The sequence below is a fragment of the Panthera tigris genome, chromosome A3 (assembly GCF_018350195.1).
Source record: "Panthera tigris isolate Pti1 chromosome A3, P.tigris_Pti1_mat1.1, whole genome shotgun sequence".
NCBI lineage: Eukaryota > Metazoa > Chordata > Mammalia > Carnivora > Felidae > Panthera > Panthera tigris.
The window spans coordinates 66,612,399-66,684,487 of record NC_056662.1 but is presented as its reverse complement, the minus strand read 5'-3'; the positions used below and the strand labels follow the sequence as shown (position 1 = coordinate 66,684,487).

The 72,089-nt window shown below is 45.8% G+C and overlaps 1 long non-coding RNA gene across 7 annotated transcripts; it reads left to right on the top strand.

The window, feature by feature from the left end:
• Positions 1-37,187: 37,187 nt before the first annotated feature.
• Positions 37,188-65,624, top strand: LOC122237309. 7 transcript variants are annotated; one of them, XR_006215702.1, is made up of 7 exons: positions 37,188-37,415; positions 37,868-37,980; positions 41,879-42,129; positions 43,035-43,348; positions 45,629-45,797; positions 56,670-56,793; positions 65,432-65,624. It is a non-coding gene; the product is annotated as an uncharacterized LOC122237309 (long non-coding RNA). The 7 variants fall into 7 exon arrangements; XR_006215700.1 differs by having other exon boundaries at positions 65,429-65,624; XR_006215703.1 differs by lacking the exon at positions 65,432-65,624 and adding an exon at positions 62,649-62,757 and having other exon boundaries at positions 37,188-37,302.
• Positions 65,625-72,089: the final 6,465 nt, after the last annotated feature.

Genomic DNA, 72,089 nt, shown 5'->3' with positions numbered 1-72,089 from the left:
TTTTTAATTTTATTTCAGTTTAATTAAAATTTAAAGAGCTGCATGCAGCGTGTGGCTCCCACACCAGACAGCACAGTGGCTCTAGGCAGTGATGTCAAGCAGGAGTGGAAAAGACAAAGACTACAGCTCAGTGAAGGGTCATGGATGCCACCTTAAGGGTTTGGACTTTAACCTGTAGGCAATGGGATGTCTTTGGAGGGTTGCAAACTGAAAAGCGACTTGGGTCATGCCACTGGACCAGGGGCTGGGGTGGAGCAGAGGAAGACTGGGGTTAGAAGGGCATAGCTGTAGGTTGAGGGAGAAGTTATGAGGATCTGAAACATGGCAAATACAAATGGGCTGGTGAGGAGGGCACTGATTCTGGGGGCTTTTAGAAAATAGAATTGGCAGGACCACTGGTCTCTTGGTTTTAAAGGGTAGAACTGCATCTCCTTCTTGGGAAGGTTTACACGAAAGATGGATTCTTGGGTGGTAGGCCTTGGACAGGGCGCTGCCCCCAGGCAGAGGGACTGGAGGTTGGGGGAGGATCCTGCAGCAGCTGCTGGATTCCCAGTTTCCTCTTCCCTGCAAGGCAGGCTCTGTCAAGGTCAAAGATGCAGGTTGAAGAGACATCTTGCCTGGCTGTTGTTTCTTCTTAACTAGAAGGATCATGGCAGCTTTGAAAACTACTGAGTCAGATTGTAAATATTGACACCAATTTCCACAGCACCAATTACAGGAGTGGGAAGACTCCCAAAAAGACAGAGAGGCAGTTTAAAGCCTTTGGTAATTAAAATAACACCTGAATAATGCAGTAAAGTCAATGTATCATTGAGAATCAGAGACTGCACGCTCATGGGGCCTCCTCGGGTAGAGGGGGTGGGGAGCAGGCTTCCTTTAGCTTCAAGACAGGACTATCGTCTAGACATAGGGTGGGAATGGGGACCCCAAGCCTGGGATTTTTTTTCTTTAAGTAATTAAAGAGATTATCCTCTTTCTGAGATATGCTGTCAAGATTCTGTCTATCCCTGTTTTCCCATGATTTGTTTCTTCACTCATCAAGTATTTATTGAGCAACTGCTATGTGACGTGCCCAACCCTCTTATAGAAGCTGAGACGATTGGGATCAATACCACGGACCTTGCCTTGAAGGAGCTCTGAGTTTCATGGGACAGTCATAATACAGTGAATAACCTTCCCTGAGATCCACTATGTCTCGGGCACTCTGTTGGGTTCATTATTTATATGAACTTAATCTTTCTAAAACCCTGAGGTATGAATTGTCATGATCCCAATGTATAGATGAGGAACTAAGACAGAGAGGCCTTGAGTAACGTACCCAAGAATCCAGAATGCACTCACTTAAACACTTAACCTTAAATCCTGGAATAGCAAACTTCCTCTGTTGAGAGACTGAACATACAAATGGACAATGGCCAGATCACATATAAACATAGGACTCTGATCCATAATCTGAGCATCCAGCCCAGGAAACCAACCCATGATCTGCAGTAACCAGCCCAGGAAGCCAGCTTGCTCTCTAGAGGTCAGAGGACCACCTCTAGCAACCAGAAAAGGAAGCCAAATAATAACCCTGGTAAGTACTGCCCCAGAACAGGCAGGATTTGATTAATAACTAACAGCTTCCCTGCTTCTGACTTAAGACTCACCAGGAGAAGCCTAATACGGGCCCCTAACCAGCTTCGTTGGTTGTCCTGCTTCTAGTAGCTCATCTTCAGCCTCCTGTGCCAGTGGCTCCCAATCTGAGTACATTGAAGCCTTCCCTTTTCCACCATAAACCTTCTCACTGCCCTGCCTGCCTTTGTGCTGCCAACCACAAGTGATGGCGGCTGGCTGCCTGGTTCATTTCTGCACTGTAAAGGGCCGGCTAGAAAGTATTTTCGGTTTTCTGGGCTATACAGTCCTTGCACCAACTACTCAATTCTGCTGTTAGTGTGCAAAAGCAGCCACAGATAGTATGAATGGGTGTGGCTGTGTTCCACAAAACCTTTATTTACAAGAACAACTTCTGAGTTGGATTCAGTCCATAGGCCTTAGTTTGCTGAATCTGGTTTTAACATATGCTGCTCCTTTGGTAGGAAGGTCACTATAAGCAGGGCACCTCAGTGGCTCAGTCCGTTAAGCGTTCAACTCCTGATTTCAGCTCAGGTCATGATCTTGAGGTCGTGGGATTAAGCCCTGTGTCCGGATATGCACTGACAGCACAAAACCTGCTGGGGATTCTCTCTCTCCCTCTCTCTCTGCCCCTCCCTCACTCTCCCTTTCTCTCTCAATCAAAATAAATAAATAAACATTTTTAAAAAGTGTCACTACAACCTCTAGGCTTCCAGAAAAAGTACTGACACTTTTCTTTTCTAAAGCACTTTCCCATTTAATTAATTATTTTAAGTAGAGTCCAAGCCCAATGTGAGGCTTGAACTCACAACCCTGAGATCAAGAGTTGCATGGTCTACTGACTGAGCCAGTCAGGTGCCCCTAAAGCACTATCCTATCTAAAAAGGTTTTTTTTAATGTTTATTTATTTTTGAGACAGAGAGAGACAGAGCATGAATGGGGGAGGGTCAGAGAGAGAGAGGGAGACACAGAATCTGAAGCAAGCTCCAGGCTCTGAGCTGTTAGCAAAGAGCCCAACGCAGGGCTGTGAGATCATGACCTGGGCCAAAGTCAGAAGCTCAACCCACAGAGCCACCCAGGCACCCCAGCACTATCCTATCTAAAATGTGCTCTGAGGAGCGCCTAGGTGGCTCAGTCTGTTGAGCTTCTACTTTGGCTCAAGTCATGATCTCCCAGTCCGTGAGTTCCAGCCCGGCATCAGGTTTTATGTTGACAGCTTGGAGCCTGGAGCCTGCTTCAGATTCTTTGTCTCCCTCTCTCTCTGCCCCTCCCCCACTTGTGTGCGCAATCTCTCTCTCTCTCTCTCTCTCTCTCTTTCTCTCAAAAACAAATAAATATTAAAATTTAAAAAAATAATAAAATCAAATGTGCTCTGGGACCCACAACAAACAATTCTCAGGAGGCCAGCTGGGTATCCTACAATTCATCTCAATTCTGACACTGTTTATCCAGAGACAGCTTCAGATTCAGAGACAGGCTGAGGATTTGGTCCCACAAGACCACCCCACACTGCACTGCCTACACTTCAGATGCCAGTTGCAAGTTCAGGTTGTCACCTGTGCTTCTGATCCACTGGCTGTAGGTTGGAGATTCTGATGAGCCCTCCTTGGACTTGAGACACCAGTCACAAACCCAGGTTGTTACCTGCACTTCTGATATATCAGAGGTTCCCCAAACTCCCTGCTCAGCATCCAGCCTTGATTAATTTCCTAGTGAGGTGCACAGAACTTACAGAAACACTTCACTCACTACATTACCAGTTTATTATGAAAAGAAAAACTCAAGAACAGCCAGATGGAAAAGAAGAAAAGGGCGTGGGGCTTCCCTGCTATCTCAATGGGCCACTCTCCCCAAATCCCCACAGGTTCACCAACCCAGAAGCTCTCCAAACCCCAAACTATTGAGATTTTTATGGAAACTTCATTACATAGGCATAATCAATCATCAACTCCATTTTCAGCCCCTCCTCTTCTCAAGAGAATGGCAGTTGGGGTTGAGGCTAGAAATTCCAAGTTTCTAATCATGGCTTGGTGTTTCCATTCAGGAGCCCACCTTGCATCACCTCATTAAAACAAAATTCACGGGGCACCTGGGTGGCTCAGTCCGTTGAGCGTCTGACTTCAGCTCAGGTCATGATCTCACGGTCCGGTCCGTGAGTTCAAGCCCCGCATCGGGCTCTGTGCTGACCGCTCAGAGCCTGGAGCCTGTTTCGGATTCTGTGTCTCCCTCTCTCTCTGACCCTCCCCCATTCATGCTCTGTCTCTCTCTGTCTCAAAAATAAATAAATGTTAAAAAAAATTTTTTTAATAAAAAAAAAAATTCACTCCTGCCACCCAGGAAATTATAAGGGTTTCAGGAGCTCTGTGTCAGGAACCAGGGGCAGAGACTAATACATGTTTTCTATTATCTCACACCATCTATTAGTTAATTTGGTCCTGCCAGATTATGAGCTCTCTGATGTTAAAGACTGTGTTTTATTCTTTTTTCTGTTCTCTGCAGGGTGTACCTTGCACCATACTGGGCATACAAATTCTCAACAGATGTTTGTTAAAATGAGTTGATTTAAATCAACACAACGATTTGGTAATGCTGGGAGTTTAACATTTGTTATTCCCATTGTACAGAAGATAAAACAGAGGCACAGAGAGTTAGGTGACTGTTTATCTAGAGGTTTTTGCAGAGCAAGAATTTGGACCCTATCTTTGAGTCACTGTGCTGCTGGGGCAGGACAGACCACTCCCCTACTGGGCTCATTCAAGAGCCCCACAGGGGCAAGCTGATCTTCCTTTGTCCTATTTGGTTGAATTCTGTGATCTTATAATTGTCTAAACATTGAACATACATCCCTTCATCCTGCCCCATCCTTTTATCTGAAGTGAAACCTGGAAGCAATGAGTCATTCGTAGAAGCCAAGATGTCTAGGCAATAGAGTGGATCCTTCTAAGCCTCAGAGAGCTTACAGGGTTTGTATCTTCCTGCAGTGCGGTGTCTGGTGTCCATCTTCTCCATCAGAGAACCCCAAGCCTGAGGAGAATTTAGCCCTTTGTACTAAAACAAGGGCCTTGGCTACAGACCCCAGTGGCTGGGCTTTCTGGCAACTCCAGATGCCCTTGTGACACCCGAACAGATGTGGGGAACGGCTAACGACCTGGACTTCTTGGAGGTGGTTATCGTTTTGTTTTTTCTTAAATAGATGTTTTTGTCTCTCCCTCAACAGTTAGGCTGTCATCTGTCACTCCGTGAGCCGAAGGAAGGCTCCTGTCTGAAGTAACATTCCTCTCCCCTTGTAATTTGCTATCTCTTTCCTCCTTTGGGTTTGAAAACCTGTTAACAAAACTTGGTTAAAACCTGGCAAGGGAGTGAACTTTTCCTATGCCAACTTAGGTCCAGTAGTCAGGGGCCTGCAGGTTAACTGACAACAGGAGATTAACAGGATTAACAGGAGAGAAGAAAACTATTCACATGCATGTGGGAGCATTCAGATGAGCAGGCTCCCTGAACAGCTGGAAACAGGGGTTTATATACCAACTTAACAGGGGAAAGGGCGTCTATGGAATGAACAAACGGGCTTTTTTTAGGGAAGACAAATGGACTTTTAGGGAAACAAATGGAAGGTAGGACAGTTTGCAATAGTGTTTCTTTAGGCAATTTCTCATCCAGTAAGAGTGACTGGTCTTCCTGGGGGAGGAGTTTTATGGCAACTTCACTCTCCAAAGGTTCTGTCTTTAGGTCAGATAAGGGAAGCTCAAAAAAGGCTTCTTTCTGCATTGGCTGCATCTCAAATGTCTTCAGTTTAAAATAATCTCCACCCCAACTCTGTGGAGCCAAGTGAGTCCCCACAAAGGGAAAATGAGCTGTGAGTGAGGATGGAAGAAATGCATGAGCTTCAGTGGCATTTTGGTGACACTTCAGAGTCATTAAGAAAATTTTTGGGGTGCCTGCATGGCTCAGTTTGCTAGGCATCCAATTCTTGATTTTAGCTCAGGTCATGGTATCATGGTTCGTGAGTTCAAGCCCCACATCAGGCTCTACCCTGGCAGCACAGAGCCTGCTTGGCATTCTCTCTCTCTCCCTCTCTCTCTCTCTCTGCCCCCTCCCTTGTTTGCAGTCTCTCTCTCTCTCAAAATAAATAAATAAATAAATAAATAAATAAATAAATAAATAAAAAGAGAGAAAATATCTTATAAAAAAAGTTTTGATGCTTAGCTGTGCCCTGGTTGCCAAGTAGCTGAGTAATAGATAGGGGAGGTGTCTGTACAGAGACCATTTCCAGAGGCCAATCCTTTGTGTCCAGTTGTTTAGAACTGGAACAGGTCTCCCATGAGCTCCAAGAGGTATTTGAAAGATTGGCAGTCCGGTGACCTCTGAGGAGTCCTGGGAGGGTCAAGTCCTAAAATTACACCATTAGGGCTTCATTCCTTAGGCTGAAGTTTCCCCTGTCCTCCAGGCAGTAACAGGTGAGTGTTCTCACTCTCAAAATGCTAAGGCTAAAAGGACACAAAATGATAAAGATAAAAAGTGTATACAAGGGTATCTGGGAAAAATAAGCCTCCCTCCTGTCTCTATGCCGCATCCCTGTCCAGGAGTGACTAGTTTCTAGTTTCTAAGTGCATATGCGTTTTTATTTTTACACAAATGATGAAACACCACACACATTGTTCTGCACCTTATTTCCATTTTCATTTCAAACAATACACATTTGAAACCAGTTCATATCAGTACTTAAAATTTTTTCTTGTTCTTGTTATGGATACAATGGTATTTCATTGCACAGAAGCGCCATTATTTATTTAACCAGCCTCCTGCTGATGTTGTTCCTCTTATGGCTGCAAATGGCATTAAAATGACTAGCCTGGCACAGAGGTTGTTGCACACATGTATAAAACACACCAGTAAGAATGGATTTGAAGAAGTGAAATTGCTGGCGAAAGGCCATGAGAACTTTTTCTGTTGAAAAATGGAGTGTCAAGTACGCTGCTGAGGTGGGCAGATGAGAACGCTGTTTGAATACAGCCTCATGAGAATTTATCTTCTGCTAGGTGAAAGCAACCTACACAAACTTCCCTTTACAAGACAGTTTGGATTACTACACAATAGGCTTTCAAAAAAACTGTGGAATCATTGGAAGGAACAGTGCCAGAAGAATCTTAAGTGCTTTGTCTGTAAGGAAAAGAGGAGCGGATTAGTAACCTTCAGCCCCAGATCCAGCCTGACCACAAGCTCCAGCCCCCAAAGCTCTCACTTGTTCCACCTGTGCCTCCAGCCTTTCATTTTTTTAAATTAATTAATTAATTAATTTTTAAATGTTAATTTATTTTTGAGAGTGAGAGAGACAGAGCATGAGCGGGGGAGGGCAGAGAGAGAGACGCAGAATCTGAAGCAGGCTCCAGGCTCTGAGCTGTCAGCACAGAGCCCGATGTGGGGCTGGAACTCACAGACCACAAGATCATGACCTGAGCTGAAGTTGGACACTTAACCGATGGAGCCACCCAGGTGGCTCCCAGTTTTTAAAATATTTATTTATTTTTTTAATATTTTAAAAAATATTTTTAAAATATATTTTTAAAAATATTTATTTATTTAAGTAATCTCTGCACCCAACGTGGGCCTTGAACTCATGACTCTGAGGTCAGGAGTTGCATGTTCCTTCAACTAAGCCAGCCAGGCACTCCGGGCCTCTCATTTCCTCCGTCTTCTCCTCTTCTGGTTTCACTTCCCTCCCCTCCCAATAAGCCCCTACCTGTCAATCGCTATTTCAACTACCTGTCAATGCCTTCAACTCTAATCACTTTTTCCTTCCCTGGTACCTGTTCTAAACAACCCAAACTTTGTACCCTCTCCCTGTCCCTTCTTCCAGGTTATAGAGCAATGCCAGAAAAACCTCAGGCTTGGGGAGACCACAGATCTGAGGTTGTCAGGCCCACCTGGGTCCAAGGCATGGCCTGACAACCCTTCCCCCTGTTTCTCTCCAGCTCCTTCTTCATTGCTCTCCTTCTCGTGTCTCTGTGTCTGCTGCTCAGGCCATGCTTACTCCTCCACCTGGGCTCAGGGTCTTCCTCCTTCTCATTTTCCCAGGGTTCCCTTTCCTGTATATCTTCAACTATTTCCTCTTGGCTTATTCTTTCTTCACAGTTTACAAACCTTGCACCTAGTAGGTGCTAAATATATCTTGATGAAATCAGATTTATTCAGGTATAATTCATGAATGACAGGCACATTTAATACTTTCATATAATATGCTCTATTGTCCCTAGCTTCTTTCACTCAACATACTGTTTATGAGATTGTAACCATGTTGTTTCATGTATTAACATTTTGTTCCTTTTTTATTTTATTTTATTTTTTAAATATGTTCCTCTTATTTATTTATTTTTGAGAGAGAGAGAGAGAGAGAGAGAGAGAGCAGAGGAGGGTCAGAGAGAGAGGGAGACAGAGAACCCCAACTTTGCCCCTCCCACACTTGCACTGTGTCTCTGTCTCTCAATAATAAATAAACATTAAAAAACTTAACAACAAAAAAGGACTTGGATGCTTAACTGACTGAGCCACACAGGCGCCCCTTAAATGTTTATTTTTGAGACACACAAAGAGACAGAGAGAGAGAGGGAGAGAGAGAGGGAGAGAGTGCACGAGTGTGCGCATGTACAAGTGGGGGAGGGGCAAAGAGAGAGAGTTGAGGATCCTAAATGGGCTCTGCACTGACAGCAGAGAGCCTGATGCGGGGCTCAAACTCATGAACTGTGATATCATGACCTGAATGAAGTTGGGCGCTTAACCAAGTGAGCCGCCCAGGTGCCCCCATTTTGTTCCTTTTTTTAAAAAACTATTTTTTAAAATTGAAGTACACACAATGTCACATTAGTCTCAGGTGCATTTTGTTCCTTTTTAATGTTGAGTAGTATTCTATTGTATGGATATACCATAATCTGTTTATACATTGATCTGTTAAAGGACAGCTGGGTTATTTCCAGGTTTTGGCTCATAGGAGCATGGTAGCTGTGAACATTTGGCCACAAATCTTTTTATGGGTAAGTAGTTTCATTTATCTTCAAGAAATTCCTAGGAGTGGATTTCTGGATCACAGAGTAGGAGTATATTTAAGGTTATAAGAAACTGCCAAACTGTTTTCCACATCTATATCATTTTACATTCCCATGAGCAGTTATGAAAAATTACAGTTGCTCCACATCTTTGCTAACACTTGTTATTGTCAGTCTTCTAAGTTTTAGTTATTCTATTGGCTGTGAAATGGTATATGTCATTGTGGTTTTAGCTTGTCTTTCTCTGATGACTGAGTACTATATATCTTTTCACATGCTTATTGGCCACCCGTATATCTTTCCTTGTGAAGTGCCTGTTCAAGTCTTTTCATTATTTCTCATTGTGTTTCTTTTTTCTTTTTTTAAGTAGGCCTAGGCTCCACACCCAGTGCAGAGCCCAATGTGGGGCTTGAACATGACACTGAAATCAAGACCTGATCTGAGAGCCAGAGTTGGACACTTAACCGACTGAGCCACCCAGGCACCCCATTTTACTGTGTTTCTTTAAATTGATTATGAATTCTTTATATAATCTGGATACAAGTCTTTCATCAGAATATGAGTTACAAATACACAGTAGGATATAGACATAACCTGGTCCATGGCTTGTTTTTTCAACTTCTTAATGATATCTTTTGATGAACAGAAGTTTTAATTGTGATGAGATCCAATTTATCAATCTTTATGGTTACTGCTGAGTCCTGCCTAAGAAATTTTTGTGTAGCCCAAGAGTATTAAGATTTTCTTGTATTCTTTCCTCTAGACACTTTGTATTTTAAGCTTTTCCCTATAGGCTCATAAACTGTCTAAAATTAATTTTTATGTCTGATGATAAGTTACTTCCCCCCATATGTTTAAAAATCAATTATCTGCTTCCCATTTTGAAGTTGAATTCTATTTTTTTAAGTTTATTTACTTAGTTTGAGAGAGAGCAAGAGACAGCCCAAGTGGGGGAGGGGCAGAGAGAGATGTGAGAGAGAGAATCCCAAGCAGGCTTTGCACTGCCAGCACAGAGCCTGATGTTGGGCTCAAACTCCAAAGCCTTGAGATCATGACCTGAGCCGAAACCAAGAGTCAGATGCTTAACCAACTGAGCCACCCAGGGGCCCCTCTATTTGGCTTTTTAAAAATAGTTTTCATTTCATGGGCGCATGGCTGGCTCAGTCAGTAGAGAATACGACTCTTGATCTCAGGGTTGTAAGTTCAAGTTCCACACTGAATGTAGAGATTACTTAAAATCTTTAAAAAAATAGTTTCTATTTCTCTGCTAAAATTCTCCATTTGTTTATTCATTATATTTGCCTATTTATTTACAACCTTGAACATATTTATAAAATCTGTTTTAAAGTCGTTGGCTGCGGGGCACATGGATGGCTCAATCAGTTAAGCATCTGACTTTGGCTCAGGTCATGATCTTAGAGCTCTTGGGTTCAAGCCAGCATTGGGCTCTGTGCTGACAGCTCAGAGCCTGGAGCTTGTGTCAGATTCTGTGTCTCCCTCTCTCTCTGCCCCTCCCTCCCCCGCTCATGCTCTGTCTTTCTCTCTCAAAAATGAATAAACGTTAAAAAAAATTTTTAAGTCATTGGCTGCTATGCTAATTACTAATTTATTGCCTCTTAGTGCTAAATCAAACTTTCATGAGCTGTGCTATGATAATCAACAAGACCCTTTAAGTATTTCTCTTTTGCAATAACTACAATGTTCATTTTTGTCAGTAGAGGAAGCTGGAGGGACTTAGTAGGAAGGAGCTTCTCCCAGTTCCACTGCTTCTGTTTTTGTTTATTTGCTATTGCTGCATGACTGCCAGCTTCATGTCCAAAGCACATAGTCCCTCAACAAACTTGCAGGCCTGGCTCCCGTCCACCAGCTATGTCACTATAGTACTCCTGATGTCAACAACATGAATACCAAGCCTTAGGCTTCCCTGTCAGCAAGTGGGTTCCCTACATTCTGACTTCCTCTGTGTACCCATCTACTAGCCTTGGCCTACCTGTATCCCAGGTGGTTGCTTCCCATGGCCCTCCTGACATGGACGTGATACAATCCAGGTTTCACCCTGCCCTGATGCTAAGTTGATTCCCAATGCCTGGATTCCCTCTGCACTCCTACCCACAAGCTCTGGCCCACCTGAGCCCTAGAGGCAAGTATTTTCTACTTTCCTATCCACTGTAGACCAGATCTGACCTGGGCAGTCCAGAGAACTTCTCCATCCTTCGATGGATTGAAATTAGATCTGAATTTTGCTCTTGGGAAGGGATCTCCGTCTTAAGTTGTTTCTTCCTTAGTCCTTTTTCCTCAGAACTAGGTTGTTCCTTAGAGTACCTCCCCTTTACCTGTATAGTTTCTCTACTATTTAAGTTAATAATTCTTTACATTAAACATTCTCTGTTGTAATTATTGGTTTCTGTCTCCTGATCAGACCCTTGACTGGTACATCTGCTAATTTAATCATCTCTGTCACCTGGAGGTCTATTTCTTTGGACTGATTTGCCTCTGAATTATGGTTCACATTTCCTTCTTTGAACATGTAGTAATTTTTGTTGTATGCTGAACGGCATATATGGGAGACCAGGATGATGAAGCATTTGGAATTCATGTCATATCAAAGCATTGGGAGAAGTAGAGATGTTTGTTCTAAAGAAGATGCAGGTGGGTTGCAATGGCTATCTTTTCATATTGGAGGGCGGCTGCTGCAGAGGATAGAACTAAGGTCAATGAAAGGGAAGGAAAGCAGCGTAAGTATCAGCATAGATATTAGGAAGAATTTTCTGTGGATCAGAACTTTTGCCTGAAGATTTGGTGCTGGTGGTGAAGTAGAGGCTGGGTCACTGTTTACTGAGGATTTGTGTATCTCTTTGGGTAGAGGAGAGGTTGCAGTGCACCTCCTCAGAGTTTTCTGGCAAAAGCATAGGCTTTGTAGTCAGTCAGATTTGAGCTGGGTTCCAATTTTTTTACCTACCAGCAAGTCACTTATCTGTGCCTCAGTTTCCTCATCTATAAACAAAGGTGATACTACCTATCTCTAAGGGTTGTTGTAAGGATTAAAAGAGAAAGCCCTAGCCTTCCTTGTCCTGACTGTAACCAGCACCCTGATGCTCCTACAAATATCTACAACTCTGGGTCAGTTATGTCTTTGGGGCCTTCAACAACCTTTCACCTGATGAAGTTAGTTACCTATTCCATCCCCCTTCCTGACTTCTCCAAATGTCACTGCCTGCCCAACTTCTTCGATGTCATAGAGAAAAATAAAAGACAAAATTTTCTTGACTTAAGCTCTTACTTACCCAACCCCTTCAATTTCATAGGTACATCCTTCTATGGCCTCCGACTTCCCAGACCTCCTCCTTCTATACCCCCAAAATGTGCTTTGTGTACCTATTTGTGGTTGTATTTATGTTGTTTTAATCTTTTAAACTATTTTAAAATCAATATATGTGACATAGATTGAATATTTGTGTCCCCTCCCCCACAAATTCATATGTTGAAATCCTAACCCCCAAGGTGATGGTATTAAGTGGTGAGGCCTTTGAGAGATGGTTAAGCCAAAGGGTGGAGGCCACATGAATGGAATTCATGCCTTACAAAAGAGACCCCAGAGAGCTCTCTTGTCCCTTTTGCCATGTGAGGTCACAGCAAGAGGACAGTCATCTATAAACAAGGAAGCAGACTCACACCAAATCTGTCTTGACCTTGGACTTCCCAACCTCTAGAACAATGAGAAATAAATTTCTATTGTGTATAAGCTACCCAGTTTATGGAATTCTATTACAGCAGCCCAAATATGTTTACGATTGAAACATTCAAGAAATGAAAAAGGGTACAAGTAGGAAGTTTATAGTTCTCTTCCCTCACTGGTCCAGTGCCACCCGGGAGAGAGCCATTTTAATTTTCTTGCATTATTTTTCCAAGAAATATATGCACAGGCAAGTATGTGCACACATATGCACATGTCACATAGGTGTCTTTTTGGTTTTCATGTAATGGGACCTTGCTCTCCAGACTGTTGCATCCAGTGCTTTTTACACTTCATGTGTCTCGTACATCTTTGCAGATCAGTAAGGAAGGCCTCATTCTTTTCAACAGCTGCTTAGTGTTCCCCCATGTAGATGCACCAAGGGTTATTACTTCAGTCCCCTCTTGCTGGACATGTAGTTTGGTGTGGTGTGTTGTCTTTCACCACGGGGCTAAGTTATATTTTAAGTGTCCAGGACTGTGTTTTTCAACCTAACTGGGGAGGACAGGGGCTGCATTTCATTTTTGGTTGTATATCCAGCAACTGGCTCTGCCCTTGGCATGTTGTAAAAGCAATTGAACTGAATTCTATTCCATAGGATTGTTCCTGCAAAGGTCTGGCCCAAGACCCTTCCCTGGGGGGTGCCACCAGCAAAGAGGAGTCTCCCCAAATTTGATATATTACTTAATCCTCATCTGGTTCAGTTGGCAGGTTTACACCCTCAGAAGCAGCCTCCTACCGCTGATTTCCCTGGATCCTCTAGGTCACCATGGAAATGTGGTCTCAGAAAACCCCTCTTCCGGGGGCCCTGGCTCCTCCCTGTCCCCACAGTCATCTGTTCCCTAGTCCCTCCCTTAGGGAACCAGTGCTCGGTGGACACTCAGGTATCACCCTGTCCTCTTAACAGTTGGTCCTGCTCCTCCCATCATCACCTCCCGGGAGGAGGCGGCAGTTCATTTTCCCCTGAATTCAAGCCCCTGGCACAGATAAACCCCTGGGAAGCATTTACTGAAGCTTCCCAGGCCTTTCTCTGCATGAATATTTAACACTTCTGCAGTAAACTAGATTGTTAAGGCAAGGAAGAGGAGTTGTCTATGCCACACTGCTACATGCTGGCAAGGATCTGGGGTGTGAAGGTGGTGGTGAGGATGGGCCTCTCATCCCTTCCAATCCAATGCAGAAATTATGTCCCTCACCCGAGCACCCAACCTTCCCCAGCAGTTTGAGTGGGTGGCTGCCGTCACCAGGCCAGCAGTATTCCTACTCACTGGTCCACCTTTATGGCACTCCAAAAGGTCATCTTGGATTTCTGCTTTGTCATTTTAGTCCCTGCCTCTGCTTCTATCCCCATCATGAATACAAGCGCCCACCTCTGAGGTCCTGTCATCCAGCCACCTTTTACAGAAGAGGGAATGAGACCCACGGAGATGAAGGAACTGCTCAAGGTCACACCTGGATAGCAGGTGTGAACACTCACTCAAGGATCCAGACTCACAGCAACGGGCCTTGTTGACTCCACTGACCTCAGGCAGAAAGGGTCTGTCAAGCTGTTGCTGCTGGTTTACTCTCCCTTCCCTGAGCCCAGGATGATGGAAACAGCTAAAACTTACATAAAACTTCCAGTATGCCAGGTCCTGCTGGAAGCGCTTTACATATATTCATTTATTTTATAACTCAACACCCTATGAATTATATTGCATATTTTACAGATGAAAAAAACTGAGGCCCAGACAGGTTAGGTTATATGCCTAAGGTCACACAGTGACAGAGCTGAGATTCAAGCCCAGGCTATATAGCTTCAAAGTCTAAGTCCTTAACTTCTGCACCATCTCTTCCCTCCCCCCCTCCCCACTGGAAATAACAAACTCTGGTAGGCTCTATTTTAAGAGTGTATATGCAATATTTCATTTAATCCTCATCACAGTGCTATGAAGAAGAAAATACTCTTACTGAACCCATTTTATAAGCCTCTCGAGGGCTTAGGGAAGTCAGGTAAATTGGTGAAGGTCACTTAGCTGGTAGAGTCAGGAGTGAAGGAAATCAAAATATGCCACCCCCAAATATGCCACTTTGGCATAAGGATTATTTTGAGCTGAAGGCAATTAAGAAACAACAGATGCAGAAAAAACAAAAAAGCTGTCTGCCTTCCCCCTATCTGGCTGAAAGCAGGATATTAATTTCCATTTGTAAAAGTGTCTCCCTCTTCTATACAAGGAAGAGGAGGACAACTCCTAGACTCTTAATCACCAGGGACAACTCTAGAATCTTATCAGCCCAAGGCATCAAGAGCAATCTACAGGGGTCCCTGGGTGGCTCACTTGGTTGAGTGTCCAACTTTGGCCCAGGTCATGATCTCACGGTTCGTGAGTTTGAGCCCCGCATTGGGCTCTGTGCTGACAGCTCAGAGCCTGAAGCCTGCTTCAGATTCTGTGTCTCCCTCTCTCTCTCTGTCCCTTCCCTGCTTGTGCTCTCTCTCTTTCAAAAATAAATAAGTAAACTTAAAAAAAAAAAGGAATCTACATAACAAATTTTACTAAAATAACTCTTAATAACTCTGATCTTCTTTGGGCTTCCTCCCATATATTTACCTTCCTACAGTTTGTCACCCCTAAAAGCTAATCCCCTTCTTTTTTTTGCTATGTCACTTCTCTACAAATTTATAATTAACATGCTAAATAAGCCCCAAGTTCCAACCGTTGGAACATTCTACATGAATTAATAAACTCTGTTTTTTTTTTCTGGTTAATTTTTGTCAGTTTGATTTCTAGGGCTCCAGCCATGGAACCTAGGAGGATAGAGAAAAAGATTTCCCCTCCCCATAAGACTAAACTCAAATCTGTCAACAGCAAGGCTAGACCTCATACTGTCTCATAAAAGATGCTCAACAAATGAAGAATGAATGAATGGCCCTGTATTAGTCTACTCAGGCCCTCATAATCTAATGACTTAATATAAATTAATTTTTTCACAGTTCTGGGGGCTGGGAAGTCCAAGGTCAACGTACTGGCTGATTTAGTTCCTGTGAGAGCTCTCTTTCTAGCTTGCAGAAGGCAGCCACCTTGCTGTGTCCTCACATGGGGGAGACAGAGTACTCTGGTATTTCTTCCTCATCTTACAAGAACACCAGCTCTATTGGATTAGGGTCCATCCTTACGACCTCATTGAACCTTAATTACTTTGTAAAGGCTTTATTTGGAAAGAGGACACAATTCAGTACCTAGTAGGCCCTTTTCCTTTCCTCTGGGGAAAAAGTAACAATGATAAAATAACAAGAATACTCAAGGTCAACCTATGGGCATTGAGAATGGTTGTTGGGTCCTTCCCTTGGCTGGTCATGGGAAACCACCCAAATGGAGAAAAACACCAGTTTCTATGAGTGTCGATGGTGTTGTGATTTCTGGACATAGTGAGGCCTTGGCCATGGCCACGATAGGCTTTTGAGTGAGGGGAAACACAGAAGGAAGATGGGTTGCCAGCGAAAATGAAATGATCATGGACTAATAATGTGAGAATAATTATGCTATTGTGTCCCATCTGTCTTCACACTTTTCACATCAGAAGATCTACTTTTCCAAGTGGGGAACATGTCTCAGTCATGAGATAGTCACCTGCACAATCAGTGAGTGTGGTGCCCAAATCCTGCCAGAATCTAGTGTCTTTGCTCTTTCCACACAGGGCATGCTTTAGGGAGGCTGAGATTCTCTGATGTAGGTGTATTACTAAAACTAGTCTTATGATTATGGAATCATAATTTCCTTTCTACTTTTACCTAAAATTATACATGGGTCCTGCCAGGGGAGAAAACTGGCTACATAAGGCAGTCAGAAACATTTGCACAATAACAATCTTTTTATTTTATTAAAAAAAATTTTTTTTGAGAGAGAGAGTGTGAGTGGAGGGGAGAGAGAGAGGGAGAGGGAGAGGGAGAGGGAGAGGGAGAGAGAGAGAGAGAGAGAGAGAATCCCAAGCAGGCTCCAAGCTCAGTGCATAGCCCAACACAGGGCTCAATTCCACGACCCTGGGATCATGATCTGATCTGAAATCAAGAGTCAGGATGCCCAACTGACTGAGCCACCCAGGTGCCCCTATAACCAATCTTTTAAAAAGGCACATATATTTTTAAAAAGTAATTCCTGAAGAAATAATAATTATTTGTAACATTTCCTGCAGAGCAGCCAGGGCTTGCTGGAACAACTTCCAGATCCAGAGGAAGCAATAATGGATAAAACCACCAGAAGAGAGTGGATACTTCCCATCCCTAATCCCAGAGCATAGGACTATTATTCCCAGTCACTTAGAACTCATTTCCTGGGGAGCCTAGGTGACTCAGTCAATTAATCATCAGACTCTTGATTTTGGCTCAGGTCATGACCTCATGGTCATGAGATCAAGCCCCACGTAAGGCTCCATGCTGAGTGTGGAACCTGCTTAAGACTGTCTCTCTCCTTCTCTCTCTGCCCCTCCCCCTGTTTGCATGCACATGCTCTTAAATAAATAAATTGTTGATATTAAAAAAAATAAAAGAACCCACTTTCTGGCTCACTTGTGGGAACTCCCAGTATTCAGAAACCCACAGGTGAATCATAGCTGATGGTTTGAAGGGGTAGGGATGGGCTTCAGACATAGAACAAAAACTAGGGCCAAATAGAGGCTGCAAACATGCATAACACCTTCATCGAACCAGGAAGAAGGAAGGGAGGAAGCTGGGAAAGTGAACCAGGAAGTGGAGCTGGACGCCCTAAGAATTTTTAGTCTACCCTGGGGTGATGAGTAACTAACTCAAAGGCGGTGGTTAGAACTTGGACTTCTACAACATCTTAACAAAAGAACAATAAATTTGTAGTGACATGGCAAGACAAAGGACTTTGAGCTTCTAGGGGTGACAAATTTGGGGAAGGTAAATATATGGGGGGAACTAATGGGACATAAGGGCTAGTTAGTAAAATTTATCATGTCAGTTCCTCTGGTGCCATCTCTAAACTGATAAGGGTCTAGAGTTATCTTGGTGATAAACATCTGTTCTTCCTGGAAGAGAGGGGAGGGGGACACCTTTACAAATTTATGTCCTACTTTTAGGCAAAAAGCAGGAGGACTGAGAGTTTTTCTTGTATCTGCTTCTTCTCAATTTCCTTCAGCTCAAAATAATCCTTGGGTCAAAGTGGCATATTTGGGGGTGGCATATTCTATTATCTTTCAGTAGCAATATTGGGACAAACTTGCAGGTCTCCTGATTCCCCAGTCCTATACTGTGGCCCTGTATTGTTGATTTCGGGGGGCACAAATGGAGTAACGACTATATGTGAACAAGAGGTTCCATCCCATGAATGAGGACCAGAAGAGAGGACCTGCCATTCAGAAGAAAACTCTTTCCAGAACGCAGGGAGGGATGGTAGCCCAGGGAGCTGTCACTTCTCAGCAACCGTGTGGGAAGGTACATGATATAATAGGTCACACTGTCCCATAGAATACACTACAAGCTGTGTATGATTAAAAATTTTGTAGTACACACATTTTAAAAAGTAAAAAGATATGAGGAAGTTTTTTTTTAAGTTTATTTATTTTTTATTTTGATATATAGAGAGAATATGCACACAAGCAGGGGAGGGGCACAGAGAGAGAGGGAGAGATAAAGAGAGAATCTCAAGGAGGCTCCGCACTGCCAGGGCAGAGCCTGATGCAGGGCTCAAACTCACAAACCGTGAGATCATGACGCAAGCTGAAGTCAGATGCTTAACTGATTGAGCCAACCAGACTCAGTTGGTTAAGGGTCTGCCTGTTGATTTTGGCTCAGGTCATGATCCAGGGTTATGGGATATAGCCCCATGATTGAGATTCTCTTTCTCTCCCCTTTGGCCCCTCTCCCCTGCTCATGCATGCTTGCTCTCTCTCTCTAAAATTAAAAAAAAGAGGGGGAATTGGAAAGAGTGAAGTCTTTAGAGTGGCTAAGAGAAATAATGTTTGCAAAAGTTTGCTAATTTAGATACAAAACTGGTTAACATCCATACATTCAGCCAGCATGGTTCTAAATGGAAAGATAGTAATAATCCCTTTTCCTTAGTTCCAAGTTTTGCAATATTTTTCTGAACATGTCTTTGGTCATCGAAAGGATTTGTTTGTTTCTTTTTTGTTATTTTTTATATTAAAATTTTACTGATCTACTCCAAAACTTTGGAACTGCTGGCTGTGGGAAATCTGTGCTTTGTTGTTGTTGTTTTGGGGTTTTTTTACACAAGTGCCAATTTAAGAAAAATTAAAATGGTGGGTCTCCTGGGTGGCTCAGTAAGTTAAGCATCCTACTCTTGGTTTCGGCTCAGATCATGATCTCACGGTTCCTGAGATCAAGCCCTGGGTCAGGCTCTTCAATGACAGCACAGAGCCTGCTTGGAATTCTCTCTCTCTTCCTCTCTCTCTCTCTCTCTCTCTCTCCTCTCTCTGTCTCTCCCTGCATGCACTTACTCTCTCTCTAAATAAATGAATAAATAAACTTAAAAAAATTAAATGTTTACAGAGGCATTTTCCACTCATTCAATACAAAAATAGCTTTACTATATCCCTTGGAAACAATGTAAGTTCTTATAACTCTGATAACCTACATTTTGGGATAGAGAGAAATGAATGAGAAAATGAGGCTGCTTTGAGCAGCTGAGCCTTTTCAAGAAGCACCTTTCTAATCTTCATCTTGAATTGTGATTTCCAGCTTAAGTTTGTTCTCAGGCTGCTCAAACTGGCTTGGACACCCATTTAAGGGATTTAATGGCAAAATCCTACAGGAATAGGACCCCCAAAGCTGGTGATGGGATAAGGTTTGGGGAGCAAGCAGGGAGAGGGTCCAGAAAGGAAGGTGGGGTTTGGTACACTATAATTCTGCAGAGGCCCAGACCAACAGTCCAAGACTGCTCAATTGAGATTCTTAAGAGGGCAGGAGACAAGTTTACTGAACCAGAAGTATGGAGCTTTCAAAGCAGCCAATTGGGCTTAGAAAATTGAAAAGGAAAGCATTTCATTTAAGGACCTAGTCTTTCCTAGATAACTGAGGGTAGGGCAGAAAAAGTCCTAAGAGACATTTCTCTGCCTCCAAGTCATTATGGCTCTGATTGGGTGGTGTGCTAACGGCATAGTCTGCTGGATCAATGTTTTAACCCTCCTAGATGGCACATCTGCAGGTACATGTGGCCTTCTGAAGATGATGCTTCCAGCCATAAGAGTAGCCCATAGTGCAATTTCAGACACTACATCAGGGCAGAGGTACTGGTATTGCTGGGTAACATGATGGTGGACTCTTACTGTTCCTCTGCTGCCCAGTATGGTAGCTGGTCCCCACATGTCCCTACTGAGCACTTGAAATGTGGCTAGTCCAAGTTAAGATAGGCTTCACATGTAAAATACACATCAAATTTCAAAGACTTACTAGACAAAAAATATATATATATCTCTTCAGTAATTTTTTAATGTTTATCTATTTATTTATTTTTAATTTTAATCATGTTTATTTATTTTTTTAAATTTACATCCAAGTTAGTTAGCATATAGTGCAACAAGGATTTCAGGAGTAGATTCCTTAGTGCCCCTTACCCATTTAGCGCATCCCCCCTCCCACAACCCCTCCAGCAACCCTCAGTTTGTTCTCCATATTTATGAGTCTCTTCTGTTTTGTCCCCCTCCCTGTTTTTATATTATTTTTGTTTCCCTTCCCTTATGTTCATCTGTTTTGTATCTTAAGTCCTCATATGAGTGAAGTCATATGATTTTTGTTTTTTTCTGACTAATTTTGCTTAGCATAATAGCCTCCAGTTCCATCCATGTAGTGCAATGGCAAGATTTCAATCTTTTTGATTGCCAAGTAATACTTCACTGTATGTATATACCACATCTTCTTTATCCATTCATCCATCGATGGACATTTGGGCTCTTTCCATACTTTGGCTATTGTTGATTGTGCTGCTATAAACATTGGGGTGCATGTGTCCCTTCGAAACAGCACACCTGTATCCCTTGGATAAATGCCTAGTAGTGCAATTGCTGGGTCATAGGGTATTTCTATTTTTAGTTTTTTGAGACACCTCCATAGTGTTTTCCAGAGTGGCTGCACCAGCTTGCTTTCCCAAGGAAGACTCAAAGTTTTGAAGCTGGATGTTAAATACCTTTGGGGTAATTTCCTCATCAGTGTTCCCCTTCTCCATAGGCAGATCTAAGTCTGCCTCATCACTGACCTGTGGGCTCCAGCTCAACTTCTTCCAAGAACTTGACTTAGCCTTACCTCCCTGGGCAGGGCAACTCTCACACTGCCTGCCATTCAGAATAGTGCTCATCAGTTGAAACACTTGTCCTCTCTCCTCTCTTCAACACACATAGTTCTTCTGTGGCTTATCACAGACTACCTTTTATTGCATTTTTCAGGGGCTAGCTTTCTAGTGGCCTGTGCCAGAGTCTGTCCATCTCTGCTCCTTCCCAGCACCAAGGCCTTGTCTTGAGAGGGCTTCACACAAAAGAACCTCTAATTTATTATTTTTTTAAATAAATTTTTAAAGTTTATTTATTTTGAGAGAGACAGAGAGAGCATGAGCTAGGGAAGGGCAGAGAGAGGGAAAGAGAGAATCATAAGCAGGCTACACAGAGTCAGCACAGAGCCCAATGTGGGGCTTAAATCCCAGAAACCAAGAGATCATGACCTGAGCTGAAACCAAGAGTCAGACGCTTAACCAACTCAGCCACCCAGGTGCCCCAAGAAACTCTAATTTCTTTTATAGAATTTCTGGAGCAGGGAGGCAGAAAAACTTTGTGAGGTGCCCAGTGCCTTGAAACTACACACAGGAGATTGCCAGCCTGGAGCTCGCACAGGACTGCCTGTGATCCAGATTTGTCCTAGAAAGAGAACCAGCCTATGGACATGAGCTTCCCACCACAGAAGGAAGGTTTCCAGGTGATCACCCAACTTGTGCCTGTTCCTTGGTGTTGTTCTCACTCACAGTCAATGGTAAGTCAAAGTCACATACTAGGTGAGGTCATTGAGGAGCAGAAAGACTATGTAGAAGCAAAGAGGGAGAGCAGGCAAAAGGCTCCCTAGGAGGTGGCAGGGAAAGCCTTGTTCCTAACCTCCCCAGTCCAGGCCACAGCGGGGCCTTCCCACTGGATGTTTTCTAGTCCCAGGATGCCTGTGAGATTGACAGCCTCACACACTCACCATTCAGAGTGGGTATCCATCACATGAGACCAAATATGTCTAATACACCTTGCCTGTCTAGAGCGAAGCTATCAGTGTCTATAAAAGCTTCCCTAACCATTCCAAATACACAGACCTAAGATAACAAATGTTTGAGGCAGCAAGCATGGCAGATTCTGGTCCAGAACCATTCCATGCCTATTTGCAGCCCTGGGTGCTCCTGAAGAAGAGACTGCACCTGGAATATTCTGAACAGGATGGAGAGAGAGTAAATGACAGACAGAGGCAACACTCCAAAGATGGTCATGGAGTGAAGAGAGCCTTCTGCTTTGAGACTGCATAAAATCAAGTGCAGTTTTCAAGAGACGCTGAACTCAGGGCTATGGTGAATAGAGATTGTCCTTGGATGTACAATTTCAGACTCTTGAAACTGATATGATCTGTTCTATGAGTGGAGGCTCAAATACAATCACCACTCTTTGATCTTATAGGGGAGTGAAATTTCCCACCCCTGAATGTGTCTCTTTGGCATGTGGAATATTTTAGGCTGATTATTTTTTTAAGTTTATTTATTTATTTTGAGAGAGAGAATGTGTGCAAGCAGAGGAAGGGCAGAGAGAGAGGGAGAGAGAGAATTCCAACCAGGCTCTGCTCTGTCAGCCGCATAATCCCCATAATTCATTTAAGGTGCTGTGTGTATCCATAGTTTGTTCCTTTTTCTCACAGAGTATTATTCCATGATGTGGATACACCAGTTTATTTAACATTCACATCTTAAAGGTCAACTAAATTCTTTACGGTTTTTGGCTACTGCAAATAAAGCTGCTATAAAAATAGTACAGAGTTTTTTGTGAACATAAGTTTCCATTTGTTTGAGATAAATGCCCAAGAGTGCAAATGTTGGATTGTATGGTTATTGCATATTTAATTTTATAAGAAACTGCCAAACTGTTCTTCCAGAGTGATGATACCATTTTACACTCCCACGAGCAACATATCAGTGATCTGTTTTCCCTTCATTTTCTCCAGTATTTGCTATTTTTTTATATTGGCTAGTCTGATAGGTGAGCCTGTGGCTTTAAGTTGCACATCCCTACTGACTAACAATAGTGAACTTCTTTTCATGTGTGTATTTCCACTCCCTTGGTGAAATGTCCCTTTGTGCCTTTTGCTCATTTCTTAATTGTATTGTGTATTTTTTTTTAAACTGAGTTTTTACATATTCTAGATACTACTCCTTTGTTGGACACATGATTTGCAAGTATTTTCTCTCCGAAATTTGTCTTTTCATCCTAACAAGGTCTTTCACCGAGAAAACCTTTTTCATTTTGATGAGGTCTAATGTATCAATTTTTTCTTCTATGAAACATGCTTTGAGTGTCAAGTCTAAGAATACTGCCTGGCCCTAGATTCAAGTTATATAATTTTACTTTTTTTTTTTTTAAGAGAAAGAGTACAAGTATGGAAGAAGGGTAGAGGGAGAGAAAGAGAGAATGACAAGCAGGCGCCACACTCAGCACAGAGCCTGATGCAGGGCTTGATCCCATGACCATGGGATCATGACCTGAGCTGAAATCAAGTGTCGGATGCTCAACTGACTGAGCCACCCAGGCACCCCTATAGTTTTACTTCTTAAACTGAAGTCCTTGACCCTGTGGAGGCCAAGGACAGACTGACCCAAAACGTACCACTTAGGCATATTGGTTATTTTAAATTAAAGTTACTTAAGAAACAGCCAGAGTGAGAAGAATGCTCTGGCCCCCATCCCACCTGGTCTCCAGAAAGCAGAAACGAAATCTCCCATGTGAAAGATACCCTCCCTGTACCAGGAGTGGAGAGACGTCCTTACCATGAGACAGGAAGAATTCAGAGCCAAGAAGGCCATGCAAACAAACCCGGTTACTTTTTACTAATTTATTATCCCAGCACAAATTCTGTTTGAAATTCCTTACTAATTGAAGCTCCTGAACATAAGTTTTCTTTGTCCTGTCAGTTCCTCACAGACATGTTTCTTTGCCTAAAATGTGTAAAAGCTGTCTGCCTTGCTCATTTCTATAGGTCTCAATTTTATTATTGGGCCTCCGTGCCCAGGTAATTAGACTGTTTTTTTTCCTGTTAATCTGACTCATGTCAATTTAATTCTTAGACCTGCTAGAAAATTCTTGAAGGGTAGAGGAAAATTTTTCCTCTCTGCCAATCCATTTTGAATTAAAAACTTGTCTCCCAAGTCTCGATGTTAACACTATTAAACTGGAAGTCCCCTTCTAGTGCCTGTACTCTGTGACCTAATTCTTTGTCCAGGAAATAAGAACCCTGTTACCTCAGCACCAGCTCCTCTCCTGCTTCACTCAGGTAGCCCTGCTGGTGGCAAATGGTGTGCCTATGCGCTCCTAAGGCTGCGTCCTCTAGTATATTTGGATCCCCCAATACCCAGCTGATGTAAAGATCTAGTGAATGACAGACATGGGAGGGGAACACTGCTCAGGAGAACAGGGCTTTAAAGGACCAGGGGTAGTGAATGGGGGCCTGGCCTCTGGTAGGCATTTTATAATTCGGCATTTACAGTGAGATCACCTCAGTTCTCAAGTTACTCCTTCCAGGTCCCCGTGTGTGTGTGTGTGTGTGTGTGTGTGTGATATTCTAGTTTCCTGAGCCAAGAGGAGCAATGCAAACCAAGAAAGTGCCAGCAATATATTCCATAGATACTAAACTAATGAATGAGCAGAGAGGAAGGGGAGCCAAGAAGGGGCTTTCCTGGGTTTCTGGCACCAAATCACCACCAATGGTCCCTGCACTTTTTTTTTCTGGATTCCCTATGCTATGCACGGAATTGTGTCCTCCCCCAAACTCATATGCTGAAGCCCTAACCCCCAATGTGACTGTATTTGGAGACAAGGCCTTTCAGAGATGATTAAGATTAAGTAAGTTTGGGGCTCTGATCTGATAGAGCTGGTGGTCTTAGAAGAGGAAGAGAGATCACTTCTTGCCCACACACTGAGGAAAAGCTGTGTGAGGACACAGCAAGTAGGTAGCTGTCTGAAGCCAGGAAGAGAGCTCTCACAGGAATGGAACTGGCTAACCCCTTGGTCTAGGACTTCCGGCCCCCAGAACTGGGAGAAAACAAATTCCTGTTCTTGAAGCCACCAGATCCATGGTATTTTATAATGGCAGCCCTAGCTGACTCAGACAGATTTTGGTACAACAGAGTGGGGTGCTGCTGTAACAAATATCTAAAAATGTGGAAGCAGCTTTGGAACAAGGGAATGAGTTTTGAGATGCATGTGAGAAAAACCTAGATTGTTGTGAAGGGACTATTGGTAGCAATATGTTAAAGCCTGTGCCTGGCCGGCTCTCCGCGAGCGGCTGCCTGCCTTGGCCACAGCTCTCAGAGCTGCCTGAACACAGGACACAGGCTGCCAGCGGACCTGGCCAATGCCATTAACCCATGATCTCCTGTGCGTATGGGTGGTGTCAGGATAGAAGGGCTGGGAAGCCTTTCCTGGAAGTAGACATTCCCAATGCCCCCACCCCTGACACCCTTGTAACACAGTCCCCACTTACATCCACCCCACGGTTCCCGAACCTCACTCTCGTACTTCATGGTTTTTACACCTGCGTTCTACCTTCCATGTAACTATTAAGTACATTTATTTTAATCAATTCCACTTTTCCCACTTGAAAATAGGTTTTTCTTAAAAATGAACCTTATGTCCTTAGCACTGCCATAAAATGGAACACATGATTCTTATAAGGAAGGAAACTCTACAAATATAAATGCAATTCATTCTTTCAAAATGTATTTATGGGAAAGTGTTAACTAACCCTGCTGTGTTCATCATTTTCCAATATGTTAGTGTATCAAATCATTATGTTAAGCTTATACGATGTTATATATCAATTATGTTTCAATAAAGTGGGGAAAAAAGAAAGCTTGACTTACACTTTATATACACATAAGTGTGTATGAAAGCGTGTGCATATACGTATGTGTGTGTATAGTTTACTCTGGCCAAGCAGCGTAGTAGGTGCTGGGAATCTGAATGAGACAAGTTCCCCTCAGGACATATGGATGCTCACTGCACTGTTCTTACTTCCTTTTAAATTTCTACTCTTATTACCTTACTAGAGTACTAAGTAAAGAGAATGTTGAAAAGATAACACATATATTTTTCATCAAGACATATATATATATATGCTTTGTATATATACACTATATATATATATATATATATATATATATATATATATATATATATAAAACAAATATCTTGGATATCAAGATGTCAAGGGAACGTTTGGGATTACAACACATTCGGACAATTCATAAATACATAGCTGATTATACCCGAAAATTGATGGATCTTATGGGCCTGGAGTTAAGTATCTTAGGGGGTTTGCCTGTCCTTGGCCCTTTTTGTTTGATATTTGTCATTTTTCAGCCAGGTTTGTGGAGGTATAAAGTGGGGGTACAAACAGGGAGAGCCCTCACATGATGAAGCCACCTGTGAAGGGAGAACCAGGGTATGTGGTGGCTGGAAAGTGTCACTGTAGCCAGGCTGGCCTGTTTTTGGGGTTCCCTTCCTGGTATGTTTCTGGTTAGGTGGGCCACGAGGGACATTTTACCTGAGACATGGTGGGTGAAATAAATCAGTAGTCCTGTTGCTCTTACTATAGGAAGGTCATTTGGGGGGCACCAGTTGTGGTTGTCACTCCCTGCTGGCTACCTGTTGTCTGTGATGGCTCACACTAATGACCAGAGACAGGCTGACAAACGGTTTTAGCTGAGCTCTCCATCGCTACACTGGGTCTGTTCCACCTGAGGCTCACCTGCCTTGCTCTTCCTTGGATTTAGTGAGCTATCCCAGCATGCTTCTTTTTCTCTCCCCTTTTAGCTAGCCAGAGTTCCTTCCTTTTGTCCATCCTCAGAAGAAATTTAGCTAATGACCCCTCTCTTGAGCATGACCAACTCATCCTGGTTTGTCTGGGACTTTCCCATCAGGAGAAGACATCCTCCTTGTCCCGTTGCTCCACGTCCCCCTGCGGGAACTTGGGCTCCAGCCGAGAATGCCACCACACTACCTCCTGTGAGGAAGGTGTCGTCATCCCCTTCTCACAGATGGAGAAAACAAGCCTAGGTGATCTCTGAGAACCTTGAGGCCTGTCACCTCTCATGCAAGGAGTCACATTTTGGACAGATCACAGTGGTTGTAGGAGTAGCACTTCTACAAGTAGGACCTGTAGGGGTCACCACAAGATACTGACAGGGTTCAGAACGTGCTACCCCAAAATAAGGCAACTTGGTATATTGAATATTTTCAGCTGATGGGATCTGAGAAAATGGCAGGTGCAGGAAATCATTCCAACCTTCCTCCACCCTTCTTCCCCGAAGCAGCTCATAAGACCCTCATGTGACAGATGCCCTCCTCATTCCTGGAGGAAAGGAGCACCCTCACGTCTAAGACAGAGGGACACTCAGAAGACTCCTAACAAACAGGCCTTGCTAAGTTTCTCCCAGTTCTTAACCTAAGCTCAAATTCCCCCCTTTGTCCTGTCCTGTCTTTCCATGACTTTCCACTCTTGATCAAGCCTAGCTCAGAAACACTGAGGTTAAAACACTTTGTTTCCTGAGGAAGGCTCTCCTGTCACATAAAACTTACATCAAATAAATACATTAAATAAATTTATTTCCATTAAATAAGTGTACATTTTTTTATTTAAACAAAAGTGTTTAAGGAGGAACCTTCCTGCCTTCTCAGGCTGCTTCCTCCCTCTCTCGTCCTCCCCAACCTCCAGGTTCATGTGACGAAATAAGCTGGTCCTGCCTCTGGACCTCTCTATTTGCCGTTCCTTCTACCCGCAATTCTCTTCCCCTGGGATCCCAAGCCTTGCTCTTTGTCTTCCCTCAGGTCTCTGCTCAAAGTCACTTTATTGGAAGGCCTTCTCTGACCACTGCATTTGAAATACCTGCTCCTCCCCTTTTCTTTACTCTGACTCGCTTTCTTCACTCATACTTAATGCCATATGGTATTTTCTTGCATACTGGTGTTGGGCCTGGGTCCCTGGTCCAGCCTCCTCATTCCCTTCTGGGGTCCCCTGTGTCATCTCGTCTCAGTCAGTGTATCCCAGGCCACAGAGCTATTTGAAGAAAACTGATCACCAAAAGGAAAAGGGTCAGAATCTTTATCCTTTGCTTCTCGAAATGCTTCTGCAATGGTCTGCTTATAATCTGTTGTCCAAACTGGCCACGAGTGGAAGGAGGGCGCTGTGCGTATACCATCAGCACAGTGGGCACAGACCCAGAAGTACAGCCACCCTACCCAGACTTCCCATGCAAATATGCTCACTCCTACCCACCAGCAGCCAAGCGAGAGCTTCTAAGCATAGAGGTGGAGTGAACGCTTGACTGGCAAAATAAAATGCATTGGCTTATACCGTTGGCCCAGAACAGGGAGTAATGAAGGTCTGCAGGGGGTGACCGGAGGGCCTCCCACTACCACACTGACAACAGAGCACTGAGCAATAGGTGGCTTTCTAGCTAAAAGAAAGAAGTAATTTTAATGTCCTCACCAGAAAGAGCTAAATCAAATTGACCTCTGAGGCTAAAATATAAAATAAATTATTTACTATATCAGAGTAGAGATATACAAAGTTTTATGGAGATAAAATAGCTCCCTGGTTCCCAAAATACCCTAATTGAAAGAATCAACAGGCCTAAAGAAGGAATCCACAGATCAGAAGGGCTAAGTGTGATGAGGGAACCACCAAAGCAATCAGTTTTCTGCAGGTGTATCCCTGGAGCTGAGGCCTGCAGACTTTGAGCCTCAGAAGAATCACCTGCAGCTACCTGAGTCCGGTGCCAGAGATGGTGAATTCTTAGGTCTGGAGTGGTGCCCAGAAATTCATGGTTGTAACAGACACACCTCCGGGTGACTGTGGTCCCAGAATGGCCTTGTGACATAGTAGATTTATTTATAATGGTCTATCTGCTGATTCCAGCCATTATTATCATGGGCCACTGTCCACCTAATCAGAGTCCAGTGCTCACTAAGTAACCTCTGGTAACCTCCTAGCTTTCCTTGTGCTGGACCTATCCATCAGTCTTTGTGGGCTTGGCTCCTGTGAGATGTTTTGTAGAAACCGATCACCTCTGGGTACAAAAGCAATGAATTTCTGAGCCTGGGAAATGAAGCACCAAAGGGGATGGGATGCCCTCACAAAGGTCTTGCCACCCATCACCCTTTCCGTGGGCTCTGTTGGAATTGTAGGCCTTCTTCAATTTGCCACTCTTAAAGCTTCCTGGAGGAAAACCTCAATGCTGTTAAATAAGATATTGGCCAGTCAGACTCATAGTTAGGGAGGAAAAACTTTTCCTCTACCCTCTTATGTTCAGTAATTGAGGACTTGTAAATTAAACTGACAAAAGACAGATTAGCAAGAGAAAAGGAAGCTTTTTATTAATTTACCTATATTAGGGAGTTCACAGAAAAATGTGACTCATGAAACTGGTTAGAATCTGAGGCTTATATACCACTTTATAAAGGTATGGGGAGGGGCAGGGGGGACATTGCTGGGGAACAAGTGACTTTTAGGAAGAATAAATGGGTCCTTGGGAGAATGAATGGGAGAATTGATAGTTTTAGGACAATGTCTGTTTAGATTATTTCTTCTCCCAGTGCTGACTTGTGCTGGCTTCTTGTCTTTAGTGATAAAAGTCAATCTTCTCTGCGATGAAGCTCCTGGAGAGGGGATTTATGACAGTTGAAATCTTTTGGGAGACTGCTTTTAGGAAGCTAAAGGAAGTTCAAAAAAAGCTCCTTCCTGCAGCTGTTAATTCTCAAATGTCTTCGGCTCAAAATAATCCTCATGCCACTGTGGTGAAGGGTAACAGAATTTGCGGCCCTAAAATATGCCGCTTTGGTATATTGATGATTTTGAGTTGTAGGCACTTGAAAACCAGCAAAGACCAGGAGAGGCTTTCTCTGAACTGCCCTTATCTGCTTAACGACAGATCCTCTAGAAGGAACTCACTTGTCATAGATCTCCTCTGGGTTTCACCAACTGGGGACAGATTGTCTCCTCACAGGAGAAGAGACTAAAACTCTGCACCACACCCAGACAACCTCTGTCACAGACTATCATACCCCCCAGTAACTTGTGGTGTGTGTGTGGAGCATTCATCTTCCCTAAAAATCACTCTCCCTTGTGGAGCCTGTTTCCCTCTCTCCCCTTCCCAATTTGGATGGCATTTAATCCTGAATTCTAAGGCCACCATTTTGAGTTACCCATTTTTTCCTGGGTATCTCCCATGTACACATGAGGTATACATGTTAATAATTTGTTTGTTTTTCTCTTATTAATCCATTATTACAGGGGTCTTAGCCAAGAACTCAGAAGGGCAGAGGGAAAATTATTTTTCTTCCCCTACACTGGCATATCCTGGACATTTTCATCATCAAGCTGAGTCTGGTGCTGGGCCTGGAGCAGAGGAATAGGGATGAGCTGGCACAGAGGGAGGAGACTACCTCCCCTCAACCCTACAGGAGCCCCGGGGTCCAGTGGGGAAGGCACTGTCTCCATGTTGAGGGAGCTCCTGGCCAGGCTCCAGAGCCAGTCATAAGTCAATCTCTTAGGAAGTGATGGTTGGCGGGGGGGGGGGGGGGGGGGTGTCTAAAATAAAGGCGGAGAATATTATATGTAATAAACACACAGCATCAGCCACCATTGTTTGAGTACTTACTATATGTCAGAGACCTTAAATGCTCTATGTGATTTTTGTTTGATTTTCATAACACTGTTTCTCAGGTAAGGAATTGAGGCTCTGAGAGGTTGAGTAATGTGCCCAAGGTCACACAGCAAGTAAGGGAGGGGTGGGGACTTGAAACCCAAGCATCCTTACTCCCTCTCACTTGAAGGAGAAAATTCAGAGCCTCCTTTGTTCCTCTTTCTATAAAAACAACCTTTTGGGTAACCTGAAGATGTAAGGAGAATTGTAAAACAGAGCTAAGATGTTCCACATCTTTTTGGATTTAATTTGTCATAAAATTAGCTTCCTCAAGAAACCTGAGCTCCTATCAGAGCCTCCAGTCACATGCACACCCACTTTTCCTACTGTCAGTACGTCTGGGAATATGAAGAACTTGCAGGAATTTCTAGGATTGCAAGGTCCCAGGTCAGGACTCACCTAAGGCACCACAGATGGTTGGAGGATCTGAGGACACCCCAAGTGAGGGCCCAAAACACCTGCTCAAAGGCCTGCAGTCTGAAACGCTTTCCTTAGAGGCAAGGCATGGGTTCTCAGGTAGAGCCCAGGAAAGAGTTGGGTGGAGGGGGCATGCATTCCTGGGCTATTTACAATATTTCAGAAAGCCCAAGTGAAAGCTTAAAATTTCCCCAAGATGAGGCTCTACTGCTAAGTAAAGCCCCAGTTCCTTCCTTTTCAGCTGGAATGACATCATCTGTGTGACAATCTTGCTCATCTCCTACTCATCAGGAGCATGGACTGGTATCTACAATGACTCCTGGGTAATCAAATTTGGAAGCATATCAATTCATAGAAAAAAAGTCCAGTTTGCCTTCTGGAGGCATCCTCGGTGGAAGAAAGGCTGGGAATAACACTCATCACAGGAACCCGCAGATCCTGGGTAGACGGCAGCACTTCCCATTTTCAACTTCCTGACTTCCTCCCGGTCTGCCTTCCACAACTCCCCAGTGAACAGAAGCAGTACCCAGGTGCCCTCGGCCAGTGTCCAAGGCACATTCAATGACCTCAAGTAAAAGCTTTTTCTTTTCCCACTGATACCCCTACAAAGCTTCCATGCACGGCTGACATAGTGAAGTTCACATGAAAATAACAACACTTCTGTTTCACACTTCCAGGTGCAGAGAATCGTTAGCAGTTGGCCTCAGGCATGCTAAGATGTTCTCTGGACTCTGAGGCTGGGTGTTCTAGTAGCTTAGGGTCCTGCATCTCAGATAACTGACATCAGGGAGATTTCTGGGAAGCAGCAAGGAGAAGAAGGCATGAGGGCCCCTCAGACAGTTCTACCACATATCTAGCTTGGCTCAGCGCTGGATGGTCTTGTGCTTGGCTCCTGGATCCTCTGGCACAGAGCAAAAAGGAAGAGTCTGGGAGAAGGCTCAGAGGGAGAATGGGGTTGTTCAACAAGTGAGAGCCCAGCTGGCCAAGCCAGAGCAGATGCTAAGGGAGGAGATGGCCAGCTCAGTGCATCTGGTCTGGGAGTTGGACTTTAGGAATGACAAGAACACATTTAGAGAACCAGGAGTGGCAGGTTAGGACTTCTGCTTTGACCACTTTATGGAATGACCCCTGCCTGCCTGTCTGTCCATGTGGCTATCGGGAGTGGTATTTAATAAGGTCTAGGGGTACAAAGGGGCTCCAAAGGTGAAGCCAGGCTTATTCCCCTATGAATAAGGAAAGGAGGTTTAAGGTGCCACCTGATACATGTAAGTTACACAGAGGTACCAGGGGCCATTCAACATGGTGCCGATCTCTTGGCTTAGAGGCACCAGTCACCGTCTCAGTGGTGATCAAAGCCTTCTACAGCTCTGGCCAGCTCCTTGTCCCCTTACTTCCTAGCCAGGCTACTTCTTGTCCTGCCTCAGGCTAGAATGCTCACCAGCTTGGCTTCTGATTCTCTAAATCCTACCCACCTGGAGGCCAAGTTTATGGACCCCTTCTAAGATGCTCTTGAGAGCAGACACTTGTTGGCATGTCCTATCAGTTCAGATTAGGCTGAGAGCAGCAGCAGCAGCAGCAGCAGCAGCAGCAGCAGCAGCAGCAGGGAACCAACCAGAAATGTATTTCCCTCCCATTCAAGAAGCCTGGAGGTGGCAGTCCAGGCCTGACTGAACACTCCAGGAGCCAGGGGCTCAGGGTTCTTCTGGCTCTGCCATCTACCGTCTCAGGTGTGGACTACAGTGGTTTTTAAGTTCCAGGCAGGACAGGAAGAAGGGGTGAAGAGTACGTGTGGCTGTCCTTTAAAGCTAGGAGCTGCCCTAACTCTTCTGTCCACATCCCATTGGCCAGAACTTGGTCACGTGGCTAAGTGTGGTCTCCACTCTGACTAACCCTGTGGTCAGCCAAAATCAGGGCTCTGCCACCTGAGAAAAAGGGAAAGTGGATATTGGGAACAACAATTCAGGCAGACACCCAGTTTGTCTGGAGGTGGTTCCTTCTCCCACAAGACTCAGGAAGGATGTCAGCTCTAGAGCCCATTGGCTCCCCCATCTCGAGTGCATCACCCCACTGCTCCTTCCAGATCCCTTATATCCAGAATGAGACCCTCCCATCATCTCTACTGCCACTACCCTGCTCCAAACTACTGCCAACTTTCTACCACAAACACATGAAAAGATGCCCAACATCATTAGTCATTCAGGAAGTAAAAATTAAAATCACAATGAGATACTACTATACACCCACTTGAATGGCTAAATTAAAAAGACGGATAAAACCAAGCATTGATAAGAATGTGCAACAAGCACCCTCTCATTCATTGCTGGTGGGAATACACAATGTACAGCAGCTTTGGAATCTGGTTTGGTAGTTTCTCTGAAGTTAAGCACACACTTATCAACTCTGTTGTAGCAACCTGTCTCCCTGCTTCCACCCTTGGGGCCTATAGACTATTTTTTTTTTTTTAATGTATTCATTTTGAGAGACAGAGAGAGAGACAGAGAGACAGAGAGACAGAGTGTGAGTGGGGAAGGGGCAAAGAGAGAGGGAGACACAGAATCCGAAGCAGGCTCCAGGCTCTGAGCTGTCAGCACAGAGCTCAATGTCGGACTCGAACTCACAGACCGTAAGATCATGACCTGAGCCGAAATCAGACACTTAACTGACTGAGCCGTCCAGGTGCCCCTCTACAGACTATTCTTAATACAGAGTGATCCGTTAGAGCCAACATCTGAGCACATGGCTCCTCTGCCCCTAACCTTTCACTGGCGTCACTTGAAGAGAAAATGGCTGCTCAGACTCCTATGTCATTTGCCCCTTCCCCTCCCCTCTGCAACCTGTCACTTCCCAACCTCCTCACCACATCGTTCTTCCAGCAGCGAAGGTAACTGCCAGGGAACTGAGTAGAGGTCCACAGATGCTTACCTGTACTGCTGCCTAGAGTAACTGATTTTAAAAAGGACACTCCCCCCATCACAACCCCTGGCCAAGAAAGAGTCTACCCTCCAACTGTGTTTCTCAGAAACTCAATGCATACTCCTGGTTCAGATCTTTCCATCTCTATTCCCCTTTCCCAGAAGGCCTCCTCCAGATATCCTTAGGGCTTACTCCCTTTGACTGACCTTGACTGAAGCCCAGTCATCCAGCTTAAAATCTCAATCCCTTCCTTATATCACCCCAAACTCTGCCTAATTTCCCTAGTGGGCACTCCTTGCTTTTTAATTCTCTGTGGCTTATTTATTGTCTCTCTCCCCACCAGGGTGGCAGGAATTTTTATCTGTTGCCTTCACTGCTATGTCCCCAGGCACACTGGGGAAGTCTCACTGAATGAATTGAGGAGGCCTCCAGGGCTCAATGGATGGCTCATCTCCTCCCTGATGCACCCCCTACACTCCAGTTTCTGGAAGCCCTCCTGCCTCTTCCAAGCCTCAGGTGCTGGTTTTCCCTGCATTATTCCCACGCATCCTTTCTTCCTCCCACACTTACACGTGAGCTCCTTTAGGGCAGGGGCCCTGGCATGCTGTGGGTGGTCAGTACGTGCTCAATTCAGGTTTTGTGGGAGGGAATGCTGTACCTTATGACAGACGGACAGCTGGCCTTCATTTCACACCTTGGATGCATTTGCTGAGAAAGTCCCTGGATACAGGACAGTGACATCAATCAGTCATTTCGCAGGAAGAGGTTCTTAAGTAAAAGAGAAATTGAAAAGGAAAAGCCAGTTAGGACCAGGGAGATCGCTGCTCTGTTGTGCCCACTTCTCCCTTAGCTGAAGTGGCTTTTGACTGGAATGGCCTCTCTGAGTTGGAGCAGAAACTGATGGAAGGTTGTTTTTTTCTTACTTTGCAAAGGGTGCTGGCTGTTCATCAGAACAGTGGGAACAATGAGAGTTCAGCCTTCGGCTCTGCGTTTATATAAAAGTAGCCTTGGGGATGAATGCGCGACAATTATCCTGACCAGAGTCCTTTCCCGGAAGGACAAGCCCAAGATGAGTGGTTAATGCTGAATCCTGAGGAAATCATCTCCATACCGTGCTATTTCCAGCTCAAGACCATCTGCAAATGGGGCCTGTGCTTTCAAAATGGAAAAAAAATGAGAGAGTGGGCTCTTTTTTGAGGGGGTGGGGGGGGGAATGCTTTTTAAAGCAGTTAACCTGAAGAGGGGACACTTTGGGGTGGAAAGAAAAAAAATTGCATGTTCCAGTTTAGCATTCTGTTACTTACCAGCTATGTGACACGTGCAAGCCACATGGCTTCCGTAAGGCTCGATTTCCTCATTCATAAATGGAGGCAATGATTTCTGTTCTACCTCCTGGGACAACCGTGTCGATGAAATTAGATTGTATACAGGACAGTACACAGAGAAAGTATAGAGCCCTCTACAAATGTTGGATGTAGTGTGACCTAGCAAAGCCACACTGTGCCCCTCCACCCTCTAGGAACCCCAGCCTGGTTGGGGAGAGGGCACAGGACAAGGTACAGACTAAGTGTGAACAGGGGCCACCCTGTCCCCTGAAGCTCCTTCTTGTGATGGCTTTGAACCCCCACTCCACAGCTGCCCCTGCCTAGCATTTCTTTATATTCTTGTGGGGAGAGGCAGAGTTTACAATCTCACTGCAGTAGGGGGATTAGGAGGCAGTATGGCCCAGTGGTTAAGAAGAGGGGCTCTGGATTCAGATGGCCCAGGATGAAGTGCTAATTCACCAGCTGTGTGATCTTGGACAAGGGAAGTAACAGCTCTGTGCCTCAGTTTCCTCATCTGTAAAATGCAGATAACGGCATATACCTCACTGGATTATTGTTAGGACTGATGAAAATTCTTTGCTTGACCAAACTTCAGCAGGGCCCTGAATCCTGAATCTTCTCATTGGCCCACCTGTGTACTTCCTTATAAAATCCATTTTTAGCAAGATCCCTGCTAATTCAGTTTAACCAGAAACCCTCACCTCAGTATCTCCTCACCCTCAGCATCTGATCAAATTCTTTTTCCTCTCCCATCCTTGTCTCCTGGGAGGTCAGTTTAGCCAACACCCCCGTTACCCCCAATGTTTCTTCTCATCCACGACCTCCGTCCTGCTCACCAGCTACAAATTCCCACTTGCCCAGGCCATATTCTGAATTGAGCATAGGTCTGTATCCAAATCTCTTCTCCCCTATTGCAGTAGTCCCAAATAAAATCTGTTTTTACTTCTTCCATGACTGCCCAGCTCTGATGTTCTGTGGCAGGATTAAGTGACGTTATGGGCAAAGTGCTCTGAGCTCCCCTGAATAGCAGTTCAGTCTATAGGCCATCTCTCCATCCCATAGGTGCCGGCCCTACCCTGTGTCAACCACAGAACTCAACTCCTCTCCTTGGCTTATTTTCAACCAAATGAAGGCAAAAATGAAAGTGAAACGGCCATTTCAGTCTTAGCAAAGGTCACTGAAATACTGAAAGAGGTGGAGGAAATTTATACGAACAAAAACTTAGAATTTAGGCGGCCTGTGTTTCAAAGTCCCAATTGTGTACCTGCCAGCTTGGCTCCTGCTATGTCCTTGGGTCTCCTTCCTTCCTTTTGTTGAGCAAATGGACTGTCTTGTAAAAGTTATTCTGCCCTCACTTCCTTCAGTTGTGCCCCTTCAGGTCCTGACCAGGGCCTAGCTGCTCACAGCCAAATGGCCCCTAACAGTGTTTTCTGAACAAAGACAGTTCCCTCCCTTTTCCCATATAAAGTAATACATTCACAGATTCCAGGAATTAGGACATCTTTGGGGGCCATTAATCAGCCTACCCCTTCCTAGAAACAACCTCAAACCAATTTCTTGCCCTCAAACATCCTGACAACTAATTTTGGGGTCAGTGTGTATGTGTGGACCCCACTTTGCAGTTGTGAGGCTGTGAGATGCCAGGCGACTTATTTGAGCATCTCTTCAAACCCTGAGAACCCATCAGGAGAAATGAGTTGGGCATGGCCCAAAGGAGATCATATCCTATCTGCTAATCCAGGGGCCAGATGGTAACGTGCAAGGTCAGGGGTCACCTCTCTTCCTGATGTATCTTCCCTACTCCCACCGCTCAGTTCTGCTCTATGGATGACCTATTTTGCTGTGTGATCTTGGGCAAATTAATAAACTTCATAAGTCTGTTGCCGCTTCTGAAAAATAGAGCCCAGAACACATCATCTCTTGGGAGCCCCTTCAGAAGCTCTAGGATTTAGGATCCTCACACTGTCTGGTCCAGGCTGATGCCAGATAGGGAGAGGACCCTGAAGGCAAGAGCAGAGGCTGCCAGTCTGAACTGGTCTGACCTGGGCTGCATCTGGTTTCAGAGCTCAAGACAGGCCAGCCTTAAAAAGTGCCAGGAACCAGGAAACCCAGGCTCTAGCCTCAGGTCTACTTATACCTCTGTGACCTCACAAAAGTTACGTTTAACACTGCAGAGTCTCACCTCCACCCCCTGCCCCAAGTATAAAGGAGGAACAAAGAATATCTTCCTCATCTATCTCCTAGGAATGTCCTGAAGATAAAATGATATGAAGTTGGAAAAAGCATAAGCCCGGCTATCAAAGACAAAAACCGGACAAGTAAGGACATTCATTTTATTCAGCCTACTGCAATAAAAGCAGACACCCGACGAGATTAGATTGCCTCAGGAGTTTGAGTTGGACTTTTACAGGGAAGAACACACACGGTGCAGGTAAGGTGACTGCAACCAGGAGAAGTTTCCGCTGAACAGGTAATTTTATCTGTGTGCTGTGTGTAGCTAGTTTCAGGGGGACAAACAGGTTTTTTTTTTAATGTTTAATTTATTTATTTCTGAGAAAGATAGAGGGGGAGCGTAAGTGGGGAAAGAACAGAGAGAGAGGGAGACACAGAATCCAAAGCAGGCTTCAGGCTCTGAGCTGTCAGCACAGAGCCCAACGCGGGGCTCAAACCCACCCACCAGGAGATCATGACCAGAGCTGAAGTTGGACGCTTAACCGACCGAGCCACAGGCAGCCCACCAAGGTGACAAACAGTTTGGATCTTAACTAATCATCCATGAGACAAAGAGCTGGGAAATTGGCAGGGGAAAAGGGAAAAGGTCTGTGTTTGACTTTGGTTTGGGCTGCAAGGTACATCGGGTCTTTCTCTGTGTCTCCCTCTTAGGCAGGCTGCACCCACCTGTAACCCCTAGGAGCAGTTGATTTCACTCACCTGGAAGTCAGTCTCAGCATCCAAAGAATCATCAGTCTGGCATCGAAACGTAACTGAAAAACAATGTAAGTTTTTACTATGGTCATCCGATAAGACACCAAAGGCAGCTTACAACCATAGCGCAAAAAACAAATTGATGGGTAATTCTACCATGGCTTGGTTACCCCAAAGTTGCTTGCCTCCTTTACACCTTCTCAAAACCCAAATTGCAGGGCTCCCCCTGCTCACTTCCTGCCCTTTTCTATATAAACCAATTCAGCCACCAGCCACCCTTAAATATCAATTTCCCTTTCACTCTACAACAATTTATACCACAAAAGCCCAGAAGCCTAGGCTGAATATGAACCTAAGTCTGTCTTCTTTTAGGTTCCTGTCCATTTCCCACCCTTCTTCCAAGAGGTCTACCTTCCTGCCATCCTTCACACTCCTCCTGTGGGGTATGCTGCCCTGGCTCCACATGGGGACGCCCACTGGGACCCCTTAGGTCCTCCTCCAGGGTCCCTGGTAATTCATCTGAGGCTCAGGCTGCCCTTCCTGATATGCAGCCCATACTGGGAGAGGGTCCCGTTCCCAAGGTCTTCCAGTAGGGATTTCTGTCACTGTCAAGGGTCTAGCTTTCCCCATTAGACTGCACACACTGCCAGGACAGTTTCGGTGTTTCATTTACCTTTGAATCCCATCCCCACCCCCAAAGCCTGGTACCCCATTTGCTCTTACAGACTTGGTGACAAAAGAAAAGTTAGGGATGATCGAAAAGCAAAGCTCTTATTTTATGGGGAAACTGAGACACAGAAGAGTTCAACAATGTGTTAGTAGTCACACAGCCCATGAGAGCAAGTGTCCCACCTCCTGGGGGTTGTGATTCCTCCTGAGCCTCCTCCCTGCCCTCCCTTCCTCCCTCTTCTCCCCCCTCCCAGTTTTAGGGGAGGGACATGGCTCCCCTTCAGATGACTTTGGCTGAGACCCAGCCAGGCCCGGCTTCCCTAGCCCCTCTGGGGACCTGGGGGCTGAACCCTGGGGCACCCCAGTCTATGGAACTCCAGCAGCAGGTGGATAGAACTCCAGGCCTCATGGCCTGTGGAGACCCACTTCCACGCTAGGCTTGCTGCGTCTTTGACTTTCCCACAGCTGGTAGTGATGAGGGAAACAAAGGCAAGGAAAACGTAGTTTAAATTCCCTTACAGCCTGCAGCCCATTGATAGATGTCAGAGACCCACAGCATGCAACATTCCCCAAGACATTTATGGCTGCCTTCATGCCTTAATGTTCACACTTCCTTAAAAACTAAAAGCAACCATATCTTGACAGCAGCTAAATCTTCAGGGTCCCTGCTTTTAGCATCCAGAAATCTCTAGGAAACCAACTTTATCTCTATCCCTCCTCCCTCCACAAACTTAAAAGTATATAATGAGTCACTCCTCACAACCCCAGTGCAGCTCTTTCAGCCCACGGGTCCTGTCCCCATGCTTTAATAAAACCACCTTTTTGTTCCAAAGACGTCTTGAGAATTCTTTTTAAAGTTTTTTTTATTTTTGAGAGACAGAGGGAGACAGAGCACAAGTGGGGGAGGGGCAGAGAGAGAAGGAGACACAAAATCCAAAGCAGGCTCCAGGTTCTGAGCTGTCAGCACAGATCCTGATGCGGGGCTCGAACTCACAGACCGCGGGACCATGACCTGAGCAGAAGTCGGACGCTCAACTGGCTGAGCCACCCAGGCGCCCCTCAAGAATTCTTTCTTAGCCATTTGCTCACACCCCACTTCAAATGCCATCAGTAGGAGCCACTGCAATGCCCCCACAGTTACAAAGGGCACTTTTTCTTGGGATCTGTGCTCCTGGCCAGCAATGGTCTTCACGCACGTTGCCCCCAGCAATGGGCTTAAGGCACCCAGGTGCCAAGAAGGAAAGTTTCCTGGCCTGGAACTTGTCCCCAGCTACTCAACCCCCACTGAGGAGGGGACTGAGTGAGGAGATTCTGCTGGGAAAAGGGGAGGCTGGGCCTCCTAACCCAAGGGGGCCCCCGAGAGCTTCATGATTCAGGCCGCTGAGGGCAAGAACACATCACAAGTTGAGGCGGGCTGCTGTCCATGAGGCAGGAACCCAGATTGGCAGTGGGCCAGGAAACCTCTCCAAGGTGAACACATAACTGATCGGATTAATTTCTTCTGGCTGCTGCAACAAATTACCACAAACTTGGAGGCTTAAAACATAAATATATTGTCTCACTGAAAGCCTGAAGTCCAAGACCAAGGTATTGTTTGGGCTCGGCTCCCTCTGAAGGCTCTCAGGGAGGAAGGCTCAAGAGGGCTCTCTAGACTGCAGGCATGCTAGAGGTGTGAAGTCACACCTCGGCCTCCAGCTGGCCCTGAACCTCTAGCTCTGAGGCACTTGGGCATCAGTCCTCTCCCGGAGCCTCCAAGAAAGAGGGTCTCAACCCCATTGTGAGGCTTGTAGAGCATTAATGGTCGTTCTGTAATAAAAGAGTTCCATGATTAAATGCTTGGACATACTGGATTAAATAAAGCTAACAGGAATTTGCAGACCATTCACCTGCTCCAGGGTCTCAGCATTCTCTAAGAGGGCACCTAGTACTCCTCCTCTGGCTATCAGAGCCCTGCCGGGAGCCCTAGGTGAGCTGGTGCTCCCAGCGGAGCCAATCCAGGGCCTAGTCACAAAGCCACGCCTTGCCTTTTGCTTTGGTTACTTCCTTGGTTCTGCCTGGAATTGAGTGATATCCATCCTGAAAATTACAGCCTGCCTCAGGTGTGCTGGGGTGGGAGTTTCAAGGCCAGAGCCTTAAAGGGAAACCAGACCCCTTGGGGGAGGGGGTGTCATGACTACCGCAGTGGCCACAGAGGCCCGAGGGAACGAATGGTGGAACTCAAGCTGCCTGAGGCCAACTACTCAGCCTGCCAGTGGCCCCACTTGCGGGGTCTCCTTCACTGTACCCCTCCCCCAGCCCTCAGGTATCAGACCTGTTTGTCCCTTTTGCTAAGGTCAGGTCTTCTCTAGCAGCCGAAACTGGGGGTCCCTGGGCCAGCCACAAAATTGTGCCTCCTGGCTCTGGCCTCCCCTCTACACATCTTCCCTCCTTCGTGGCTTTTTCCTCCTGATGCCCCTGGCACCCAGCGCCTCTGGGGAGGTCCTGCTGTAAGGAGCCACACTTCAGCCACACTGCACATTTCCCGGAGGTGTTTGCTTGTTTAAACTTAGCTGTGGCCTGAGGGGTTTGAGGAGAAGCTGGAAGAGAGGAGGTTTGTTGGTGCTCTGGAAATTCCTCGCTTGCAGTCTCTGCTGTGGCTTTCCTCAGCCCACCTGTATGTGGGGCTCACTGACCACCTCCAGTTCAATGAGTCTCTGGTACCAAGCATCAGTATTTTATGAAAGCTCCCCAAGTGATTCGAATGCACTCCCTCTGCGCAAACCACTGCTCTGAAGCCTGGCTCCTTCAAGCACAGCCCCCAGGTGCTGGTTAGAAAAGCAGACTCTCAGCCAGCCCCTGCCTGCTAAATCAAAGTCTGCATTTCAACCAGGTCCCCTTGGTTCCAAGTACCCTCCATCCCACCACCTGTGCCAGCATCCTGCTGGGGTGGCAGGGATGCAGGACCACGCAAGACCTACTCTCCACTCTGCCCCTGACCTACGGAGTCACTCTGGGCAACTCACTGCCCCTCTCTCTGCGCCTCGGTTTCCTTGTCTGTAAGACGCACGGGTTGGACAGTGACCCCTGCCACCACCTCTTACTGAGGCCTACAATGTGCAACCACAGCCGGGAGCCTCTGTGCTCTGCTGCAAAGACTCTTCATTGCGCAGTGGAGCACAGGCATGCAGTGCCCCCACTGTCCCCACACAGCGGACTCCCCACTCCGGAGCTCAGCTGCCCAGTGACCACACCCCTCTCTCAGCAGTCATCCCCAGGCTACATCTCCCTGTCTCTAACATTCTATTTTTCTTTGCTTCCCAGCAACTATCTTCCAAAGGACAAACAGCATTATTCGCATGGTTAAAAGAAGCTATTATGGCAGCTTAAGGGGTGTGGGTTTCAGATGGAGTGGGGATGTGCTCCAGGCCTACCATCAGCGTCACTGGGAAGGATGGAGAAGATGGGCATCTGCCAATAATCCCCTAATGGTGTGCTGATCCCAAGCAGTAACCTACATTGTCAGAGAGCTCTGCAAAGAGCTGAATATAAAGATCCCAGGAGCCCTGATTCGGGTAAAGACCCCACCTTAACCCCTCAACAAGCGGGATATGCTTATAGTAACCCCAATCCCAAGACTGTTGTGTGCAGCCATGATAGTTGCCTTCCTGCTGCCCTACATCTGACCCCCCTCCTTGAGATTGTGGGTCCCCCTCCATAACTCTTTATGGGAGCAGGCTGGCTTCCCATTCTAGAAACTGAAAAGGCACCAATTTTCTTCCACCTCCTTTGTGGTCAGGGTATGGACAGTGACCCAGGTTTCTCACATTAGGCATTGGGGCAGGAAGGGACATTTATTCTCAGGTAAGTGACTTCTAAGAGCAGACACAGAGGCCACCCTATTGGGCCCACCACAGTGCCTGCGGTAGGCAAGGGGGTGACAGTTTGTAGCAACAGGCCACCTCAGCCTCTGGTGTCCTGTGTTCAGCCTGGGCAGTGGCCATGCTGCCTGTGGTGGCATCCAGTGTCTGGAGCCGTGGGGTCCTCACCTCCGCATTCCCCGGGGATGGATTTGAGCTCCTGGCTACTTTGTCTTCTACTAGCTCCCACCTGATTTCTGAGCTTCCTGCTTCAAATTTAAGGCAGTTCTGTGAGCCCTCCCACCCCAAAAAATGTTTCACTCATTTCTTTTTCTGTTTAAATCTGCTCTTACTAAGGATATGACTGAATCACATATTAACTGAGAAAGCCCCAGGAAAATGTTTGTTAGTTGTCTGCATTCAAGGCCTCCAGGCATAAAACCCTCACAGACCCCCCACCGCCACCCCTAGCCTGGCCCTGGGGGGGCTCCCACAGCAACCTCCCCTGCCCCTTAGAGTCTGCTGAGCCAGACCCCACAGATCTGCCTGCAGTCTGCACTGCCCTGGCAGACCAGGTAAGACAGAATGAAATAGGTTCCTCAACCTTATTTCTCTTTCAGAGAGCCAAGGACATAAAATTGGAAATAAATACACCAGCCAGAAGGTGAAATGGGGTCCGCTCTGTTTCATGGCCACTGTAATTACTAATAAATAGGATGCGAGTGCTGTTGGGGCCTGGCTTGCACGGAGCTCCGGAACACGTTTTCCTGTCTTCTGCAAATCTGGGAAAGAGGGAACGACAAGGGCTCTAGTACCCAATGTCCCAGTGAAGGGGAGTGGCTTGCCAAGGCCACACAGAGCAGAGCTGGAGCTTGGCTGCAGCCCCCCAGCCCCAACCCACCCTGAGGGACCTGCACACAGACTGCGCACGGAGGTGAGGCTTCAGCTCGAGCCAGGTTTAATGGCAACATAAAAATTATATGGTCTTGAATCGCACTCGAGTTAATGTGCTGCATCCATAAATACCCCCATCAAGGTGGGTTCACATTTCCACCTGCATACCTCTCACCATTTTACAATAAACCAGCCAGGTTTTTGGAGACTGCGCCATTCGGTCCAGAGCCTGAGTGCCCTCCAGAGGGTTTATGGCAGGAGGAAGGGGAGCCCGGCCTCGTTACTTCTAGCAATATTAGGATTATTCCTACTCACATGTGACCCGATGCCCACCCAAGGTTATTCATTGTGGACTTGTTTATGGTATCAGGGAACCTAGTCAACAACCCATGTGTCCATCAACAGGGCATGGCGCTTCCACACTATGGATACTTCCTCCGCTTAAAAAAATATATGAGCAGGCTCTCTATGACAGATATGGAAAGATCCCCAAAATATATCATGAGGTGAAAACAGCAAGTTACAAAACTAGGTATAGTAGCTACCATTTGTGCAGAAAAGAGAAAGAGCAGATCTATGACTATATATGTATCTCCTGAGAATACTTCAGACTGAAACACCAGTGGCTTCTAGAGAGGTGGACAGGGTGGTTGGGAGACAGGAGTGGGAGGGAGAATTTTCACAGAACTTCCTTTTGTTCCTTTTGAATCTGAAACTATGACAATGTATCACCTATTCAAAAAGGAATAAATTCATGTGATAGTTTTGTTGTTGCATATGATGTTTTCAAAAATAAAAATAAGAACTGAAAGAAATGGATTTCAGATGGTTGGGTTTCAGCCATCAGTGAGGGGGAGACTGAGAGAACTGGAGACCCTCCCACATCCAGAAGTGGTGGTCTTGTTTGTGAGAGGGAGAGAGAGAAGGTGGGTCATTCCCAGAGCCCCCTTCCAGGGTGGGCCAGAGCCACCTGTGGGGCACTCCACCCATCTCCACCCTGGCCCCAGGAGGACAAAGGACCCTGACAGCCTTCAGGATGAAGGAGGTGGTACAGGAGTCCCTCCTGCTGGGATGACAGGGCAGGTATGACTCTCCTTTTGCACAACCACACAGGCATGGCCACTGCCCCTCAGGAACAGGATCACCAGGGAGGCATCTTGTCAGAAGGTCTACCTGCAGGATCACCGCGCCCAGTGTCCCACCATGAGGGCTACATCCTCTCTGGTTAAGGTGTTGTGCCGTCCCAAACTCCACTTCCAACATATCCACCTCTTGGCTATTGATCAAGGAGCATTTGGAGCATTCTGAATGCTGTCCCTAACAGCAGTTTGCCAAGCCTTTTCACTCAGACAGGAGGAGCCCGAGTGACATGATAGCCTCTACAGTGGGTTGAATAATGCCCCCCCCCTACCCCCGGCCAAAGATTTGTCCACCAGGAACCTCAGAATGTGATTTTGAAAAGGGGTCTCTAAAGGGATAATTAAGGTCAGGATCTCACAAGGAGATCATCCTGGATTAGGGTGGGCCCTAAATCCAATGACAGGTGCCCTTCCTTGTAAGAGAAGAGGTAGAGAGATGGAGAAAGCCACCTGAGGACGCAGGTAGAGAGTAAGACATCAACAAACCAAGGGTTGCCAGGGATTGCCGGAGCCACTGGAACCTAGAGGCAAGCATGGACTGGATCTCTCTCAGAGCCGCTGGAAGGCATCAACCCTACCGACACCTTAATTTTCCTTCTGACAGTCGCACAGTCTCCCAGAATTACGAGAATATAGAATTCTGTTGTTGTAAGCCAGTTTGTGGGATTTTGTTATGGCGGCCCTAGGAAACTGAGACAGCCTTTGAGCTCTGTTGGGGAAGAGGAGGGGGCTTGGGGCACTGAGGGTCACCTCAAGGACTTTGCAAATTAAGTGCTGGCCCCACTGCAGTGTGACGCTGGGAAGGAGGAACAGCGTGGCCTGTTTGAAGACAAACATCCAGGGAGGCTGGGTCCCCTTCTGCTCTGGGACGACTAGTTCACAGTTCCCTGGGGCAGGAGCATCCCCCGCAGTGGGTGTTTTTCTCTAATGGGGAAGGTGTGCCTGTCCTGTCGCTAGGAAACGGGGAGCTGGGCCTGTGGGCTCCCAGCCTGGAGCGAAGGCAGATGGTGACAAGATTAAATAGTGCCTTTCATTTCAACATAGGAAATGTTTTCAATTCTCCTCTCTTCGTGTCTCTAAAAAAAGGCAAGTGGCGGAAACGTCCGCTGGAAATTTATTAACAAAAGCCCAGGCAGCCCAAAAAAGCATACTTTTTTCTTTTCACATGTCTTTCCAACCAGCCTGCAGGCACTTTGAGAGTGGGAGCACGGCCCTGGCCCTATCGCAGTGACCTGCCAGGCACCTCCCTGAGCCTCACTCAGTCATCACCAGCACTTGACAAGGGGTTCTACTGCTATCCCATTTCGTAGATGGGGAGACCAAGGCCTACAGAAGGGAAGTAACCAGGTGGTAAGTTGGGAAGCTGGGACTTAGTACACAAGAGTGCTGTTGTTCATTAGATGCCCCTTGGTGGTGGTGAGGCTTGTCAAAGTCCTTGAAAATGGGAAGAAGAACTCGAATACAGAATCTCATTGATATTGACATAATGAGACAAAACAGCTCTGCTTTCTCTGCCAATGAATTTGGGGCAAGGAGCTACGTGGACCAGGAGAGGTTAAGACCCTGCAGGTCTAAGTGTGCTGGCTGAGTCAGCCTCTCCTTCTCTGTACCTCTGGGGTATAACTTCGGGGTCTGCAAAACCCAGTCTCTCAGGCCACTCAGACCACAGCAGTAGTGGCCACTGGTGGCCAGGGCAAGTGCTCCCCCAGCACAGTCTCCTGATTGCTGTGTGCCTGTAGTGAACAGACCAGGAGGGGGCGATCTCAGGCTCCCCAGGACGCATGGAGTCAAGAGCCCAGATTGCAGCTGGGTAACTGCGGGGCATGGACAAAGAGAGGGGAAGAGAGAAGTGTTGGATTTTATTTTATTTTTTTAATGTTGTTTGTTTGTTTTAGTGTTTATTTTTGAGAGAGAGTGAGAGCACGAGCAGGGGAGGGGCAGAGAGAGTGGGGGACAGAGGATCTGAAGCAGGCTCTTCGCTGACAGCAGGGAGCCCGATATGGGGCTTGAACTCATGAACCATGAGATCACGGCCTGACCAGAAGTTGTATGCTCAACCAACTGAGCCACCCTGGGCGCCCTGAGGTGTTGGATTTTAGATCCATGAGGGATGAAATGGGGTAGAGGGATGCGGAGCTGGGCAGATATGTCCCCAAATATCCTCTAGTCTCTTCTCAGCCTTAGCTCCCTCTGTCCTAAAATAAACACTGCTCACCAAGTGAGTTGTTCCTACAATAGTAATCCCTTCAGTGTCTACACCTTCTCTCCTGTCAGAGTACTTTCCTATCCATCAAATCCCATGATGTTCAACCCAGTGCTGGGGGATAGGTGGGACAGATGCTAACCCATACACCCTCATTCTGTGCATGGAGAAAGTGAGATGCAGACCCATCTCTTTACCTCATCCTATATCTTCCTTTCCTCTATAATAATACTCAAAACTCTGCCTCCTTTCCACTCCTATTACCAAGATCTTATTTTAGGTTCTCACCATGCCAAGGCTCAGGACTCTACCTTCAGACTCTCCCCAGACCAAGCCATTTTACATGCTACCCCTAAATTATGCTTCCTAAAGTTGTGCTTTCATCATAATCAGACACCTTAACACTCACCTTGTTCCTTATTGACAACCCACCAAAACAACATCACTGCCTGGCTTCTAAGGTCCTCTTTAATTAGATATCACCCAATTACATTGTCTTACTACCTCTACCTCAAACCACAAGCACTCTCTGCTCCATCCGGATCACTCTCCTCTCTTACTAATAAATTCATGATGTCCATTTCCTGCCTCAGTGCCTTTGCTTATGCTGTGCTCCCACCTAGCCTGCCTTCCCTTAATTCATGGACAATTCCCCAGTGGCTAGTCATTCTTCAGGCTACAGACTGAATCAACCACTTTCATCAGCCAGAGATTGTTCCCTTCTCTGAATTCATGCTCACGCATTACACTTCAGCACTTGGTATTCAGCCTTAACGAAGGCCCACAATGATCCTCATCTCTTGGTATTCATGCCCCTGTGCAGTCAACCTCAGTAAGTAGAGCTGCCCTGTATAACCAATAGGAGGTGGCAGAAATGACATAGTGTGAATCCCAAGGCTCATAAAAGACATTGTGATTTCAGGTTTGTGGTCTCTTGGACCACCTGCTCTGGAAGAATTTAGCCACCATGTCAGAGTCAGAAGGACACTTAGGCAGTCCTATGAAAAGGTTCATGTGGTGAAGAACTGGGGCTACTAAACAACAACCAGTACTAATGGCAGGCATGTGAGAGAGCCATCTTGCAAATGAATCTTCCTGCCCCAGTCAAGCCTTCAAATGACTATAGTCTTGGCCTTGAGAGAGACCCAGAGGCAGACCCTGCAGCTAAAGTCTTTCCAAATACTGACCTGCTAAAATGGTGTGAGATTATAAATGTTTGCCTTAAGCTGCTAAATATGGGGGTAATTTTTATTTAGTAGTAGACAACTATACAAATGTCTTCATCAAGAGATAGTTTCCTAAATCTACTAAAATCCAGGGACTATGGTTTTTTTCCTCTTCCTTACATTTCCCATGACTCCTGCCACAAAGATGGACATTTTTTAAATTCAGTTTATTTATTTTGAGAGAGGGAGAAAGAGAGAGAGAGTGTTCAAGCAAGCAGGGGAGGGGCAGAGAGAATCCCAAGCAGGCTCAGTGCTGTCAGCACAGAGCCCAGTGCAGGGCTCAAACTCATGAACCATGAGATCATGACCTGAGCCAAAATCAAGAGTCAGATGCTTAACCGACTGAGCCACCCAGGTGCCCCAAGATGGATACTTTAGAACAAGCGTACCATGTTCTTGCTTGTTCATTCATTTAACAAATATTTATTGAGTATCAATGTGCTGGGCACTGTGTCTACCAAAAGAGACAAAATAGATCAGGTCTCTGCCTAGAAGAGCTTATGATCCAATGACTAAATAATCACAAGAATATATAATTACCATGTACATGCTATGAGCACAAAATAAAGGTAAAAGAGACAAGGGACTTCATTTACATTGGGGGTGGGGTGTGGTCAAGAAAGGCTTCTCTGTGGGGGTACCTGGGTGGCTCAGTCCATTAAGCATCCCACTTCAGCTCAGGTCATGATCTGGTAGTTCGTGAGTTCAAGTCCTGCATCAGGCTCTGTGCTGACAGCTCAGAGCCTAGAGCCTACTTCGGATTCGATGTCTCCTTCTCTCTCTGCCCCTCCCCTGCTTGCTTACTCTCTCTTTCCCTCTCTCTCTCCCTCTCTCTCTCTCTCAAAAATAAATAAACATTAAAAATAATTAAAAATAAAAAAGAAAGTCTTCTCTGTGGAAGTGATAAAGGATAAGTAGCAATCACTCAGGCAATGGGAAAGGAAGTCAGCAAAGACATTCCAGGTGTGTGAGTGTCCTTGGGGCTGACAGACTTCCGCAGGAAGCAGAGTGACCCAGGGGGACACTGGCATGGGAAAGTCACTGGAGAGGCTTTAAGCAGGGGATCTATGTCCCTGTCAGGAAGCTAAGAGGATAATGCTTATCTTCTTATAATGATTGTAATGATCATTATACATAGTACATTGTATACATTATACATTGTATATCATTGTACAATGATGTACAGTCCTCATTGTTATGATGTGGTCAGTGGCTCCTGCCATCATACTTGGTGGGAGAGGACAGTGGCTTGGGTTGAGATAGTAGCAGGGGAAATAAAGACAACTGCACAGTAGCAAGAGGTATTTTGGAAGCAGAATAGACAGGAATTGGAGGTGGATAGAACAGGGGGAAAGAGGCAGGTATCAAGACTTACTGGTTGATCAGTTGTAGGTACAGAATCCTTCAGCAGACATTCCACAGAGGCCACCTAAGCCAGGCCCTTTCCTACCCGAAGTGAAATGGGATACCTTCCTCTGACCCATAACCCCACATTCACTTCCCAGCAGCTCTCATGAGGCCCAATCAGCCCTGTTAGCACCTGCCCAGTGGCTGTGCCAGATTTGTGTGCCACCCAACACAGGCAGGGAATAATATTCATTTTTGTCCTTGGTGGTATGGCCAGGGCCTGACCCAGCATCTGGTGCAGAATAGGTGCTCGATCATATTAGATGAATGAATGTACACCGAATAAATGAATAAATGAGTGCATATCAGCCTTTCCACGCCTCCCCCCCTGCACCATGTCTGTCCCTTTGATCTTGCCCTAGATATTGAATCCAGCCCCAAGGAGCTCCTGTTAGGGCTTGAGCCCTACATACTGGCCTGGTGCAGGTGGGAGAATTCAGGAGCCAGAAAGGGCATAAACCCCAGTCTGTTGGTCCTACTTGATGCCTTCCAGCCCTAGACCTCTTGCCTGGGTCCTGGCTCTGGCCCCAGTCCTCTGCCACAGCACCTGAGAGGCCCTGCATCATATCCTGAGACCTGCTTCTCACTGACTCTGCACAGCTCTCTGCCAAACAGAACCAGTGTCTATAGAGCTCCGGTTCTTATACCTGACTATGTATCAGAAATACCTGGGAGCCTGTTACAAGTACAGCTTCTGGGGGCCCTCTCCCAGATAATCTGGTCCAGTAGGTCTCAAGGGCCCAAACTGCAGGTCTAACAAGTGTTCCACACGTTGTAAGTGGCTCCTGGAGGACATTGTGAGAGGCACTGCTGTAGAGCATTAGGGTCCGGGTCGTGCCTGGATCGTCCCGGGCCAAGCTAAGCATCCTCACAAACTAGGCAGCTGGTTGAGTGGGAATCAGGCCTTGCCCAGAGGTCAGGGTCTCATGGCCATTAGAAAACACATCTGCCTGGACCAGGCCCTGGGCGTGCTGACATTAGGGGACATATCTCACTTCATACCAAATATTAAAATGCAACTATACCCCATGTTAAATATATCTCTTTGCTCTAGCAAATTTGAAAGGGCTTTTATACATTTTAACTCTTTAAAAAATTTTTTTAAGTTTATTTATTTGAGAGAGAGAAACAGAGAACAAGGAAGGGAAGAGAGAGAGAGGGAGGCAGAGAATCCCAAGCAGACTCCATGCTGTCAGCACAGAGCCTGATGCGGGGCTCAATCTCACAAACCATGAGGTGGTGACCTGAGCTGAAGTCAAGAGTCAGATGCTTAACCAACTGAGCCACCCAGGCACCCTTACATTTTAGCTTTTTAAAAACTAAATATATGATATAAAATATATACTAATATAACCACATATTTATTAGACATTTATATAATAGTGGAGTTCAATTGTAGGTGCCCACTGACATTTTCTGGGCATTTAATTAACATTTACTAATTTCAATTTAGAAATTTCTGTCTCTTGGAGCCATACATTTTATTTTTAATTAATTAATTAATTAATTTAGAGAGAGAGCATGATCAGAGGAGAGGGGCGGAGGGGGAGAGAGAGAAAGAATCTCAAACAGGCTCTATACTCCGCACCAAGCCTGATGCAGAGCTGCAGGGCTCCAGGGCTCAATCCTATGATCTTGGGATGATGACCTGAGCTGAAATCAAGACTCTGATGCTCAACTGGCCGAGTCACCCAGATGCCCCAGGAGCCATACATTTTAAATTCAGGTTTCAAGTATTTTTCTACAGGCCCTTAAAAAACCAGCAGACCCAGAGCACAGTGCCCATGAAAAGGCACTGTGCCACCTGAGGCAAAGCCACTGGGGCTAGGAGGGAGGCATCTGGGTTAGTGCAAGGTGTGGGGAGCCTCCACGTTGCCACATAAGCCCTCAGGTGTCATCTTGACACTGCTGGAGAGGTGAGCAAGGTAGTGCTGGGCGCAGTGTGGCAGATGTCCACCTGCCATGGGCGCTAAATATAGCCCATACACAAAGCCCTCACTGCCCGGGAACCTGCAGAGTCGGCTTAATTGGCTAGAATTGCCGCAGAGAGAAGCTCAAAACGAATCGAAAACAGGCTTTGCCCCATAATTCTAGGATGCCGAGGTTCACAATTAGACAGTGGATTTCTCCTGCCAGCAACAAATATTGCCGGCCTCAGTCACTGATAAATCCTTCAACTTGATCATCCCCTGGTGTCGAGCTCAGACCTGGTGTAGGTGTCTGGGGAATACTTACTTTCCACAGTGACCCAACAGAGTAGGATGTTTTCCCTCCAGGGTTCTGTTCCCTAGTGGTATAGACTAAATGTTTGTGTCCCCCTAAAATTCATACGCTGAAGCCCTTACTCTCAGTTAGTTGGAGGTGAGGACGCTAAGGAAGGCAGTCAGGAGGTAGTTGTCATCACCTGTCCATGCACATCAACACTGGCTGAGATTGTCAGCGACTCGGAAGAAAATCCTGGGTCAATAGTGGGGTATTCTTTTAAGAAATGCTACATCATCAAACTTACACTTGTGAAGATACAGAGGACAGTACTTGTTGGAAAACAAGGACATCAATGGTCAGAATCAAAATAGGAATATGAAGACATTTTAGAACTACCTTAGCCAATTTATTTTACTTATCTTTTCTTTCTTATGTATGTCCAAGTGTAAGATATGATGAACTGCTATGTCTACATAAGTCTAAAAGTGCTCTCTCAGTAAGCATAAATTTTTAATTTTAAGCACTTTGTTATGGTTTAATTGGTAGTTACTGGTTACACTTCTTTCTCGCTGGTACATGAAATCGTAGTGGACCTTACGATCAATGGCATCTTGATTGTAATTGTAAATGAAATTGTAAATGAAAAATAGGTATTATAAAGCAACAATAATTAAAACATTGCACTACTAGAGCATAACAGATTCACTCACTCATTCATTCATTCATTCATTCAGTCAGTCAACAAGTATTTATGATGGATTTAGTATATGCCAGGCACTCTTTTTTTTTTATCTTATTTTATTTTTAAAAATTTATTGTCAAGTTAGCTGACATACGTTGTAGTCTTGGCTTCAGGAGTAGATTCCCGTGATTTATCACTTACATACAACACCCAGTGCTGATCCCAACAAATGCCCTCCTCAATGCCCATCACCTATTTTTCCCACCCCTCAACCCCCCACCCCCATCAACCCTCTGTTTGTTCTCTGTATTTAAGAGTCTCTTATAGTTTGCCTCCCTTTCTGTTTGTATCTTATTTTTCCTTCCCTTCCCCTATGGTCTTCTGTTACGTTTCACAAATTCCACATATGAGTGAAATCATAGGATATCTATCTTTCTCTGACTTATTTCACTTCACATAATACTCTCCAGTTCCATCCACATTGTTGCAAATGGCAAGATTTCATTCTTTTTCATTGCCAAGTAGCATATATATACCACATCTTCTTTATCTGTTCATCAGCTGATGGACATTTGGGCTCTTTCCATACTTTGGGTATTGTTGATAGTGCTGATATAAACATTGGGGTGCATGTGCCCCTTTGAATCAGCACTCCTGTATCCTTTGGATAAATACCTAGTAGTGCAATTGCTGGGTCATAGAGTAATTCTATTTTCAATTTTTTGAGGAAACACCACACTGTTTTCCAGAGTTTTTCCAGGCACTCTTTTAGATGCAGAAGAAAGTCAGTAAAGGAAAATAACAAGTCCCTGCCCTCATGGGGACTTACATGCTAGCAAGAATAGGTATATAATAAACACATAAATACCATTTATACTGTTTATTAAAAAATACTGTTTGTAACATTTCAGGGTTGGTAAGAACAGGGTAAAAGGATAGAAGGTAAGGGTGCAGGATAGGGTTTCTATTTTATATATAATTTTCAGGGAAGACCTTTCAAGAAGGTGGCATTATGAGTGGAGACCTGAAGGAGGTGAAGGAGAGAGCCATGTGTAAAACTGGGGGAAGGGCCTTGTAAGTAAAGGAAAGAGCATGTGCTAAGGCCCTGAGGCAGAAGTCCTCTTGGCATATTCAGGGAACAGAAGGGAGACCAGTATGACTGGAGCTCAGCAATCAAGTGGGTACATGGGAGGGGATAAAGGTCTGAGGGGAGACACAGCTCAAGCAGGCTTTGGGGACCTTTGTGGGACTTTGAGAGCCACTGGAGTGCTTTGAGCAGAGGAGGACATGAACTGACTAAGATTTTTAAATCTAAGGGAAGTGGAATCAGGGCCGCTATAGAAAGACCAATTAGGTAGCTACTGCCATAGTCTAAGTAAGAGTCAGGGGGGCAGGGATGAAGGTGGTGGGAGCTGTTTGGATTCTGGGTGTATCTGAGGGCAGAGCTGACAGGACTTGATAGAGTAAATGTGGAGAAGAGAGGAGTCAAGACTTGAATATTTTTGAGTTAAGCCATGGAATGAACAGAGCTGCTATTTCTGGAGGAACTTTGTGGGGGAAGCAGGTATCTAAGTGGAGACTCAGAGGACAGGAGTCTAGAGATGGGGGAGAGATCTGGGCCGGAGCAGTAAGTGCTATGTACCATCCAGGCACATATGGCCTTTGCAGTGAAGCTGGAGAGACCCGCCTGAGAGAGAGAGAGAGAGAGAGAGAGAGAGAGAGAGAGAGAGAGAAGGGAAAGGTACCAGGATGGAGCAGGTGGTGGGTGCCTTGAGACACAGGAGGGAGGGGAGGAGAGCCTGGATCCAGCCATCCGAGGCTGAGAAGGAGTGGCCAGAGACACGGGTGAGAACCAGAGGAGATGGGACTCTCCAGCCATGTCTCTAGAGAGTACCTGTGGCAGATCATGGACAAGAGCAGAAATTCCTGAAATAGACCCCAATACATAGAAGAATTCAGTGTTCAGTAAAGGCAGCATGTTGAAACAATGGGGAAAAAGGAATTGATTTCACGGGATCAAGCCCTGCGTCAGGCTTGGGATTCTCTCTCTGTCTCTCTCTCTCTCCCCCACCCCCTGCCCCTCCTCTACTCGTGCATGTGTGCGCACGTGTGTCTCTCAAATAAAAAAAATTTTTTTAATAAAATAAAGTTTACAAAAAATAAATAAATAAGGCAAAAAAGAGTGATAAATGTGCTTACATAATAATAAAAACTATCTGAGTGACAGAAACTATCTCCAAAAAGTCCAAAAACAAATGACAAATTAAGAAAAATATTTATGGGGTGTGTGAGTGGCTCAGTCAGTTAAGCATCTGACTTCTGTTCAGGTCATGATCTTATGGTTTGTGGGCTTAAACCCCGCGTTGGGCTCTGTGCTGACAGCTTAGAGCCTGGAGCCTGCTTCGGATTCTGTGTCTCCCTCTCTCTGTCTGCCCACCCCTGTTCACACTCTCTCTATCTCTCTCAAAAATATATAAACATTAAAAAAAAGAAAAATATTTACTATTCATTTTGGCTTAATTTCCCTCATCTCTAAATCAATAATGATAACAATAATAAAGGAACAATATGCAATAAAAACATGGGGGGAAAAAATAAAAATAAAAACATGGATAAAGATTGTGCACTGACCATTCAAGGAAAGGAAAATGCAACTGGCTTCTAAGTCTTTCTGAAAGACATTCAGACTCACTCACAATAAGAGAAATGCAAATTAAAATTACATAATAGTTTTCACCACTTGAATTATTTTTAAAAATTAAAATTTGATCAGATACTGTATTAAGGAGGGTACAGGCCTCTCACTGTCTCTAAGCAGGAGTATATATAAATTGGTAACAGTGCTATGGAGAGCAATATGGGCAACATTAATTAAAATTATGAATGCCCAGGGCTTTTTTAAAAAAATATTTATTTATTTTTGGGAAAGAGAAAGCTGGGGAGGGGCAGAGAGAGAGGGAGAGAGACAGAGAATCCCAAGCAGGCTCCTCGCTGTCAGCACAGAGCCTGACATGGGGCTCAGTCTCACGAACTGTGAGATCATGACCTGAGCCAAAACTAAGAGTCGGATGCTCAACCAACTGAACCACCCAGGCTCCACCATATGCTTAGGGCTTCTGACACAGCATCTCTTCTTTTAGGAAAATGCCTGCCATGGAGGAAATGATGCATGTATAGGGTTATTTGTGTATGACTGATTTTGCTTTTAAGGCATTTATTTTGAAAAGTCTCACACTTGAAGTAAAATTGCAAGTATGGTTCAAGGAACACTTTTTCCCCTGAATTATCTGAGAGTGAATTGCTGACTTCATGACTCCCGCTAGGTAAATACCTTAGTATTTCTCTCAAATAATTCTCCTTCACAAAAACATTCTTCTTCATAACCACAACAGAGCCATCAAAATTAGGAAGTTAACAATTAAGGAAAAAGAGAATACTAGAATAAACACTGTGGTGATTGGGATTAGAAGTATCGGTGTGAACGCGTGATTTCCCGTATACAGAGAGATAGAAATAAGCGTGGACACAAACAGATGTGCGTGTTCTCTAGCTCTGTCCCCTGAGGGCTTCTGGAAGCAGTGACATCCCACTGGCAATGAGCACATCTAGGGACTGGAACTGGCTTCTGGATACCATTTCCCATACTACCTCCAAGGAATGAGTGCTCCTTAGAGAAACAGCTAATTCCAGCGTGGGACAAGGCAAGTACAGGATGAACACAGAACCTTGAAGACGGTGATAATGTTTTGAAGCTATTAACTCTTTGTTCATTTGTCTGATAGCAGTAATGTTGCTATATTGAAAACATTAATGCCGCTTACCATGAATTTAGCATTCACTATGTTTAAGGCACTTTCAGACATTGTTTTGACTAATCCTTACAATAACTTTGAGAAGTAGGTTATCTTACTTTGTATGTGAGGGAAACTAAGGCTTACCAGTAACTTGAACTAGTGTCCTTGAACCCTGCTTGGGGTCCACAAGGGTCTCACACTGACCTCCTTTTTTGGCCATGCCCTCCATTCTCAGGGGGGCCCAGCAGCCATAACTCTATGCCCTGGCCTTCCTTGGTTGACCAGGAATCTGATGCTGGAACCAAGCAGGTCAAACAGCATGTGGAGGGACATGCAGATGTGAGACTTGAAACTAAAGGATGAGAAACACCAAGATGGGGGATTGCTGAGGCTGAGACAGGTTACAGGCAGCACTCGGGAGCAAGGGCCCTGACTGCTGCTGCTGTCAGTCCTGCGTGTGATCCTTACTGCAAATTTTCCTTTTGTGCTTGAGCTAGCCCGAATCCTTTCTACTGCTGGCAACCAAAACAGCCTTAATTAATAAGCAAGAATCACATATGGTAGAGGTGGGAATTGAACGTCAGACTCCAAAGTCTGGTTCATTTACTCTATTCTGCACCATCACTCCTGGGAACCTTTTAGTCATGCTGACAGATATTTATATCCATGGCTATTCTAACAAGACTTTTAATGGGATCATTCCAGGTCCCAATCCATTGGGCCATCCTGCTGGAAGACCATGCAGAGAGGGCAAGCCCCTAAGGTGACACAGAGAGGCCCAGCCCTCCTGGTGTCCCAGCTGGGATATTCCTGCCAAGATGCCAGACATGTGAGTATAGGCATGGTGACATTGTGAATGTTTCAGCCCCAGCAGCTGTCTGACTGCAGCCACTTGAGAGAGCCCCAGGCAAGACCAGCAGAGGCATGGCCTAGCTAAGCCCCTGGTACTTCACAGAATTGTGAGAAATAAGAAGATGGTGGTTGTTTTCAGCATCTAGGTTTGTAGGTAGTTTGTTATGCCGAGCAGATAAACAAAATAGATGGCTTCTTTGGGAAAGGGGCACATAGATGAAAATCAAAGACTGAGTGGAAGTCAGGGGGTAGAGGGGACCTTTGGAGGAGGCAAGCCAACGCAGAGGGACAAGGAAAGAGCTGCCAGAGGCCAGTGTGGCACAAATGCACAGTGATGAGGATAGTGGTAGCAGTGGAGGTGAGAGTGGGAGGCCCTGCAGGTGCCAGAAGGAGCCTGGACTATATTCTAACTGAAATGGACACCACTGAAGGGTTTGAGCAGGGGGCGACCTGATTAGACATGGGGCTTCCAATGTCTCTGTGACTGCTATGTGGGATGGGTCAGAGGCAGGGAAGACCAGCTGGAGAAGTGTGGAATAGTGTCTACCAGAGGCTTGAATGGGGGTTGTGGGTTTCAAGGTGAGGGAAGTAGAGGAGCTCAATGCATATTTTGGAAGGAGAATAAACAGAGCTTGGTAATGGGTTGGATGTGGGGCATGAATGAGAAAGAGGTGCCAAAAATGATTCCCAGGTTCCTGACTTGATGACTGGGTGGAGGCTGGTGCCATTTACTGAGATGGGAAAAGCTGTGGGAAGACAAGATTTGGTGTGGGGAGGATCAAGAGCTCACTTTTGCACATATTACGTTGGTGATGTCAAAGAGACATCAAGTGGAGATGTGAGCCGGCAGCTGAACGTACAAGTTTACATTTTAGAAAACTGATCTGGGCTACAGATAAACATTTGGGAGTCACCTGCTCAAAGATGACATTTAAAACCATGAGAAGCAGTAATTTTGCCCAGAGAGGGAGGTGAGAGAGAAAAGGCTTCCAGGGACACTTAATATGAGACGCCTGCAGAGAAGGACACCCTGGCAAATAACTTGGCTTAACCAGTCAGAACTTCCCTTGAGAGCACAGGAAGCAAGTTCAAGATGTTTCCATGTAATAGCTGTTTGGATATCTGAAGACAGGGCAGTGCCTCCCTGAGTACACTCCTCTGGATTACACCTTCCACTCCTCCTGTGTCTTTTTCCCCATAAGGCATCATTTAGAGTCCTTTGCCATATGGGCCTTTCTCTTCTCGAAGTTCCTATAACTGAGTGTAACTGTCCAGGTGAGACTGACCAGCCAGGTGAGACTAGCTAAGCAGCATGACAGATATGAAACAAGCAGTGACATGAGGACAGCTGAGGACAGATGAGCCACTCATGGTTGTTCCTGAAAGATTTTTCATCACTTTTCCCATCTGTGGAAAAGGGCTTAAGATCTCAGAGAAAGCCCCATAAACAACTGAATGAGCTCAGGCACTCCGTTACTGCCTGACAGCCTTGCTGGCAGAGAACTAGATTGTTTCTCGGGGCAAAAAAAAAAAAAAAAGTGTAGAACTTCTAACAAGATGTGAGTGTCAGAGGCTGCTTGCCTGCTTCATGGGGACAGCTCAAGATAGATTTCACGGGAAAAGTTGAAACCTATAAATATAGAGCAGAAAAAGTTCTCCATCTTTTGTTCATATACACCATATCTTCACTGCTGAGACACCAAGGCCCAAATAAATACGTGAGCTATGCGGCTGTTTCCATCCAGGCCCTGGTTGGGATAGGAGGCCTGCATTCTCCATCAGTACTATTCTGATTCACCATATGACTTTTCAGCTTTGGTTCACTATACGTTGTGCCCAGAAATCCTTAAAGAGCAGTAAACACACATGTGAGCACATGTGCCCCGCCCCCTGGCTAACCATGCAGGTACGTACACACACACACACACACACACACACACACACACACACACACAACACCATGCACCATACCACACTCAACACACACTTCGTACATGTGGAGTTTGAAACCTGTGTTCAGTATTATTTTGGCAAGAAAGCGTTCTTCATTTCTTCCCTTTCCTTTCTCCCTTCTGGGCTAGCCAATGTGGATGACATCTTTTGCAGGGACAGACTTGGTCAGAATAACAATGTGGAGGTTCACCTGGAGAGGCCATCGGTGTTATTGAGAACAGTGCTGGGGCACAAAATAAGACACTCGGATCAACGGAACAGAATAGAACCCAGAAATGGACCCACAAACATATGGCCAACTAATCTTTGACAATGCAGGAGAGAATATCCAATGGAATAAAGACAGTCTCTTCAGCAAATGGTGCTGCGAAAACTAGAGAGTGACATGTAGAAAAATGAACCTGGACTACTTTCTTACACCATACACAAAAATAAACTCAAAACTCACAATTAAACATAAGACAGGAAGCCATCAAAATCCTAGAGGAGAAAACAGGCAAAAACCTCTTTGACCTTGGCCATAGCAACTTCTTACTCAACACGTCTCGGGAGGCAAGGGAAACAAAAGCAAAAATGAACTATTGGGACCTCATCAAAATAAAAACTTCTGCATAGTGAAGCAAACAATCAGCAAAACTAAAAGGTAACCAACGGAATGGGAGAAGACATATGCAAATGACATATTAGACAAAGGGTTAGTATCCAAAATCGATACAGAACTTATCAAACTCAACACCCAAAAACCAAATAATCCAGTGAAGAAATGGGCAAAAGACATGAATAGACACTTCTCCAAAGAAGACATCCAGATGGCCAACCAACACATGAAAACATGCTCAACATCACTCATCATCAGGAAAATACAAATCAAAACCACAATGAGATACCACCTCACACCTGTCAGAACGACTAACATTAACAACTCAGGCAACAACAGATGTTGGCAAGGATGCAGAAAAAGATCTCTTTTGCACTGCTGGTGGGAATGCAGACTGGTGCAGCTACTGTGGAAAACACTATGGAGGTTCCTCAAAAAATTAAAAATAGAAATACGCTATGACCCAGCAATTGCACTACTAGGTATTTATCCAAGGGATACAGGTATGGTGTTTCGAAAGGGCACATGCATCCCAATGTTTATAGCAGCACTATCAACAGTAGTGAAAGTATGGAAAGAGCCCAAATGTCCATCGATGGATGAATGGATAAAGAAGATGTGGTGTATACATACAATCGAGTATTACTCAGCAATCAAAAAGAATGAAATCTTGCCATTTGCAACTATGTGGATGGAACTGGAGGCTATTATGCTAAGCAAAATTAGTCAGAGAAAGACAAATATCACATCACTTCCCTCATATGAGGACTTAGAACAGATGAACATAAGGGAAGGGAAGCAAAAATAATATAAAAACAGGGAGGGGGCAAGAGACTCTTAAATATAGAGAACAGAGGGTTGCTGTAGGGGGGCCTTGGGGGGTGGGCTAAATGGGTAAGGGGCATTAAGGAGGACACTTGTTGGGATGAGCACTGGGTATTATACATAGGGGATGAATCACTGGAATCTCTCCTGAAATCCTTGTTGCACTATATGCTAACTAACTTGGATGTAATTTAAAAAAAAATCATTAAAAAAAAGAGAGAGAGACAGAAATAGGGTTGGTTTGCCTTATAGATGCTCCAGTCTGAAGAGGGAGGGAGACTAGAGAGAGGAGGGGCCCCATGTGATTGATTATTTGGGTGTTTTTATTTTATTTCATTACTTTTTTAGGTTGTATTTATTTAAGTAATCTCTATACCCAAAGTGGGGCTCAAACTCATGACTCTGAGATCAAGAGTCACATGCTCCTCCAACTGAGCCATGAGATATCCCTGGCTGGGTGTTTTAAAGAAAGGCTTGGCCATTCCTCCGGCTCTAGGCAGGGAGTATGTGAGGATAATCATTCTAGATCTGTGTTTCTCCAAGTGTGATCCCCCCACCCAGCTGCAAAAGCACCACCTGGAAACTTGTGAGAAATGCAAATTCTCAGGCCCCACCCCGGACCTCCTGAATCAGCCTCTGGGGGTGGAGCCCAGCCATCTGTTTAACAAGCCCTGCAGGGGATTCTGATTCACTGTGAGCTGCAGAAACTCTGCTCTTTGAGTATGACTTTCTTTCCAGTAATGAACTATACCTTCATGCTCTGTTAAGTATTATGTGCATGTAATTTTACATTTGGAAAATGTGGAAGAAGCTTTATTTTTGTAACACAAACTCCAGAATATTTGGGAGGGGAGGCACGGAGGGAGACAACAGCACACTAGAATCCCAGAGGTAGAGTTTTGTGCTCACCAAAGTGAGGCAAGGGCTAATAAAGGTGGTGAAGCCCTGATTTAGAGAAAAGGAAGATAGTCTTTCTGAGGCAGGCCCTAGAGACCTTGGTTGGGGAGTCCATGCAGCAGGGGAGTGGGAGAATGCCAGGCGCTCATCCCTGACTGCCAAGGTCAGGACTGGAGCAGGCTTTTCTTAGGTGAGGTTCTGTTATTACCCAGCAGACCTTAGGGGCCAGTAGTGTGCATGTGTACTGACTTGTGTGTGTACACTGGGGGTGGGACACATCTGTCTCACACACCCCAGCCCTCACCAGCCACCGGCATCTATCTGGCTCTCAGCCCTGGAGCAGTCTGGTCTGCAATATATCAGAGACCCTAGAATGCAAAAGGCAGTGATTTCTCATTTCCAGGGACTCTCCGGGTGGTTCCTGAGCGGCTTCCTCACTAGCAGTGGCTCCCACCCCAGAGATTCTGATTCCATTGGCTTGGAGTGAGGCTGAGAAATTTGCATTTTAAACAAGCCCCTCCCCACCGAGTAATTCTGATGCAGGAGCTTTGTGGACTGCACCTAGGATATTAACAGATTATTTTATTTGGGGTGATGGTGCTTGGGGGAAGGCAGGGGTGATGCCGAGGGGCTGAGAATCCAGTGTGAACCAGTTATTCAGTATCAATGGGGCAGAAGGATGGCCAAGTAAGAAGTGTCACAGCTGGACACAGAGGTATTCATTTGGGCAGTAAAATGTCAGGCTGGTAGTTGATCCGAGAGTTGCCTAGTCGGTCTGGTTACCAGAGGCATGCTACCTGTTCTTTCTGGAAGGGACGCATCACAAGGCCACAGTTCCCTGAGTTCAGAACGAAGCTTGGGACAGTCTGTAGAATGAATGTCTACCCAAGGTCAGAGGGACACGTAGCAGCATCGATTTTATAGATAGTTCATTATAAAGCTGATTCGATGAGTTCTGTCGAGCCTCTCCCAAAACCCACAGCCCTTTCTAAGACAGCCTCCTGTGATGACTGAAATGTTCTGTATCTGCACTGCCTAATGGCCTAAAGGCAGCTGCCAGCCACACTTGGCCATGGAGAACTCGAGATGAGGCTAGTGTGGCTGAGGAACTGATATTTAAACTTTACTTCATTTAAATTTATTTAAATGTAGCTTTAGTGACCTCACATGGCTGTGACCATTGCTTCAGATAGCTGACTCCAGCGAGAATCTCACATTGCCTGCCACATCGCAGTGCTGGCATGGAGGGAGCTCACCAAGGGGTGAGCCTGGGGGAAATGGCTCCTCTTTGCCGGCCCAGGGAATTCTAGGTGCTTTGTAAGCCAGAGGCTGTGGAGGCAAAGCATCCTGTCTCCCTCCAGCTCTTCTCTGCTCTGCAATAAGATCTCTGAATTATTTCACAGCAGCTGCCCCTGTTCTAGGGCTGTCAGCCTTGCCTGGTTCAAGGTCAAGGGGCCCATCCCAGGCTGGGATACAAGCTCTGCTCTTTAGTTCTGGAAAGCACGTGCAGGGGCAAACGGGGGGGAGAAGCATTCTCACGTTTCTTGCTTTGAACACAGATGAACCTCATGACTGCTTCCTCATGCTGGTCTCCCCATTTCCCACTTAAAGATAAAAAGGGAGATCGAACACAAAATGAAACAGAGCTATTCTGGACGATGACATTTTTAAAAGGCAAGTGCATAGACACTAAACATCCAGCTGTGGGAAAAAATATGAACCCTCAGCTAGCCAAACAGGGCTGCCCCAAATGGTCAGACAGAATCTCTGGGAATAAAAATCCCTCACACAGGCAGAAAATGGCTTCAATTACTTTAGACGATTCGGCACATCTCTGCCAGGGTTGGCAAAAGACTTTCATCTTCAGCTTCCACCCAGGCTGACCCCGGCAAAGGCAGAAGCCTGCAGCACTGGGCCCCAAGCTCCAGATCTGCCTGAGGCCAGGGCAGAGAGCAGGGGGTAGGCACTGACCTAGGTGAGGGATGGGGGCCAGGCTGGGTGGGGTGAGGTTGTGACCTAGGAGGTCACCGAACACAGAGCCGAGAAGAAAAGGGGCCAGTAAGTCTAGCACTCAATAACAGGAAGATCTAGAAGGGTAGGAGCTGACCCAATAGTGACTCCGGCCTCTGGCTCCCTTGCAAGTGGGTCCCAGAGGTAAGAAAGGGCTGTGGCTGTTCTCAGCTGGAGTGATCCTGGCCCCTGGGGCAGGACATGGTGTCTGGCAATGCCACTCAGCAACAGCTAGCTTTTCAGTTGCTCTGAGAACTGCCCACACTTTCGGGGGGTGAGGGGGGGTGGTAGTCTGGATATTCTCCTTAGAATATCAGAGAAGTCCTCCTGTCTCTGGGCAGAAGACCTCCTAGAAGGGCCAGGGGTCCCATACGAGGAGGCCTTGGGGAGAAGCAGGCTGCTGAGAACACAGTGACAAGTCATTCCTCCCTCCCAATGTCACAAACCAGCCCCACCGTCTAGAAGAGACGACAGTCCCATGGGGCAGCTCCAAAGGTAAGGGTACTCTGGTTACTGCAGCCCAGGACGGTGGTCGGTGGTTGGGTGGCTGTAGTCCTTAAGGTCAGGTGTAGAGCTTCTGATGGTTTAAGGATAAAGAGCAGCAGAAGACCTACGAACAGAGGTCAGTTAGTCATATAGCTTTGCAAAGGTTGATGATGAGGGATGACAAAGATCTCAAGCTCAAGGCTCTAGCAAGAGGCAAAGCCTGACATTTGGAATCTCCAGAGCCTGCCTCCTCCTCCCTCCTTCTAGAGAGGCTGGGTTCTGGCAGGTCAGCGTCTCAGGGTGTGACTCATGTCTCCCTGCCTGGGATGCTGGCAGCCACCCCCCCGCCCTCGCAGGCCTGCTTGAGACAGGACTGCTCATTCCTTTTATTTATTCCCTGTTCTTCAACCACCTCTCCTCACCCCAACCCATGACTAATGTGCTCCCACCACCCCAGGGCATGCCGGGAGGGCATCACCACCACTGCAATTATCTGGATCATTTAGCCCCCAAAATGTCTCTCCAGCCCCCAGCATCAACTTTGTTCTGCAATTATCCATATAACTCCAGCAATTCAGACGTGTGGTCTACTCAGTGAGAATGAATCTTCAGCCATTGGTTTCCACTGGTTGTGAAGGTTAGCTCCAGGCTGGCCGAGAATTCCTTCATGTTAGCCATTTCACGGTGGGGCTCTATTCAGACCCTCAGTGTTGGTAAAAGATTATTTTAAGCAAAAGATCTTTGAGATTCAACAGATGCAGATAAAAGCCTTCTCAGAGCTTCTCTTATCTGACTAAAAGCAGAAACTTCTGAGAAATGAGGACTGCATAAATTCCCTCTTTGGTGTTGGTCTACTCCCGGGAAACAGATCAAGAGCAAACATGCCATCAGTTCCCTCCCAGGGGAAGTTCTACTGGCTCTTAAGACAGAGAGATCACTCACATCTGCATAAACAAACATCATCACACTTTCTTATTTCCCATTTGTTCTAAAAACCCATTTGTCTTTCCTAAAGACAAACCCATCATCTTTCCTATTAAGTTCGGTATATAAGGCCCAAATTCTAACCACCCTTTGGAGTTACTCATCACTGAGCACTGCCTCACATGTGCATCAGTTTAATTCGCAATATCTAGTCACTGAACCTAAGAGCGTAGAGGAAAAGTTTTTCCTTCGCTACATTACCATCCTCTCAAACCTCAGAAACATGTTCATTTTAGAGCTAACGGGATCTTGGAAATGAATTCATCCAGTGTAGACAAAAGAAGCAGCAGTATCTTTTAAAACAAAGACATGTCCAGACCATGCCCCAGAGATGTTCACCAGTATGTCTAGCACTAGACGTGTGTATTTGTTAAAGAGCACCCCTGTCCTCCTGATCAGCAGCTCCTATCCCTGTCCACCCCTGCCACCTGGCCCAGAGGGAGGAACACTTTGCCCAGGGCTCAAGATGATTAGCGGCAGGGCCAGGATTGGATGCGCCTACAGGCCTGTGCCACCTCTCACCTCTCCTATACACAGAAGAGCCTAACTCCCTGGACAGGCATTCAAGGCTCCCTGAGTCTGTCCACCACCCTCCAGCCTGCCACCCATGTTCCCGGGCTCTTCTTTTAGCCTTTGGTCGCGCAGTTACTATAGCCTGACATGCACTTGTCACTCCTCATATGTCTCTCTCCAGGACGTGTCTCAGTTGGGCCCACCCCCCACCCCGACTGCCCCAGGGCTGGTTCCCAACCCAATTCACAGTGAGCCCTTCCTCCACCAAACCCTCCCTGCCTGCCTGACAGCACATTGATGTGGGCTTTGGGATGTAATAGGCTGTGAATTTGTCTTTTTGTTTTAGAAGCTCCAGGAGGGCAAGGTGTCTTCTAAGTCTTCAAGAGGGTCTTACACATAAATAAATGCGAGGAACGTGAGTTGACTGGACACCAGCTTTCCTTCCTGGACTTGTGCTCAGAGAAAGCACCCTCCACCTTCAAACATTTGCTTTTGGAACTTCCAAGCCTGGGCTCCTTTACGGATTAAATGCTGACATTTTCCATTTGTGTAAATTCTCACGACAAGACTGAAACCCTGCCTGCTCTCCCATCAACCCAATAGGACTAGGTAAGTGCTGGGGACTGGGGGCAGTCCCTGCAGCCCAGGCTGACAAGGGCATGGAGGAAGCATTAAGAAGTAGTAAAAAAAAAAAAAAAAAAAAAAAAGGAATGACAGTGTGACCGGACAGAACAGGAAACATCCAAGTTGTGATTTAAAAAAATTCAAGAATCCAATTAGGAGCCCAGCTCCTTCCTTCTGCCAGTTTCATCTGCAAGTACACAGTTGGCTGGAGACAGGTGGGGCTGCCAAGTGTGGACACCTGGGAGGGCGGATATTGGCCTGCGGGCCCCTGCTGTCTCCTACACGCTCAAAAGGGCACTGCCAGCCCAGTGCGGCTGCCCGGCTGGAAGGCAGGCCTCACCATCTGCCCACCCCTGAGGGCGCGGGCATCTTCCTGCTGGTGGCAAAGGGGGTTTCAGCCCAGAAATCAGCCCTGCGAGGTCTCTGTCCCCAGAAGTGCTCCTCCAGGAGAGTGGGTAAGGAGGCGTGGGATCTGTAGCTGCTGCTGGCAACTCAGGGGTGAGGCAGGCAGCTCCCTGCAGAGACCTATAATCCAAAGCAAAGCAGCTGTGACCAGTTCAGGGCAGCCCCAGGTATACATGGATGGAGACGAGCTGCACGTTCACACCTGCCTCTTTTCCATTCTTCTTGCTGCTACAGCTGCCACAATTTCCCTCTCCTTAAAAACCTGCCCTTTGCCTCCAATATCAGATTCCCTTCCTTCTCCCCTGCTTGATCTCCCTGGCATTTTTCTGGCTCCCCCCCACACTTATATGTTCCCTCCTTGCACTGAATTTCTTCCAGTCCCCTACACAATCATTTCTGGGGCTCAGTTCCTTTGCTCTTACTGTTCCCTCTACCAGCAGCTCCCTTTCTCAGACGCCTGGAAAACTTCTATGCATGCCTCAAGACCCAGCTTAAATGTTACTTCCTTAGTAAAGCCCTTCCTGACACCACTGTATACTCTTGCTGTACAGTGTAATAACAGTCTTGCTGTTATTATGGTACCTACTGCATCGTTTGGTAACTCTGCTTACATGCATGTCTTGTTCCCTCTCGCCTCTAAATATTGAGGTCCTTGAAGACAGTGACTGGTTCTGTAAATCCATTATGTGGCATGATGTCTAATACGTCCAACTTGTCAATAGATATTTGTTGAATGTATGAATCCAAACTTTGTCTTCCTTCTGCTATGCCCTGCTTCATAACCCTCGATGGGGCCCTCTAACCTGAAGACTAAATTCTTGGCAGTTTGCATTCTTGTACCCACACTTTCTGTACACAGCATGGGAAAATTATCCCCACGTTTGGCATTGTGGAGAACTTAAAAAATACAAAAGAAAGTATCTCCACCCAGAGTTCTGAAGAGTGAGGCAAGAGTCCAGATGAAACTCTGAGGAAGACAGTGGGTGCCACTGGGACTTTCCAGATGAAGTGAGTGTTGTGTCCAGTGGGGAGGGATCCAAGACAGTCTCCTGGGACATCAGGTCACATTGGAGTCAGCCCCAAAGAACAGATTTCAACAGTTAGACATGAGACTGAGAGGCATGAGGGCACGGGGAAAAGGCATTCCTGTTCGCAGAGGCAAATGTGTTTAGGGTGTGGGGCACCTGGGTGGCTCAGTCAGTTAAGTGTCAGACTTTGGCTCAGGTCATGATCTCACAGTTCGTGAGTTCATGCCCCGTATCGGGCTCTGCACTGATGGTGTGGAGCCTGCTTGGGATTCTCTCTCTTCCTCTCTCTCTGCCCCTCCCCTGCTCATGATCTCTCTCTCTCTCTCAAAATAAATAAATAAATAAATAAACAAACAAACAAACAAACAAACTAACTTTTTTTAAAAAGTGTTCAGGATGTGTTTAAAGGGTGTTTGGTTGAAGTAAAGCCCACGTGGGGGGAACAGCAGAAAGTGGAGGTTGACAGGACTTGTCCAAAGATCTGCCCAGGACCAGGATGTGGCTCTCATCAGCAGCATGGGCTCCAGAAAGACTCATTCAGAGCTGGGTGGCACGGGGTCTCTGAGGACCTATGTTGGGGACAGGTCTTACCAACACTCCAGCTGTCACTGCCCCAGCAGTGGGTGAGGGAAGGGAGCAACGTGGGCCCATGAGGAGAACAGAGAATGTTTCAGTTTCCTCACCTCTCTGACATTTCCTAAATCCCATACCTAATAGTGGCTTGGTCTAAGGGGAGCATCTCACTCTGCCAGCTTCCAGAAAGTTAACCCACAGAACCTCTCCTGCCCCCTCTCCCTTCAGTGGATGGGGACCTGTGGACCTCTCAACCACAGGACAGGCAAATGTTTCTTAGACACCACCTACCTGGAAGGTACCAGGTAAAGCAAAACAGGAGATACCCAAGGACAGAGGACACAGACCTCTAGTTTAACTGCACACAATATAAAACACCCACAGAGCCAGGCTGGGGAGTGGCATCCGGTGAAAACAGGAAGCAACTGGCCTCCACTTTTTTAGAGTGGCCATATAAATTATTGTTCAAATTGGGCAAGGAAAAGGAAAAACTATTAGTTAATATGCTAGAATATAGGCACGAAAAAGGCTGCCCAGGCCAGCCAGCACAGTGGTCAACCATCCACATCACTCTTAGGTTTCCAAAATGTCCACATCCAGACCTGTCCCTGGCCCTGAGCTCCGGAGCCCTAGTCAGTTGCCTGCTGGGCATCTACGTTTGGACATCCTGGAGGCTACTCGACCGCAATATGTCAAAACTGAAGTCAGCATCTCCCTTTTCCTCACCCCTCGCCACTGGCTCTTCCTCCCGTGTGCCCCATCTTGGAAAACAGCACTGGTGCTCACTCACATGTTCCAAGCCAGACCCTGGGAGTCATCCTGGATCTCTCCCCCTTACCATACGAGACAATCACTTCAAGAGCCATTGCCTCTACCTCCTTCTGTCCCTTCACCTGCTCAAGGCTCCTTGCCCTTGAAATACTGGCTTTCCTGCCATTACAGTCGTTCATTCACTTACTGAAAACAGTGTCAGATGCTGGGGGTTAGAAATACATACAACAGGGGCACCTGGGTGGCTCAGTCGGTTAAGTGTAAGACTTTGGCTCAGGTCATGATCTCACAGTTCATGATTTCGAGCCCCGAATCGTGCTCTGTGCTGACAGCTCAGAGCCTGGAGCCTGCTTCAGATTCTGTGTCTCCCTCTCTCTCTGAACCGCCCCAACTCACGTTCTGTCTCTCTCTCTCTCTCTCTCAAAAAGAAATAAATGTTAAAAAAAAAAAGGATTAAAAAAATACATACAAAAACATACAGAGATAAGTAAAGCAAATGTGGCAAAAACACAACCAGTCCCTCCACCTATGTGAGAGGTCTTTGGGTGTTGATTGTACCATTCCTGCAACTTTTCTCTGGGTCTTAAGTTTTCAAAATAGAACACTAGGTATTACAAAAAAAAAAAAAAGAATAGAATGTGGGCCTGAATAGAAATTCATTCACACATAAGTTTATGGTGACCTGATTTGAGAGAAACCAGTATGCACTGAACATCAGGGCCATGGTTTGCTGTTACAGTTCCACATTTACCAGTAAATTTATTGTGTTTGAATTTAAACAAATATGTATTTAATTTGAGAGAAATATTAGAAAGAAAAAAAAAAAAAACCTCGGATAAGTGGATAAAAGAAACGAAATCACCCTGAATCTCACCACCCAGTGATAACAATTACAATTATTTCAGAATATGTCTTCCTGGTAATTTTTACATGTAGATATATTTTAAAATGCAAAATGGGTTATGCTACACATGGTTCTTTTACTCCACAATATATTATAAACGCCTTTCCATATTGATGAACACACTGGAATTTTAATAGCTGTGCTGCCTTCCATGGACTAGGTGCCCCATAATTTATGTAACCCCGTGATCCTTCCCTTCACATGCAAACACAAGCCTTAACTCTCTGATTCTGGCACCTTGAATGACTCTAACCCAAAGAGGGGAATGAAAGTCAATGCAGGCCCTTTGTTTGGGAGATGACACGTTGCTATTTGGACTTCAGTGGAAAAAATGAATAGTGACAGGTTAGAATTAACTGAGAAAAGCACCTCATCTCAAACGCCGTGAGCATTTCAATAGGTAGGGTTCAATCTGCTTGGCAGCTCTGCCCGAGGAGGCCAGCAGAACTTCAGGCCACGCCTAGGCCGCCAGCAAGATTGAGAGGAGCTAAAAATAGATCCAGAACTAAGCATCGAGACTTTTCTGAATTCATAGGCATAAAGGCTGCCCCAGAAGGACTTACTGCTCCAACATTTTCCATCCATAGCACGTCACGGTACCTAAAATTCTTAAGAGTTGTGGTTTTTCTAAAAGGCTCTTGTCAGAAAGTAGGCAGCTGTCCTGGGAGGAGGGCAGAGAGAGGCCCCCGTCAGGATAGAGCCGACAGAATTGGGGTTTTGGAGTCAACAGCCTGGGGTTTGCTTGTGTTCTGGCTCTGCCCCTCACTAGCTGTGTGACCTTGAGTCAAGTCCTCAACCTCTCTAAGCAGCTATGTCCTCATCTGTAACAAGGAGATAAAGGCCACATCAAAGAGCTGTTCCGACGGTCAACTGGACTGGTGCGTGGAACAGCATTTAAGAGGTAAACAAAATGAAGCTTATTGTTATCACCAAGGACTTGAATTTGTTTCTCAGACTGTTCAGGTGTGGTGTTAGGAGAGCTGAGTTTTATCTGGGTTGGTGGAAAGCACGAGAGTACAGCAGAGCCCCCAGGCATGATCCAGAGCAAAGGTCTGCACATCCAGGACCAGCCAGGGCACTTAGGGCAGGCTAGAGGTGCGCTGGCATAGTATGGGACGCCTCCATCACTGCCGTGCTCTCCGCATTCATACATTTAACATTCAGAGAGTCGAGCATTCTTCACTTGACTCTGAAGATTCGTGACCTGAAATAATTTGTTTTGCTGAGACATCATTTGAATCCCATTAACTCAGTGAGAAAACATGTTTTGTAGATTTCCCAGGAGTGGGCCCTAATGAGGATTTGCAGCAGACATATCGAAAGCCAGGTCTACTGACCACCAACCTGTGACCCCAGGCCATTATAATCTCTGCCCTAGATCCCAGTGGGGCTCATCGCTCAAGGCCCCCTTGCCCTGATTATGACCAGATCCCACCTCCGGCCTTCTGGGAGTGGAGCGGTGAGTGGGACAAACTGGAGGGTAACCGATGAGTCTCGGGGCCATACTGGCACCGTTGACAGTCTGTCCCATCCAGGAGCAAAAAGCTTCTCCTCCACCAGAGCCAGCACCGTCGAGCCCACCCTCCCTGGGTGGCGAGGGGACTGGTGAAAGGCCACAGTGTGACATGACCAAACGGAAGGTTTCTTTAAGTAATTTGTAGCTAATAATAAAAAAATTGAAGCTTGGGAATTATTTTCTTTTTATTGAGCCTCCTGAGGGTTATATCTCTTCTGGTCACTTTATCTCAACTACCTCCAGCTAAGATTTGGGGATTGGTAGGGAGTGGACAATGTTAACGTGATTCAGATGGGTACTCCGGAGTGAAGTGTTTCTCCTCTGTCTTAGTTTCCTGGGGCTGCCATAACAAAGTACACAGCCTGAGTGGCTGAAAACAAGAAAAGTGTGTTGTCTCACGGTTCTGGAAGCCAGAAGTCTGAATGAAATCAGGGTGTTGACACAGGCATGCTCTTCCTGAAACTTACAGGGTAGAACCCTTCCTTGTATCTTCCGGCTTCTGGTATTTGCCAGTGATCCTTGGGGTTTCTTTTTTTTTTTTTTTTTTAATTTTTTTTTTTGATGTTTTTATTTATTTTTGAGACAGACAGAGACAGAGCATGAGCAGGGGAGGGGCAGAGAGAGAGGGAGACACAGAATCTGAAACAGGCTCCAGGCTCTGAGTTATTGGCACAGAGCCCGATGCGGGGCTCGAACTCACGAGCTGTGAGATAATGACCTGAGCTGAAGTCGGACGCCCAACCGACTGAGCCACCCAGGTGCCCCGATCCTTGGGGTTTCTTGACTTGCAGATGCAATCCAACCTCTACTTGCATCGTCACATGCTGTCTTCTGAGTGACTCTGCCTCTTCTTACAAAGACATTAGTTGTATTGGACAAGGGGCCCAGCCTATGCCAGTATTACCTCATCTGAGCTAACTACTTCTGCAATGACCCCATTTCCAGGTAAGATAAGATCATGTTCTGAGGTGCTGGGGGCTAAAACTTCAACATCTCATTTTTGGGGGACACGGTGGGATCCATAATAGCTTCTAAACCCATTTTGAGATGAGCATTCTCTCTTCAGTGCCTGATCTCAGATCAGAGCAACATCAAACATCCTCTCCAGGGGAAGAACTCCCAGGAGAGCCATGTCTGAGGATGCACCAGAGATGGGGGTGGAAGACAGACCCAGAGAGATGGATGT